The 72,089-nt window shown below is 46.5% G+C and overlaps 1 long non-coding RNA gene across 1 annotated transcript; it reads left to right on the top strand.

Annotated features, from left to right (window-relative positions):
• Positions 1–33,367: 33,367 nt before the first annotated feature.
• On the top strand, positions 33,368–38,705 carry LOC135460422 (uncharacterized). Its single transcript, XR_010443230.1, has 3 exons — positions 33,368–33,498; positions 37,671–37,870; positions 38,406–38,705. It is a non-coding gene; the product is annotated as an uncharacterized LOC135460422 (long non-coding RNA).
• Positions 38,706–72,089: the final 33,384 nt, after the last annotated feature.

Here is a 72,089-nt window from a genome sequence, read left to right as displayed (position 1 = left end):
TTAAACACACGAAGCCTCGGCCTAAGAATCCGGGTCGTGCCTGACTCCCTCAGTCAGGAAAAACAACTGCCTGATTTTTAGTTTGCCTAACCCGCCAATTTTTAGGCTTCACCGTATCCGGACTTAAAAGCAAACCATGCCTCCTTCGCTGGGGTTTGTGCCTGACTCCTGTGTCAGGACTTACTTTTGCCTGCAGGGCTTGTGAGCTACCCGAATCCTTCTCGGGACTGACAAAATCTTACGCGAATCCTTCTCGAGACTTACAACTGCTACCTGAATCCTTCTCGGGACTGACAAATCTGCCTGACTTCCCTCTGTCAGGACCTTTTTTGGGTGCGTGCCACTCATACAAATATTCCCTCTGCATGCCCGGAGGGGGGGGCCCTTTATTCCCCCTTGGGAGACTCACTCACGGTAATAACACTCACTTTGCCCTGTTTCCGGCCGGCTTTCTCGCGAAAGCATGGAACCGCGGTACTGAGGGTTCCACTATCACTTTGAAGGTCCGGCTGCCGGCCTCCGTCTCATTCACACACACATGCGAACGTCTCCCGCTCCCGCCACTGGCTTTCTCACCAATCCGGTGCTCCGGTGCTCCTCTGTGTCGCTGGTCCTGAGCCGATCCCTCTGGTCCTGGTAGCCAGCTGTTCTGGAGGTCCAAGATGGCCACTCCTGCGTCCTCTCTCGGCATGGCTATTCCGGACGAGCGCCACCAGCTGAAATAAACAAGGATCAGGAGACCTCTTCTCCTTTTTAAGGCCTTTATTAAAAGTGATCAGCTCAGGATTGGGCGGCTCGGTAGGGCTGCAGTCCCCATCATGTCTACCAGGGCGACTCAGAGGAGGAGGATATGCGCAGCTCCGTCCACTAGGGGCAGAGCCGAGGGATCCGGTCCTCGTGGGAGCCTTTAGGGCGTGATGTCCCCGTCAGATGTTGGTCCTCTCAGCCTCGTCGGCCGCCTGGTCCCGGCGTTGGGACGACTCTCTGCTCAGGGCGAGAGGGACTCCGCATCTCTGCAGGCTCAGCAATCGGCTCCTCATGTCCAGACACCACTTTAGTCTCTCAATTCTTATTTGGCTCGTTGTTTTTGGGGTTTTCTCTGTGGGTTTCGAGTTGTGGTCCCACAAAGAATTCTGGTCTTTGGAGTCACTTTGCATAACCCCCCCCACCCTCTCAGGTGTCTTCTCTATGTTGGAAGAGCACACTGCCTCAGGGAAGGGCCATTACCTTGCCCCACCCAGCCAGGCCTTTTACTAATACAAAAGAGGAGATAAGCTCCAACTACCCGTGATTACCATGACCAAACACTAAGAACTCTGGCAGAGACAGAGACCTGGCTGCGTCCCTGTAACTCTTTCTCACAAAAAAAATATTAACCGAGTTTTTGTTCATAACAACAACAACAGGTGCAGTAAGTGAAGAGAAGAACTGTTTATCGTTCTTTTCTCTGATCTCCTCAAAGCCTTCCCCAGGACAATGCCTGGGAAAGTTATGTGTGGCTCTCTGTGGCCTGAGAGCTGCTGCCACAAAACATAACCCCTATAGTTATCAAAATAACCAACAAAGACTGCCTGATTCGGGTACAGCAATATCCACTCTCTCTCGAAGGGATAAAAGGGTTGAAAACTGTATTTCAAGAATTAATTGAAGATTTAAACCTTAGAGCCCTACAACACTCAATACAATACCCCTATAATAGCAGTTAAAAAAATCAAATGGGACATAGAGCGTCGTCCAAGACCTGAGAGAAGTAAACAAAAGAACTATAGATTGATATCCAGTGGTACCAAATTCCTATACACTATTAAGTAAAATTCCTCCATCACACTGGTGGTTCAGTGAGATAGATCTTAAAAATGCTTTTTGGGTGAGACAGAGTAGAAATTTTCTAGAGTAGAAATCCATTTTGATTTAGGTGAAATGTACATCTTTGAGTTAAGTCTGTAGTTTGAAAACATAGCTATTTAGTCTGACTGCCTGTTCTCGTAAAAAGCCTAGGCTCAGAGAAACTGCTTCAGTGAAGGACAGAGATAACGGGGGAGAGACAGAGAAACTGCTATGGAGCAGCTCAACCTGACCTAGGAATTCTTTCTGATAATGAAGAACTAGTGGCAAATGTCACACGAAATTTGTAAAAATGAATATGCATGAACCTATTGTGACATTGCATGCATATGTATTTGAGAGGGGGATAAAAAGGGATCTGGAGTTCTCAGAGGTATGCATGTCTTGTAAGGAGAGTAATCTCCACATGCGTCCAGCGCTGTAATAAACATACCGGCTGAACAATTTTCACAAAGTTATGGAGTTTTGTTTATCTCTGCAAAACATGGGCCTGTCCCCTAGCAGTAGAAAGCAGAGATATATTTGCTTTCGAATGGGAAGATCTTGATACAGGAAGAGAGCAACAATTCAAATGGACCAAATTACCCCAAAGATTTACTGAATCCCCTTACTTATTTGGACAAGCCTTAGAAGAGGTGCTGCAACATTTCCCCATAATATCAGAGGTACAACTTATTCAATACGTTGATGACTTACTTCTCTCAGGGGAGGATGAGGAAAAGTCAGAGAATCCACCATATCATTATTAAATTTTTGGGAAACCAGGGTCTTCAGGTACCAAAAAAAAGAGCTCCAATTTGTAGAGAATTGTGAAAAACACGTTCACTCTCCTGTGAAAATTTAAACACTTTAATAAAGGACAATAGAAGACAAAGACAGTAAAGCAAAGATTACGGCCGGGTGCATCGTGGTACTCAACCAAGACCACACTGTTACCTTCAGGGATACCCCTTAAATACTTTTTCCATTACATCAGCCTGTTGCATATCCATATACTCTTATGCATATCCATATTTTTCCATAAACTAGTTTACATATTCCAGGAACTATTTTACATGGCCCCTCCTTGGGTCTCCTTTTTTAGAGCATGTGTGTTTCTTGGCTGTGGTTTTGGCTCCTTCTCGTTACCACTTCCAGTTTTGGCCTTGGTCCATATTTTCTTCAGACAGCAGATACTGATCTTTGGCATATCAATAGCGGGGTCCTCATTACAAGTTCACTGGATGTTATCCTGACCAAATAGACAGTTCACTTATAACTATATCAGCTACCCCTACTACTATGTCTAAGGTTTTTGTTAATAGCAGAAATAAAAGCAAAGTTATTTTAACAATATACATATAGGATCCATATTGATATTTGTGAAAAGCCAACAATATAATATGTATTTATAACAGAATGATGTACAATACTTGGGGCATATAATAAGCCACGGGATCTGGCAGTTAAATCCTGAAAGGATCACAGGATTAACTTCACCCCCTCCCAGACAAAAACTAAAATGGAAATTAGAAAATTTTGGGTTTGTTGGGATATTGTAGAACATAGATAGAAGGGTACACCCAAGCTGTTAAATGCCTGTATGAAAAATTTGCTAAAGAAGAAACTACATGGGGAAAAAGTAGATGAGCAGAGATTTGAATGTTTAAAATAAAAATTGATTAGGGCTTTAAGTCTTCCTGATTTAGATAAACCTTTTTACCTATTTGTAGATGTGGAACATAAGGTAGCCCATGGAGTCCTAGTCCAGGAATAGAGGGAATCCAAGAAACCAGTGTCTTTTCTGTCAAAATTGTTAGACCCTGTTAGTAGGGGGTGACCAAACTGTATCCAGGTGGTAGCCTCCACCGCTCTATTAATAGAAGAAAGCAGAAAATTAACTTTTGGGAGGAAATTAAAAGTGCACAACCCACATGCAGTTAGAAATATTCAGAACCAGAAAGCTGAGAAGTGGCTCACTGATTCTTGAGTGCTGAAATATGAAGCAATTTTAATAGACAAATATAATCTAGAACCAATTACAGATAAGCACCTCAATCCTGCCCAGTATTTGTATGGAGAACCAGTAGAATAACTAGCTCATGATTGCTTAGAAATCATAAACTACCAGACCAAAGTGAGAGAGGATCTGACGGACCAACCCCTGCAGGGGGTAAAACAATTATACATTGTTAATTCCTGGAGGGTGATTCAGGGGCAGTGAATGTCAGGATATGCTATAGTAGATGAAAAGTTAGTAACCATAGAAAAGAGAAGGTTACTCCCCAGTTGGTCAGCTCAAGCATGTGTATTGTACGCTTTGAAACGAGTCCTTGAAATATTAACAAGAGAGGGGGGACTGTGTATACCGACTCTAAGTATGCCTTTGGGGTGGTGCATACATTTGGGAAAATCTGGGAGGAAAGAAGAATGCTAAATTCAAAAGGGAAAGGATTAATTCCTGAAAGGCTTATTTTAGAAGTTTTAGAAGCCTTACAGTTGCCAGAGGAAATTGCTGTTGTACATATTTGGGAGCATCAGAAAGGGACCACCTTAGAAATAAGAGGGAACAACTTAGCAGACTTAAAAGCTTAAAATGCAGCTGAGTCTGGTGAAGAGAAAGCGATGATGATCCTGACCCCTACAGGAGAAATTCAGGACCTACCACTATTCAGTAAAACAGAGGAAAATAAACTCCTTGTGTTGCAGTCAGGTAGAAAAATTATTAAAAAAAGGCCTCATAAAATTAGGCCAGCTCTGTTAGATCTATAGCTGGCCTGCCATTTCTTCTAAGCAAAGCTAGAACTTTGCAAGTTTCCATGTGAAAACAATCCTGGTATGAATAGTTCATTAACAATGCAATCTATTCCTGGGTGAAAACCAACTAACACCTACATAAACATCAGCTCTATCCCATGAGAATCAGTATAGAAAATATGTAAACAATTTAACAATAGAGAGATTTGATGGACAAGTAAAATATCTTTTACTAACTAATAAAGTAATTGGCAGGAAAGCTACTAACCAATTGGAGTTACACATGAGGTCTGTAAAACTGTATAAAAATGAGTTATTTGAATAAAGAATGGGCTTTTCCTGCATGAAGAGAATGGAGTCTCACATGATTCATTCCAATACTCCTTGAAATAGGAGCAAAAATTGTAGCAGATAGGGCCTGGCGTTCGGAAGATCTCGTGATGTTACGGGAAGACAGGGCCCCTGTTGCCTTAGATAAGAAAATTAACATAGGAATACAGCCCCCTGAACCAGATGCCAGTAACTTTCCACTTGCCCAGTAACTTTCCATGCCCTACTAACCATAGATGGTAAAGACAGACCCTCGCCTGACGTAGAAGCCCCTTAGACTATAAAACCCCACGAGAAGAGAGAATAAAGGCCTTTGACCGTCCACCAAGTTGGTGTTAGCGTGTTTCTTAGGCCCGAGCGACCCTGGGGAAGGGGGTCGCCGTGCTGTTTCCTGAAACCAGGCCGCCTGCCTTGTATCAGAAGGCAACATCTGGTGCCGAAAACCCGGGAAGCCGATCAGCGCCCGGGAACGGGGATTCGCCTGGACGGGAAGCAGCTGCTGTAGCGGCGGGCCCGACTACAGCGAGGGGGACGCCCCTGGACCAGCACGGACAATGGGATCCACAGCGAAGGTCGTAAGTCAGGCAATGGGGAATTAAGTGTGAGCTCAGGAATTCTAATCTTGCTATTGCAAGGCTCCTAGAGCTGGGGACGATCGAACGTCCGGTAAATATATTATATTTGGAAGTGTGGGAGAAGCGCACTGCCGCCTTAGCAGAGGATACTAAGTCCTCAGGCAGTGGTAAAAGCCTCAAAGCGTGGGAGAAAGGAGAAGAGGCCCTACGCAAGGCATTAGAAGAACAGGAGAAGTGGAAATTCGCGCATATACCTTTTTTTGTTGCAGTAAAGCAGGGGGCGGGGGCCGTGACGCACACAGTGTCTGAGAGTAATCGGATTGAATGCAGGAATATGCCGGAGCTGGGCGCGTTCCACCCCTTCCCGAGCCCAAGCCCAGACCCCCCGGAGCCCCCAGGGGACCTCCCGGAGCCCCCAGGAGACCCCCCGGAGCCCCCATGGGACCCCCCGACCCTCTCGCGGAGCCCACCGGGTCCCAGCCCCCCCGCCGAACCTTCCGAAAAATCCGCGGTTTCTCTATGCGTCCCTTCCCCGCCGGTCGCCAGCACAGCGCGGGAGGCAGAGCGGCGCGTGCGGTTCTTCTGCCGGGGACAGGCAGAGGGGGCGCGGAGCACGGCCAGATTGTCGGACCCCGCCGGGATCGGTGAAAACTCGACCCCGCCGTTTGCGTTTGAAAATGGTGCCGAACCGCATGGCAAGGGCGGAAGGGAAGAGGCGAGGGGGCGGAAATGCAGCCAGTCTGCTTGACAAAGCATGCCCGGGCGAGGGGGGAGAAGGGGCTGCCCCCACTGCAGAGCGTGGGACCAATCAGAGCGCTCTATTCAAATTAGGTCCTTATAGGGCAAGGACCTCCCCCAGCAGGAGGCGGGGGGAGGCCAGGGGGAGGGAACGGCACCACCCCCGAAGGGAGGAGCGGGGTCGGAGCCGCACAAAACGGCACGGAGCGCCGGAAATGCGCTGGCATTCAGCTTCCACTTCAGAGTCAAGTAACAGCTGCTCAGAGAGCTCGGGAGAGCTGACCGAGCCCGGCTGGGACTCGGAAACCGAGATAGCAGAATTAATACGGTTTCGAGCAAAACTGAATAAAGCTTTAAACAATATCGGGAAACGGTCGCAACACGGGCTCACCGATTGGGGAAAAGTAAAAGCAACGTGTAGAGGCCAAACACCGGCAGCCTCCATGAACGCTTTCCCAGTGAAGGTCACCGGAGTGCAGGGAGACCAACGGGGGGCATATACCCCAGTTAACCCAGGGGAAGTTAAAGCAATTTCAGAAAGAGGAGTCAATTCAGCTGTGGTGCCCACTCTCGTGGACGACCTTTCTAACAATAATGGTCTGCTCACTTTTGATATTACGCAAATAAGCCGCATGCTTTTTGATGGGGCGGGGCGGATTGTATTTGAACAGGGGTGGCAGGACGACCGTGTCAGCCCGGGCTTCTGGGGAAAGGCAGCAACTCAGCGAGCTGTCCCCAGCCGGCACAGCTTTCCCTGGCAGCATCCTCGCTCCGGGCACGCCCGAGAGAGATCTGTAGGAGCTGCGGGAAGACATCTCGATGCAGTGGCCCAGCCACAGCAACATCCAGGGGGGCAGGAGACCCTCGTGCCCTGTGCCCTCACAGGGAGCAGTCAATTTTGCATCCCTGCCTACGGTGCGGTGGCAGAGCGGGGCAGCACCGTCGGTAACACCCTCGCACCCCCCACCGCCACAAGCCGCGCTGTTGCCACAGGACCAGCGGGAGACTCCCCAGAGAGGGACCGCTGGGTAGCCTTGGCCATGAGAATAGGGAAAGAACCCCTAAAGGTGTGGGGGACATGCCGCCTTTACGGCAGTCAGGATCCACACACCACAGGGTTTCAGTTCTGGGTGGACACGGGACCAGACTGCAAGACTTTTCCCCGCACCCTGGTCGCAGCACCATCGGCAAGCCAAGTAGATCACTTGGTATCCACAATCACGGAAACCCTTCAGGCCAACGGCTTCGAGATCGCAAGCGCAAAGATCAAGAGAGGACCCTGTGTGACCTTCCTGGGAGTGGGGATCACAAGCTCCTACGTGACACCCCCCGAGGCGAAAGTCAGTCGAGACGTCAAAACACTACATGACGTGCAATGCCTGGTGGAATCACTGCAGTGGCTTCGCAACATCGTCCTGATCCCTCCTGAGGTCATGGACCCCTTATATGACCTCCTGAAAGGAAAGCACCCCTGGGAACCCAAGGAGCTGACGCCACAAGCAACGAGCTCCCTTGACTTCATCGAAAGCCAGATGTCCACGGGCACACTCGCCAGGTGGAACCCAGCCATGCAACTGGACTAATATGTTCACTTTACACCGAGGGGGGGAGTTGGAGCACTGGCTCAAGGACCTTCTGAAAAGGCCCGACCAATTCAATGGATGGTTCTCGGAAGACCTGCTCGTGCTTTCTCCCCGGGAATCGAATGCATCTCTAACCTCATCATGAAAGGCAGGAAACTCGCTTTGAAACACCTAGGGACTGAGCCGACAAGCATCCACCTTCCGTTTCGCAAGCAACCGACTACGGAGTCAGCCACAATATCGGAGTACCTAGCCCTTGCTCTCACCGGCTTCGGAGGAGAAATCTCCTACTCCTCCAAACCACCCTGGACTAAGCTGCTGACCATTGTCGACATGGACATACCACCGAAGGTCACGGACCGACCGCAGCCAGGACCAACGGTCTTCACAGACGCTTCCTCCATGACTTCAACCGCAGCAGCAGTGTGGCAGGCAGGAGAGCAATGGCATTGCGTCAAAGCATGTGACCCCACACTGTCAGTGCAACAACTGGAGGCGACAGCAGTTGTCCTGGCATGCGGACTCTTCCAAGAAGAACACCTCAACATTGCAACAGACTCTATATTCGTGGCAAGGCTTTGCCTAGCCATGGCAGGACCAGGAGTGTCTACATCAGCAGCAGCCCTAATGCTGGAAGAAGCACTCTCCTCACGACAGGGCACCGTGTCAGTCATCCACATCAACAGCCACAACCCAGTCAAAGGTTTCTTCACGATCAGCAATGACAAAGCGGACGCCACAGCAAAAGGCGTATGGACGTTGCAGGAAGCTCGTCAGTTGCGCGAGTAGCTCCACATCGGAGCCAAAGCATTGGCGAAGAGATGCGGGATCCCGACCGCAGATGCAAAACACGTGGTAGCCACTTGTCCTCATTGCCAGAAGTCACCCCTTGGACCAGTGGGGTCAACCCGAGAGGTCTCAAGCCTTCAGAGATCTGGCAATCGGACTTCACCTGGTGTGAACTACTGAAGCCCCGAGCATGGCCTGCAGTGACAGTGGACACTTATAGCGGAACGATCATAGCCACACAGCACCACAAAACAAACTCCAAGGCCACAATTCAGCACTGGCTGACAGCCATGGCTTGGCTTGGTATCCCCAAGCAGATCAAAACGGACAACGGGTCCAATTTCACCTCCAAACCAGTACAGGAATTCGCCTCAAAATGGGGCATCACATTAATGCAAGGCATTCCGTATAACAGTACTGGGCAGGCCATAGTAGAGAGAGCAAACCAGACCCTAAAAACCAAGCTAGAAGTATTGGCAAAGGCAGAGGGCTTTGCCAATGCCATTCCCCCGGGAGATCAAGCGCATATGCTGGCAACCGCTTTGCTAGCACTGAATCAGTTCCCTAGGGGAGATGAAACAAACAGTCCTGTTCAAAAGCACTGGGCCACCCGAGCGCTAGAGGAGGGCCCACAGGTGGTAATTAGAAACGAGCTGGGTGAATGGGAACCGGGCTGGAAGCTGATGCTCACAGGGAGAGGGTATGCGGCTGTCAAAAAGGACGGCAAAGTCAGGTGGTGTCCACTTAGGCTAACGAGAATTGTGAGTTTCTGTTTACAGGACATGCTCATAGGACGTCCTCGTGACGCATACATCCCCATTCCCGAGCAAAGAGACAGACCACCAAGCCGCCAGGCAGGGCCCAAGAGACCCGCACGGGTGAGACTCAAGCATCAACGGTGTTTCTGTGTGATTTTGCTGTTGGGGCTTGTCACCAGAGGGCAAGCCAGCCCAGACCACTACCCCCATCGGCCATTCAGGTGGGTCATGCGACACCTTAGTAGTGACAAGGGGCTCAAAGAAATCACCACACTGAATGCCCCATCCTTCGTGCTCCGCATCACCGACCTGTTTCCAGGACAACCAAAGGTAGACCCCTATTCCCCACATGCCACACACATGTACCTATCCTACTGGTGCCCAGCTTCAAACCCAGGAAAAAGCTACTGCAAACACCCAGGGTGGGGATATTCTGGGCACTGGGGCTGCAAAACCATTGTTACAGATGCCAGACCATCAGGGCCTGAGTGGGAGTTACAAGAGCCCGACAAATTCTTACAGTTCACCTGGGCACCCAGTGGCTGCAAAACACCCGTCTTCCTCCAGGGAAGTTTCTATCGAAACCATCATAAAATCCCTAAATTTCGGAAATGCACTGACTACAACATGACAGTCTTGCAGCCAGACAGCCCTAGTTGGGCCATAGGCAAAACGTGGACAGTAGTCCTTCAAGGGTCGAAAGAGAGGGTGAATTTTCAAATAATCAGGCTCCAACCGTCGGCACCCCGAGCGGTCGGACCCAACAAAGTGATTAAAAGCGTGCCGAAAAGGAGAAACGCAACCTACCCCAAAACCCTACCCACAAGGGTCAGCAATGTCCCGATCGGCCATACGGAAGCCTTTAAGAGAGGCCGCTCAGCTGGGTTGGATTCAGACCCAATCCTTCGCATGCTAGAAGCTACCTTTGTATCCCTGAACGAATCCAACCCTAACCTACCGAATACTGCTGGCCTTGTTACGATGTCAAACCCCCCTTTTACGAAGGAGTTGCCTTAAACACTCCCTTCAGTTACTCCACAGCCGATGCCCCTCACCAGTGCAGATGGGATGCCCCCCGCAATGGAATCACCCTGAGTCAAGTCACAGGCCAGGGCAGATGCTTTGGCAATGCAACCCTAGCTAGGCGGAAAGGCAATGTCTGCACCAAAGTTGTCAAGCCCGACAGGAAAAACAATAAGTGGGTAGTCCCATCCGCACCTGGGATGTGGGTTTGCCAGCGATCTGGAGTGAGTCCCTGTGTGTCCCTTGCCAAATTTGATGACTCTAACGACTTTTGTGTCCAAGTTCTGATTGTTCCTAGGGTCCTGTACCACTCAGATGAAGAAGGGTACTACCTTTTTTAGGAACTCAGCTGGCTCCACAAAAGAGAAATAATAACAGGTATAACTATTGCAATGCTGCTGGGCCGAGGAGCAGGCAGAACGGCCATGGGTGTCTCAGCCCTAGTGACCCAACACCAAGGACTGTCCCAGCTGCAAATGACCATCGATGAAGACCTGCAAAGGATCGAGAAATCCATTTCCTTTCTAGAGAAGTCAGTCTCCTCACTCTCAGAAACTGGACCTCCTGTTCATGCAGCAAAGAGGCCTGTGTGCCGCCTTGAAAGAGGAGTGCTGCTTCTACGCGGACCACACGGGAGTCATTAGAGACTCCATGGCGGAACTCCGAAACAGACTGGCTCAGAGACAGAAAGACAGGGAAGCCCAACAGGGCTGGTTCGAGTCCTGGTTCAATCAATCACCATGGCTAACCACCCTAATTTCTACCCTAATAGGTCCATTGGCAATGCTACTTTTAGCTCTCACCTTTGGACCATGCCTGCTGAACAAGCTGGTCTCATTCGTTCAGACCTGCCTAGAACGGGCCAGCATCCTATTCATAGGCCAGCAACAAATGCTGTGAATTCAACCAGGGAACACTGCCAGTCACAAGATTTTCTAAACTTGCCTGGCAAAAACTTACTCAGGTTTACCAAACCCCTTTCCCTTGTCGAATTACAATCTTATACCTCATTTCAATGCCTATGTATATGACTACCTCATTCATTTGTGAAAAAGCGGGGAGGAGATGTGGTAGATAGGGACAGGTGATCGGAAGATCACGCGATGTGACGGAAAGCGGCAGGATTCCTTTTCCCCTAGTCCCCTAAGATATCACCCTAGGAATGTAACTAGGAATGTAGCCCCCCTAACGATAGTAATACTGGTAGCTTTCCACTCCTTACTAACCATAGATAGTACTGCAGACCCCCTCTGACGTAGAGAAGCCCCTTAGACTTTAAAACCCCACGAGACGAGACAATAAAGGCCTTTGACCGTCTACCACATTTGTATCTGCTTGCTCTTTGGCCCGAGCGACCCTGGTGATTTTGGGTCGCCGTGATGCTCCTCGAAACCAGGTCGCTTTGCCTTATATCAGAAGGCAACAGTTTATATATTAATTATAGTTATGTGTAAAATAACTACTGCAGATAAAGTTCAAGGTTTGTCTTGAATGTGAGTTACACAATCTTGAATTTGTTAGCGTTCAAAAACACATAATCACGTAGGGATTATATGAGGTGCTTTTTATTTAAGAGCTGTGGGTGCCAGGGTGCAATTTTCTACGAATGTCATCCTGTGATTGGCCCAAGAATATGAGAGCGAGCTGAACCTTTGCTTGTTCTGTGTCCATTTGGAGGTGTGTATATTTCCTTGCTACCTCCTTAAGCCTCTCCAAAAACGCAGTGGGAGATTCCTTCTTTTCCTGTCAAACCTCATATAGTTTGGGCCAATTTATAGTTTTGGGCACAGCGTTCTGAACCCCTATTTGGATCCACTTTTGATATTTTAGTAATTTCCTCATATCGCACAATAAATTAGGGTCCCAATTTGGATCCTCAATTGGGAAATTCACATCTAAATTCCCTGTTGCTAGCCCATTTCTAATATCTTCTCTTGCCCTCTCTTTGGCTGCCTTAAGTACCATTTCTTTTTCAGCAGAATCCATCAGAGTATCTAATATTACTTGTATGTCATCCCAGTCAGGATTTTGAGTTTTTATAACCATTTTTACTACGCGTGCCATTTTATCGGGATTTTCTCTATAAGTTCCTGCTGACTGTTTCCAAATAACTAAGTCTGTAGGGGAAAAAGGCACTTTTACAAATACTGGCCCTTCCACTCCGACACCTTGTCGCAAGGGGGCAATCACAGTCCGTTTTTGTTTGCCTATGCCTTTTCTATCCACAACTGGGGCAAGCTTTGACCAACTCCGGATTCTGTGGGCTATTGGGGTCACTGATTCATTACCATTGCTATCTTTTTCACTTGCATACCTCTTTCTCCTTTCTATCACAGTTAGGTTTTGCTCATCTTCCGAGGAAGAGGGATTAGGTGACGATGGGAGAGGAGGATAAAGAGGGAAAGGTGTACGAGACGAGACGGGTTCAGGACTAGATGGCTTAGGAGCAGGCAGTGGGATATGGACAGATGAAACAGGTGAAACAGGTCGGATAGGTTTAGGTTCTCTTGTTCCTATTGGAGCTACTTGTAAATCAATATCTGTATAATTTTCCCTACTTAGGCTTTCTTTTAACGCCAAGTGTTCTAAACAACATTCCTCACAAACCCCACACTTTGCAGATGTTTTAACCACTAATAATCCACATTCATCCTGCCATTCTGGCTTTCCCTGTAAATGGAAAAACAGATCAACATATGGGACTTCATCCCATTTTCCTTCTTGTTTACAAAATGACATTAACTGCGAAATAGTGTTATATTGAAGAGTACCGTATTTTGGCCATTTTTTGCTGTTCTCCAAGGCATATTCTGGCCACCATGAATTACAATAATCAATCAACTTAGTTTTATGTAATTCTTCCCCAAAATTACCCTGTTTCCAATGTGGTAATAAGCACCCCAAAGGAGAAGTTTGCGGGATAGGGGTGTTACTGCCCAAAATCCCTTTAAGGTGCTCCATTTCAAATACACCACAAATGCCGAACCCGCAATGCTTCCGCGATTGTCTTATGGAATGGCGCCTAGGCTTGTACCACCAGGAATTCCTTTAGCCCAACCAAGTGTAGCTTTTGCTGCGTCTTATTTGGCAGGCATCCAAAACCAAACCAAAGTAAAAAAAAAGCACCTTACCTTTCTCCCAGGGATGTTGTGAGCGGTGGGAGCGGTCGCAGCCAATGGGCTCCCCGAGAATCCCTCGGTGCCGGCTGGAGCGTGATCGAGTCGCGAACTCGCTCAGCAGCACTCACAAGGGTCCCATCTGGGTCGCCAAAATGTTAGCGTTCAAAACCACATAATCACGGGGGATTATATGCGGTGCTTTTTATTTAAGAGCTCTGGGTGCCAGGGGTATATTCAACCCAATTCTGACTCGGACCATACATCCGAAATGATCATGTTTTTTTACTCAATCATTATATAAGTTTCATGTTAATTATTAAACTTATATTGCTCTATTGTATACATAGATTTATCCTCCCTCTGAATTTCCAACATAGTTTCTCATTATTCTTCTTATGGTTATATAATAATTATATTTAATTACTAAACAATCATCACATCTAACAATTATATAATTTATCATACTGCTTCTGCAGGTGCAGTTGATCTGGGAAAACACAAAGCTTAACATTTTAGATTCTATCTTTAACTTTTTCCAGGGCTCCACTATCAAATTTACGACTTATTTAATTACTCTCAGTTGTTAGGAAAATTAATCCACAAACACCAGTGGTTTATGTCCAAAAAGGAAACAGCAGAGTCTTTTTACTTTATTCAAATAAAGGGAGAGGCCATGGGGGCATTGCCCCGTGTCCTCGTTAGAAAAGGAAGTGAGTTTTTTGGGATGCTGTGGTCAAAACAATAGGTGCTCTGATTTGAATATTGGCACCTGGTGTGGCCACTGAGGACATGGATACACCTCTGAGAACACCAGGGGTTAAAAGCAAGGAACTTGTAGGGGAACTTTCTTTTGTTTCCGGTCCGTGAAAGAGGTCAGACTTCTCCTGCCCAGCTGAGGGCTGGGTGGGGGAGGGGAAGCCATGCGACCAGGGTGAGATAAGACCAGAGCCTTGGACAGAGAAGGGAGGTTGTCCTGGTTCAGGGCAAATTTGGGAGAGAACCCCCAAAAGGGCTCCTCTAGGAAAGAAGATTCAATCCACCCTTAGCCTCCAACCAGTCCAGGAGAAAAATACCTCCTTGGAGAAAAGTGGAAAAAACCTGTTTATTAAACAATAAAACCTAAACAATATTAAACAGTAAAACCCCTTGCTGCTCCAAAAGAGATGACTAACTCAGAAAGTCCCCTCCCTGGGTTGCAGCTCAGCTTACTCAGTCTCTTAGCAGTCCCTCTGGTGCTGGAAATGCTGCGGCCCAGGTATGGCCCAGTGGGCCACAGGTGGAGATGCCGGTGCTCTTCTGGGTGTTCAGTCCAGAGGAGGTTTAAACAGGTCCAAAGAAAAGGGAAAAAGGAAAAAAAACACAGTCCAGGGAACTTCTTTGCCTCAACTAGCTAAACTAACTAAAAGCAAAGGAGAGCTCTGTCCCGCTGTCTGTCCATCTGCAGACAACACAGTCCAGGAGCAGGAATGTGGAGGAGTGAGTGCAGTGTCTGAAAACAAATTGCGTGCTTCTTCTCTCCCCCCTTCACTCTCTGGAACAAGTTGTCAAGGTCTGTCCTAGTGAACAGATGACCTGATGGTTCGTAGGAATGATCTCAGAGTGCAAAAAACCAACACGGTACAAGGGGGTTTGCAGTGATATTCAAATCAAATGCAGCTTTATTGAAATAATCACAGCAAAAATGCGATAGAGGGATTAAGGGAGAGAAAAAGAGAGAGAGAGAGAGAGAGAGAGAGAGAGAGAGAGGGAGAGGGGATATAGCTACCAACGCAGAGATGAAGTCCTTTGGTCCAGTCCAGTCGAGGATCCGCCTGTTACACTGGGGAGCTCTCAAAGGCTCTAGCTAACTCAGAGGTTTTTATTACTGAAAATTATGAGGGGGGTGGAAACAGATACAATAGGGAACAGATGTAACAGGTAGTCTATGTTCTCAGCAGTAAATGAGAGCCATTGTTTTCTTGCTCCAGTGGTCACAACCTGCAGGCAAACATCTCGCTTCGGTCAGCTTGCCTCCCCCACACACCTCCCCCAGGCTGGGGGTTTCAGTCCCAGTCCTTGGAAGGAGCAGAGGGGCCTTTTAGGAGTTTCATGTCTCAGTCCTTGATGGAAAAGCTTCTCACATCTCCATCTGTCTGTCACGGTGGTTGTAAAACAGATGAGGGTCTTCTGTGGGAGACCACCTGGAACTCAGGAGAAGTCCAGCCAGGCCGAGAGGTGGGACAGCTTCCAAAGCTGCTATTGTTGCAAACAGGGCATGGTGCCCTCTTCTTAGCATACAGCAAACACACCTGTGAAAACAATAGCTTAACACTGAGCTTTCAGGTCTCAGGGCCTGCGGCGTGTGACTTTTCTCCTTCAGAGCCAGATATTCTAGACAGGGAGGGGGGGGGTCTTCTCTTCAGTGGGCTCCCAAGTACGATCGTGAGGCAGATGAGGGAAAATTTGGACAGACTCTCACACAAGTCTTAAAGGTTCAAAACTTATTATTCAGCATAAACAGAACAAGATGATTGGGGATAAAAGCATCATATAGTCAACCTAGGAGAGAGATGAAGGCCCCTGCAGGATGGAAGGGTGGAGGAACTCTGAGAGGCATCAGACAGCCCCCTCCCCCCCCCCGGAGGGAGAGAGCCTGTGCCAGTGCTTTTGCCACCTTGAAATTTGATATCATGAAGTGGCAGCACAGCCGGCCAAGAAGGAGAAGGGGGGGGTGCGACGAGAAGGTGCCCGGCAGGGCTGCCGTGGGAGTTCTGGGCAGGTAGAGGCCAAGACTGTAACACTTTTCTTGGATGATGGAAACCTTACAAATACTGATCCTCCTGGATCTGAATGGAGAAGAGAGATAGAGATGAAATAATAGGAAATGGGCCAGTGTGATGCAAGTTTGTGCAAGTGAAAGATGTCAGAAGAAGTTGAGAAGAATCCTAGGTGAGAGGAGATGATGGAATGGCCTTTGCTGGACTTTTCTTATATAGCCATGGACAGAAACATTTTTCCTGTAACACAGAGACTGCATTTGGGGGGAGGCAATGGCTTGGAGCCAAGAGAGTGCAGTGATGTTATGTGAAGGAGTGCGTGAACAGAGACGGATGAGGAGAGTAGTACCCTCTGTCTTCAGTGAAGATCTCTGTTCTCAAGACCCCTCGGCCCCAGGGGGTGAAATTTGGGGAGGACTAGCGTCCTGAAAGTGAGAGACTGTGCTTTTTTTTTTTTTTTTTGGAACTGGACAAAGCATCCTTAAAAGAAAACCCTAGAAGCAGCTCTGGTCCATGCACAGTGGTGAGAGACCTGGACATGGAAGGAAGATGTCACAATGGCAAATGTTCTCCGAGCGGTGACACATGTGACACGGAAACAAGAGGTCTCAACTGTGTTTCCAGGGGAAGCCTATGGCACAAGAGGGACTCCCCACTCCTTGATGAACTGAGAACTGATTATCTAAAGGGTGGTGATGGACTGAGATTTGGTGATCTGAGGGATGGATGTATTGGAAATTTGGTGGGGGGAGGAGAAATGTTTTTGGAAGGTTTTCATTCTTTCTGTGTGTTTCTTTTTACATATAGTTGTAGGTTAATAAAGTTTTCTCTTCTTTATTTCTAAGTGGGAGCCTGTTTTGCTCTATTCCTGGTCACATCTCACAGCAGACACCAGGGAGAGCGTATTTTCATGGGGGCACTGGCGTTGCGCCAGTGTCAAACCATGACACCCCATGTTTCAATCTCACATTTTCACAGCCCACTCTTTTCTGACTTCAAGTACATCTGTCAATAACTTTTCTTTCTTCTTAAATCTGTTATCACAGAGGCATTACGACCATTTCTAATTGGCCCAGCCTTGACATCTGTCTTTGGAGCCACCAGGGTTTGGCTCTGCTAGACATCGCAGAAGCTTTTAGCAGCTTCTCACAGAAGCCACCTCTGTGCCCCCCCCCCCCACCAAATTAAGGCCATGCAAAATCAATATATAAATCACCCAGGAAAAATACCCACCAAAAAAATCCCCAATGTTATATGTAGTAGAGATAATTCATGCTATGGAAATAGGTATATGTATGTACAAAATATTAGTAAAGTTTAAAACCCATGCTTGTGAAACCACCCTGTCCAGGAACTGAGTCCTATTCACATTATAACTGATTCCCGGACAGAGTTAAGATAAAATCAAACCCTGTTCTCATATGAACAGAGTAGCCCTGAGCCAGAATGTCTGCAGTTGTCCTTGTAGGGGCTAGAGGTATTCACATGGTAACCAGTTCCTAGACAAGCTCTGGGACTATACCGGACCTGTTATCAGATGTAGGAGACAGGCTGGAGCCATCAGAGAGGATTTCCTCTGCACCTGGAAGATATAATCTGGAATTTCCTGGGTGATGATCAATGGGACATCTCAGGAAGCCCACGAGATCATGCACCTGGATTTGATGGAATCTCTGCTACTCAGGAGATGGCATCATCTACTACATGTGAATAGCTCTTCCTCCTGGTCACTCAGACATTCATCTAGGCTTTGGACACTCTCTTTGTTTGTTTCTGCACATGTATGGATCCAACTTTACATGCAAAGAGAGACAACGAATTATGTGGTCATCTCTGCCTCAGGCAGAATAAACTGTATATAAGCAGGCTGCTGGAAGCATTCGGTGTGTACCTTCGGGGGAACGCTGTTGCTCTGTCAGCAGGATCCCAAAGGGCACCCAGCAGCTGCACCCGGGGCTGATGCTGTCTTGGCTGTGGTGGGATTTCAAATTTTCTATTTTTTGTTAATTGACTTAATAAATCTCTGTCAAATTTTTTTATAAGTTTGGCTCCCGATTTGATAATTTATAACACCCAACCACAAAATATTCCATGCAGTTGATAGGTAAGTCTGTGCTTTAGAAAGACGCTGAGGGATGTCTTCGATAAATCCCTGACATATGTGCATTTCTCAAATCAGATGGGGGCTTCATTTTTTCAGAGCACAATTTTATTATACTAGCAATTGCCCTTTTCATATAGAAACTGAGATGCATTAATGTGGATTTTATGTATAAAAAAGAGATCTTTAGTCTCAGCTGGTTCTGATATCTATTTGCAAGTGAAATGTGTATTTCAATAAAGACATGTCTGTAATATATATGTCTTATACGAAATAGAACAACATTCAGATTCAGTTCAGATTGTAAACACCTCTTGGAAATTATCTGCAAGAGAACAACATAAGTTGTGCGTGTATCTATTAATAATAGAGGGTCCCTGACATCATTTTACTAACTACTGGTTTTAGTGCCCTCCTGGTTTAAAGGGCAGGTGTCTGCTAAGGAAGATGGGAATCTGCCTTGAAATGAAAACTGTGATCCCCTTCCCTCCAAATTATTATAACTGCAAAATTATGGGGTTTTCAGGCAAGATATGAGAAAAGGAATGACAGTTCTTTACTAGTATATATATATGTATAACAAAACAAAAAAACCAGCAACAACAAACAAAACCAGAAACCCAATAACAGCTTTCTCTTGGCTGTCAAGCACTTTCCCCTGTGGTTATGACCACATCTGGCAGGGCCGCTGTTGGCCAGACAGGGCAGACATAACGATTTCCCATGGCTGCAGGAGGCGCTGAGACGGGAGCTCAGCCACCTCTCCACGTGGTTAATTGTGGGTCAGCCAGCGGAGTAGATAGAAAAAGGGGCTTCCTTTACAAACCCATAGGGGGCAGGTGGTCTTAGTGCCACTCGGGAAGCTGAATGGACTGCAGCAAGAAACCTCGGAGCAGCAGGCAGGGACAGCAGAGACAAACACACCCAGGGTGATAAACAAAGTGTAGCAAAGACTCCGGGGCCATGCCAGAAGCAGTGGAGTATCTGGATGTTGGGTTAAAGAATGGCAAGAAGCCCTGAAGCAGCAGCAGAAAACAGCAGGACTGGGTGGGGAATTGCTCCCCTGGATAGCTCACCGGCTATGGCTGGTGCGGGGTTCAGACCAAGTGTAGCAAAGACTCCGGATCTGTGTCAGGAGCTGTGGGGTGTCTGAGCAGGCATGGGGTGTCGGGTTAAAGTGCAGCGCAAAAGTCCAAAGCTGCGGCAGAAAACAGCAGGGCCAGGCAGTGGCAGGTGGGCTTCCACAAGCAGCCAGTGAGGTCAGCTGTTGGAAAGGTCCCAGTTCAACAGCTGCTCTTGCAAGCAGGTCACCCATTGTAAGGAGAAAGCAGTGCAGGACAAAAACTCCACAGTGGCAGCGAATCCTCTGGGCTGCAACACCCGAAACTACACCAGTCTACTCCAATTTGAGAGGAATAGAGGATTTGTCTTTACAAACAAGCTGTGGGTCTGCTGGTCGATAAAACTAGCTCTGGAAGATAAAAGAAATGTTATGAACAAAAATTCAGTTAATATTTTTTTGTGAGAAAGAGTTACAGGGACGCAGCCAGATCTGTCTCTGCTAGGGTTCGTAGTGCTTTGTTATTGTAATACCAGGTCTTTGAGGCTTATCTCCTCTTTTGTATTAGTAAAAGGCCTGGCTGGGTGGGGTGGATGGCCCTTCCCCAAGGCAGCGCGCTCTTCCAACATAGGGAAGACACCTGAGAGGGTGGGGGGGGGTTATGCAAAGTGACTCCAAAGACCAGAATGCTTTGTGAGACCACGACTCCAAACCCACAGAGAAAACCCCAAAAACAACGAGCCAAATAAGAATTGAGAGAATAAAGTGGTGTCTGGACATGAGGAGCCAAGTGCTGAGATTGCAGAGATGCGGAGCCCCTCTCGCCCTGAGCAGAGAGTCGTCCCAACGCCGGGACCAGGTGGCCGCCGAGGCTGAGAGGACAAGATCTGATGGGGACATCACGCCCTAAAGGCTCCCACGAGGACTGGATCCCCTGGCTCTGCCCCTAGTGGACAGAGCTGTGCATATCCTCCTCCTCTGAGTCGTCCTTGGAGACGCGACGGGGACTGCAGCCCTGCCGAGCCACCCAATCCTGAGCTGATCACTTTTAATAAAGGCATTAAAAAGGAGAAGAAGTTTCCTGGCCCTGTTTATTTCAAGAAACGATGGGAAGGATTCCACTGATAGATGAATGGGAAAAGATATTTGCTTTTACAAATAAACTTTAGGTTTGCTGATAAAAGAAATTAGACATTGAGACACAAAAGAAACAATGGGGAAGAAAAACCCCTAAATTCTGTAAGAATTAAAAATTAAAAGGGAGAGTTATACATTAGAGGGAAATATTTGGGAAATCTTCGGGATCAGGTGTATTGGGGAGTCTGCATCTCAAGTGCCTAAGCCAATGGGGGAAAAGAGAAGGGAAATGTGACCAAGAAATTAGGATAAAAAAGAGGCTGCATCCTCCAAAAATTTGAGACATCCCAGGACGATGCCCCATGGCCTCCCCCTTTATTCGAATAAAGCCAGAAAGGACTACTCTGTCTCCTTTTTGGACATAAACCTCTGGTGTTTGTGGATTAATTTTCCTAACAGATCCTTAGAGCAAGTGTGAGTGAGAGCTGAGCCCAGCCCTCTCATCCAGCCAAAATCACGTGATCTGCACTTCCCAAGAGAAAGCCCCCCAGCTCAGAGACCGGTTGCAAACTTCCCTCTTCTCCTCCTACCAGCACATCTTTTGTCTCTTAAGTATCATCGTTACAATCTCTTAGGCAACAAATGGGAGAAAATTCTCTGAGGAGAAAAGAAAAGAAAAGAAAAGAAAAGAAAAGAAAAGAAAAGAAAAGAAAAGAAAAGAAAAGAAAAGAAAAGAAAAGAAAAGAAAAGAAAAGAAAAGAAAAGAAAAGAAAAGAAAAGAAAAGAAAAGAAAAGAAAAGAAAAGAAAAGAAAAGAAAAGAAAAGAAAAATCCTAACCTCAAACAAGTGCACTCTGTGTAATGGCATTTGTTTTACTTTTTAAAATGTAGTCGCTTTTCTCTGAAAAATTGTTCTGGGCTTTACTCTTGTGATGGTTATAAAGAGAAGTGAAATGAAAGTGTGTCAATAAAGTGATCATTACATTCATGCATATAACTATTAACTTCTTATCTAGGGAATGTGATAGATGAGTAATGTGATGATTGACTCTCACAATTTATAGACAAATATCATGTATATAGGTTAAGAAAAATTTTATAGATTTATAGTTATGTTTTACACCCTTGCGTGGTTATCAAGTGACAGCTGGGGCTGGGACATCTCGGAGGGCCATCTTGTCACTATGACAACATCTGACCTCCACTCAGGATTTGAGGAAGAGATCTCCACCACTGGAGAGCAAAGAAGGGGTTGATGGACAGAACTTTGGGAGGGGCAAAAGGGTTAAAAAGGGGAAACCTCCATTGTGTAAGAGAGAGAACATGGTGGGGAAAATCTTTTGCGCCCAGCGCCGTAACCTTTTTTCTCTATTCAGTCTTCTGTTGCATTTTTGATAATTTTTATTAAACCTTCCGTAACTATGAAAAGTGAGTAGCTATTTATCACAGGAATAAGGCAGTTGAGTGGAATTGGAGGGGCTTGGGATCAATCATGTATGTAAAAACCTATTTTTAAAATAATTTTTGCAAACACAGGTTCATATTACTCAGTTGCATTGCACATCTGCCTTCCTGGCGTTACTGGGATAGGTGGTCCAAAGTAATTTTGAAGTGATATACAAAATAAATAGATTCCACAATCTGATGTAGTTATGAAGTAGGTATGTATGTCAGCGCCCTGCACAAGTGAGATAGCTCTCATGGAAACTTGTGCCCTGAGCTTCGGTCTGAGCCACATCTTTGTTCACAAAGGTGTTCCATGTGCAATACATTGCTCAACCTTTCCATGCATATTCAACCCCTGGCCCCGCCTGTCCTCGCTTCGCATGGTAAATCGATCCACGCCTATTGGAATAGGAATCCCAATATAACCAGTTAGATTGTGCCTGGGTCAGTGTGACCCTCGCTGCTGAGCCAAAGGCGGCTTCTGTGGTGTTTTACCCCAGAGATACCTTGGCTGCTGGAGATTGCAGCGGGGCACTGGTGCAAGTCCAGGCTTGTCAGGAACTCCGTTTACCTCAGGAGAGAGAGCTTCTAGCGATGGTGAAGAGAAGAAAGGAGAGGATTCTGCTGGAGGGTTGCCAGATGTTTATTCCATGGTTACAGAGGTCTGAACCGGGGCAACTGCTGCTAACAGAATGCTGGCCGCATGGTCTCATTAACCTTTTAAGCTCCGGGACAGGGGAAGGGGAGGGGACAGGTGAGCTACTAACCAGGTGAAAGGGGCAGGGTCTCAAGGGAGGATGACACTTAGACAGGCCAATGACCTCTGGGCATAGGGGCATCTTTTGAATTTGACTAACCACACGACGCCTTGCTGGAATCTTAAGCCTGATTGACAGGACTCACTCAGCAAGGGAGCGAGGGGGCAGGGAGAGAGGCATAGGCACACCTGGGAAGGGACCCGGAAGTTTAAAACAGGACATTGCAACACACCGCAACACACGCCCTTCTGGGCATGCGTTGTTTGCTGTGGTGGTTGCACAGGGGTCTTTGGTGGTCTCTGAAGCCAAAGATTGTGGTCTTCCTCATGATTGAACTTTTGAACATTTCTCCGTTGTGCGTGTGCTTTTGGTCCCTTGGTGCTTATCTGAGTACGTCTGTCAGTCTTGATGAGCTTGGAGACAGAGGAGCCCCTTTATCTGGGTTCCTTGCATCCCTTGGTCTTCTCCCAGTATTGTTCTTTATGCAAGAAACTTCAGAAATTTGCATTTTTCTATGCCCTTTGTACCATGGCAGAGGTTTCTTAAGTAAAAGGTTAATATTCAATGCATAATTCTACAAGCTAAAATTTAGATGTTTAATTCATATTACTAACTCAAGTGAACTCAAAAAATCTCTAATTCACTTTGGCTTGGAAACACACAGAAGTCCTTGTCTGTATTTGGCAGAAAGCAGACTAGAAGATCACCATAGTGGGGTAGGCTTTTCATCCTGAATTTGTACCACCCCCAGAAGCCCATGAGCTCTTGAGAAAACCAAATCACCTTTCAGAAATGCCCATTTCCACCAAATAAGAAATTACAATAACCTGCTACCTTTTCTGGACCAAAATGTTTTGCATGGTGATACTGCAATAACTATTATTCCTTCATTCATTTTGTAATTGTGAGTGTACTGATAAATGGCTCAGAGAGTTACATAATCTCACATTGGGGCCCATATATATCCTTCCCAGTAATGTTATTTGGCAGCTTTGGCAGCAATATTCAGTCACTGTCAACAGGTGCCTCAAGCCCCTTTTCTCTGTGTCAGAAAGCCCCTGATGCACTAGATGCTCACACTTGAGCAAGATCAACCAGGGAACTCAGCTGAGATTTTCTAACTCAAGAGACCTCTTTGCCCATGGAAAATCCAAGCATATCTCCATTACAGTTTGATCAAAACCTCTGTGAGTGTGATTGCTGTCACCAAAGAGGATAACATGGAGCAGAACTGGAGGGTTTTTTGCCTTAGCAAGAGAGAAGGTGCACTTGCATGAGGCTGACTCGCAGCCTTCTTTGGCTGTTTTCTGGTGGTGAGGTTCATTATTGTCATGCTGTAACTTCAGGAGCAAGAGTCACCTGAGCAGTTACCATAAATTACCTTTAGTCAAGGGAAAGACAGAGCTTTAGAAGTATGATTCACTCCCTGAAGATGTCCAAGATAAGTCAATCATGCCCTGAGGTGCTCTTTCCACTGACTAAAAGGGTGCCTGCCAGCCCAGGGTAGAGAAATTCAGGTGAGGTGAGTCCCAGAAATGAGCCCTTTGAGCCCTGTGATTAATGCTGACAGGTCCAGCCCATTCCTCATTTCAAGATGGGTCCCTTCCTGCACTAGCTGCTCAGGGCTGGGGACATGGTGTAAATTAGACCTCAACCTTGACTTGTGGAGATCCACTACAGTACTAAATTCTGAAGCTACCCAGTGGAAGACCTCTGTCTTTACCAGATGGTCACTGAAAATCTTAATGTGGAGGGCTCAAGTGCATTCCCAGCATGCCAGAAAAGGACAGCGTTAAGCAGATAAGGGCCCATTTCCAGCCAAGTACACATCCTCAGGCATTCCTGAACCTCCACCAATGCTTTTTCATCTTCTCTCAGAGAATGATCACATTTTATGGCTGGAGAAGACCATGTCATTGCCTGCTCTAGCTCCTTGCTTAATGAAAGCCCAATTTTGGTGCACGTAATCCCTTAGTGATTCTCCCCCTGGGGTAACTTGTTAAATTGGGTTCAGCCTATCTGTATAATTTTCCAGTCAAACCCTATTTCTAGTAATTTAGAGTAGCTGCTATCACATTTTTTAACTGACAGTAGATGCAGTAAAGTGGAGTTTATGTGTTTGTTTTTCGACCAGTATGAGCTCCCCCTTTTTTACTGCTTTTTTTCCAGAAAACCAACGTAATTAAATAAGCCATCACTTAGATTAGTGTTTGCTCTTCTGATTTTACCTAGGATGCCAGGTTTGATTTTCCATGGTGCTACAAGTACCAAAATTAATTGCAATATCAGTTTGCTTTTTTCTTTTTTTTTCTTTTACCATGACTCTTGTTGCAAAGAAAGAAGAGTCAGAATTTCTATTCTTTGAAAAAAAGAGCTGAGATAAAGAGTTAAGTTTCCACAACTCAGTTGTGGGGTGAACATTCCTTAATAACAATTCTGGCCAGCAATTGGTGACAAATGGTTATTTATTCACCAAGAATGACCAATGAAAGAAAGACTCAAAGGTTTATATGCACTATAAAACTTTAGTACCCCTCTTCTGAGTTTGGCCCATGTTTCATCTCAGGCAGCTTTTCCTGGGTTGGCTATATGATGGTTGTATCCCCAGTTGTCAGTTCTGTTTATGCTGGATAATAACTTTTGCACCTTTTAACACTTGCTCTGAGAGTGAATGGGGGGATATTGGTGAAATTTTTGCCCGACATCTGGGAAGAATGATGCATCTGACTCCATGATGTCACAAGGCTAATTAATTACTTTATTATACTATATTATTCTATATTATATTACACAATATTACAGTACATCTAAACTGAAACTGCACAAGCACTCAACTGAACAAATCATATGACTGTCTGCTGCCCGACAGTCTGGACATGTGCTTGGCCCTGATAGGCCAAGGAAACAAAACACCATCACTTTGAGTAAACAATCTCCATATTGCATTCTACTTTGGCACAACACAGGAGCAGCAAATAGGATAAGAATTGCTTTGATCATTCTTTTCTCTGCTTCTCTCACTGCTTCTCTCAGGTTCAGAGAATGTGAATCCCACAGGGGAAGAGAAGAAGCACACAGTTTGTTATCAGACACTGCACTTGCTCCCCCACATCCTGCTCCTGGACTGTGTTGTCTGCGGACGGACAGACAGCAGGACAGAGCTCTCCTTTGCTTTTAGTTACTTTTTAGCTAGCTGAGGCACAGAAGTTCCCTGGACTGTGGGTTTTCTTTTTCTTTGGACCTGTTTAAATCTGCTCTGGACTGAACATCCAGAAGAGCACCGGCTGCTCACACCTGTGGCCCACCGGGATGGGCCTGGGCCATGGCATTTCCAGCACCAGAGGGATTGATAAGAGTCTGAGTGAGCCAAGCTACAGTCCACAAAGGGGACTTTCTGAGTTTTTCATCTCTTTTAGAGCAGCAAAATGTTTTATTGTTTAATATTGTTCATTTTTTGCGCTGATGAATGCTTTGCCTGTTAAATAAACAGTTTTTTCCACTTTTCTCCAAGGAAATATTTTTCCTGAACCAGTTAAAGGAGGGGCCACTTAAATTTGTTTTTCTAAAAGAAACCCCTTTAAAGGTTTTTCTCCAAAAATTGCCCTAAACCAGGACACAGGAATATTGTGTTTCTTCTTCCTGTTCTTCTGTGGAGCAATACAGCTATCTAGCATCCTTCTCTGGTAGCTTTGGGTGAGGGTCTTATAAAAATTTCTTGGAATTTCATTATATTATCATCTTTCTCGCTGTCCTTTGGATGTCCTTTAAAGTCTCACACATGCACCTTCCCTTCTTATGGTGTCCCATTGATATAAAATTTCGATAGCCAAACAGATTTTTATAACTTTTATTTTAAAAAAAGCATGCAAGAAGCACTGGTTGGCTGGGGAGTCACCGCTCAACCAATGGTGCATACCACCTACAAGTTCACTGGAGTATATATACTGGTTTTAAGCCTACAAAGCATTTTTCAGTGTGCTTTTATTAGTCCGAATCAGCAAATATCAATAAGCTGGGATCAGCAATTTCATCATCTTTGCAGGTGGTTGTTGCAGTGTGTTGTAATATCCTGTTTTATACCCCTCTCCCTTCCCCCTCGCCCCCTTGCTGAGTGAATTCTGTCAATCAGGCTTAACATTGCAGCAAGCCGTCGTGTTGTTCGTCACTTTCAAAGGATGCCCCTCAGGCCTGAGGATCATTGGTCTATCTAGGTGTCCCTTGTCCCTTGAAACCCTCCTCCTCCCACCTGGTTGGTGGCACTCCTGTCCCCTCCCCCTGTCCAGGAGCTTAAAAGGTGAATCAGACCATGTGCTCGGTATTCTGTTGGAGCTGTAACAAAGGTTCAGACCTCTGTGACCATGGAATAAACCTCTGGATATTAACCCTCCGGCAGAATCCGTCTCCTTTCTCCTCACCATTGCCTGAAGCCTTCCCTCCTGAGGTAAACGGAGTTCCTAACAAGCCTGGACTTGTTCAGCTGCCCAGCTGCAACCTCCAGCAAGCTAAAGGTGTCTCTGGGGTGATACACCACAGTTCCCGCCTTTGGACCAGCAGCAGGGGTCAGACAGGCCCAGGCACAATCTACCTGGTAATATTGGAATTCTTGTTCCAATAGGCGGTCATTGGCTTACTGTCCTTCTTGTAATCGTCTAGAGGGAGGCCTTACACCGGTGTCTGCTACATAATTTTATTCTGGTACCAGTGCATGGAGCTTTTTATTATACATACGCATTTAGTTGCTTTGTTGCAATATCCCTTAGCTTTACAACAGTTTCCTCTATTTTATTCTAAGCATTAGTCGTTTTTGCTGCCTCATGTCTTTACTACACTTCTATTTTTCTTTTTTGTTCGATGCTTTATTTGGCTATTTGGTCAGAAAGTTTCAAAAGCATTTTTTGTAGTCATCTCAGGGAACATGTCCGCTTTTGACACAGCAGATACAAGCATTTGCTGATTCCATTGCCAATTGACATGAATCACAAAAGCATTTTTCACACTACTTATTATGTTGTTGCTTTAATTGCTTACCTAGACATCAAATCCATCTCTACTTACAAAATAACCCGAGGCTCCTCTAACTAAAACAATACCCCTTAGACTAAAACTTATGAAGTGTATCAACCCCCTTTGTGCAGGTGCAGTAAATTTATCAGAGTTAAGCCTAAGTGTTGCCTTCTGATACAAGGCAAGGCAACCTGGTTCTGAGGAACAGCACGGCGACCCAAAACTCTCCAGGGTCGCTCGAGCCAGTGAGCACGCAGACACCAATGTGGTGGATGGTCAAAAGGCGTTTATTATCTCTTCTCATAGGGTTTTATAGTCTAGGGGGTTCTCTACATCAGAGGGGGTCTGCCTTTACTATCTATGGTTAGTAGGGAGTGGAAAGTTACTGGGTGTGGAATGGAAAGTTACTGGCACTACAGTTTAGGGAGGCTACATTCCTAGGGTAATTTCTTATCTTAGGGGAACAGGGGGTCCTGCCTTTCCGTTAAATCACGAGATCTTCCGATCACCTGTCCCTATCTACCACATCTCCCCCCCCCTTTTTCACAAATGAATGAGGTAGTCATATACATAGGCACTGAAATGAGGTATAAGGTTGTAGTTCGACAAGGGAAAGGCATTTGGTAAACCTGAGGAAGTTTTTGCCAGGCAAGTTTAGGACTTGTGACTGGCAGTGTTCCCTGGTTGAACTCACAGCAATTGTCGCCGGCCTATGAACAAGATGTTGGCCCGTTCTAGGTGGGTCTGAACGAATGAGACCAGCTTGTTCAGCAGGAATGGTCCGAAGGTAACTGCTAGAAGCAGCAATGCCAGCAGTCCTATTAGGGTAGAAATCAGAGTGGTTAGCCATGGTGATTGATTGAACCAGGACTCAAACCAACCCTGTTGGGCTTCCCTGTCTTTCTGCCTCTGAGCTAGTCTGTTTCGGAGTTCTACCATGGAGTCTCTAACGACTCCTGTGTGATCCACATAGAAGCAGCACTCCACTTTGAAGGCAGCACACAGGCCTCCTTGCTGCATGAACAGGAGGTCCAGACCTCGCCTGGTCTGCAAGACCACTTCCGAGAGTGAGGAGACTGACTTCTCTAGAAAGGAGATAGATTTCTCGATCCTTTGCAGGTCCTCATCGATGGTCGTTTGCAGCTGGGACAATCCTTGGTGCTGGGTTGCAAAGGCTGAGACACCCGTTGCCGTTCCTGCTGCTCCTAGGCCAAGCAGCATTGCGATAGTTACACCTGTTATTATTTCTCTTTTGTGGAGCTGGCTGGGTTCCTCAAAAAGGTGATACACTTCTTCGTCTGAATGGTACAGGACCCTAGGAACAATCAGAACTTGGATACAAAAGTCGTTAGAGCCATCGAATTTGGCAAGGAACACACAGGGACTCACTCCAGATCGCTGGCAAACCCACATCCCAGGTGCGGATGGGACTACCCACTTATTGTTTTTCCTGTCGGGCTTGACAACTTTGGTGCAGACGTTGCCTCTCCGCCTAGCTAGGGTTGCATTGCCAAAGCATCTGCCCTGGCCTGTGACTTGACTCAGGGTGATTCCTTTGTGAGGGTTATCCCATCTGCACTGGTGAGGGGCATCGGCTGTGGAGTAACTGAAGGGAGTGTTTAAGGCGACTCCTTCGTAAAAAGGGGGTTTGACATCGCAAAAAGGCCAGCAGTATTCGGTAGGTTAGGGTTGGATTCGTTCAGGGATACAAAGGTAGCTTCGAGCATGCGAAGGATTGGGTCTGAATCCAACGCAGCTGAGCGGCCTATCTTAAAGGCTTCTGCATGGCCTGTCGGGACATTGCTGACCCTTGTGGGTAGGGTTTTGGGGTAGGTTGCGTTTCTCCTTTTCGGCACGCTTTTAATCACTTTGTTGGGTCCGACCGCTCGGGGTGCCGACGGTTGGAGCCTGATTATTTGAAAATTCACCCTCTCTTTCGACCCTTGAAGGACTACTGTCCACGTTTTGCCTATGGCCCAACTAGGGCTGTCTGGCTGCAAGACTGTCATGTTGTAGTCAGTGCATTTCCGAAATTTAGGGATTTTATGATGGTTTCGATAGAAACTTCCCTGGAGGAAGACGGGTGTTTTGCAGCCACTGGGTGCCCAGGTGAACTGTAAGAATTTGTCGGGCTCTTGTGGCTCCCACTCAGGCCCTGATGGTCTGGCATCTGTAACAATGGTTTTGCAGCCCCAGTGCCCACAATATCCCCACCCTAGGTGATTGCAGTAGCTTTTTCCTGGGTTTGAGGCTGGGCACCAGTAGGATAGGTACATGTGTGTGGCATGTGTGGAATAGGGGTCTACCTTTGGTTGTCCTGGAAACACGTCTGTGATGCAGAACACGAAGGATGGGGCATTCAGTGTGGTGATTTCTTTGAGCCCCTTGTCACTACTAAGGTGTCGCATGACCCACCTGAATGGCCGATGGGGGTAGTGGTCTGGGCTGGCTTGCCCTCTGGTGACAAGCCCCAACAGCAAAATCACACAGAAACACCCTTGATGCTTGGGTCTCACCTGTGCGGGTCTCTTGGGCGCTGCCTGGCGGCTTGGTGGTCTCTTTGCTCTGGAATGGGAATGTATGCGCCACGAGGATGTCCCACGAGCATGTCCTGTAAGCAGAAACTCGCAATTCTCGTCAGTCTCATTCTGCTTGTTATAAAGGTCGGGCTTGATTGACTTAAGTGGACACCACCTGATTTTGCCGTCCTTTTTGACAGCTACGTACCAACGCCCCATGAGCATCAGCCTCCAGCCCCGTTCCCATTCGCCCAGCTCGTTTCTGATTACCACCTGTGGGCCCTCCTCTAGCGTTCGGTTGGCCCAGTGCTTTTGAACGGGACTGTTTGTTTCATCTCCCCTAGGGAACTGATTCAGTGCTAGCAAAGCGGTTGCCAACATACTCGCCTGATCTCCCGGGGGAATGGCATTGGCAAAGCCCTTTGCTTTCACCAACACTTCTACTTTGGTTTTCAGAGTCTGATTTGCTCTCTCAACTATGGCCTGCCCGGTACTGTTATACGGGATACCTTGCACTGATGTGATGCCCCATTTTGAGGTGAATTCTTGCACTGGTTTTGAGGTGAAATTGGGACCGTTGTCTGTTTTGATCTGCCTGGGATACCAAGCCAAGGCATGGCTGTCAGCCAGTGCTGGATTGTGGCCTTGGAGTTAGTTTTGTGGTGCTGTGTGGCTTTGATCGTTCCGCTATAAGTGTCTACTGTCACTGCAAGCCATGCTCGGGGCTTCAGCAGTTGACACCAGGTGAAGTCCGACTGCCAGATCTCTGAAGGCTTGAGACCTCTCGGGTTGACCCCACTGGTCCACAGGGGTGACTTCTGGCAATGAGGGCAGGTGGCCGCCACATGTTTCGCGTCCGCTGTCGAGATTCCGCATTTCTTCGCCAGTGCTTTGGCTCTGATGTGGAGCTACTCATGCAGTTGACGAGCTTCCTGCAATGTCTGTACACATTTTGCTGCGGCGTCTGCTTTGTCATTGCCAATCTGGAAGTAGCCCTTGACTGGGTCATGGCTGTTGATGTGAATGACTGACACGGTGCCCTGTCGCGACGAGAGTGCTTCTTCCAGCATTAGGGCTGCTGCTGATGTTGACACTCCTGGCCCTGCCATGGCTACGCAAAGCCTTGCCATGAATATAGAGTCCGTTACTATGTTGAGGTGTTCATCTTGGAAGAGTCCGCATGCCAACACCACTGCTGCTGCCTCCAGTTGTTGCACTGACAGTGTGGGGTCACATGCTTTGATGCAATGCGATTGTTCTCCTGCCTGCCACACTGCTGCTGCAGTTGAAGTCGTGGAGGAAGCGTCTGTGAAGACCGTTGGTCCTAGCTGCGGTCGGTCCATGACCTTTGGCGGCATGTCCATGCTGACTACGGCCAGCAGCTGAGTCCAGGGTGGTCTGGCAGAATAGGAGATTTCTCCTCTGAAGTCGGTGAGAGCAAGGGCTAGGTGCTCCAATACTGTGGTTGACTCCGTGGTCGGTTGCTTGCGAAACGGAAGGTGGATGCTTGTCGGCTCGGTTCCTAGGTGTTTCAAGGCCAGTTTCCTGCCTTTAATGATGAGGTTAGCGATGCATTCGATTCTCGGGGAAAATGCACGGGCGGGTCTTCCGAGGACCACCCATTGGATCGGTCAGGCCTTTTCGGAGGGTCCTTGAGCCAGTGCTCCCACTCCCCCCTTCGGTGTAAAGTGGACGTACAGGTCCAGCGGCACGGCTGGGTTTCACCTGGCAAGTGTGCCCGTGGACATCTGGCTTTCGAAGAAGTCGAGGGAGCTCGTGGCTTGAGGCGTCAGCTCCTTGGGTTCCCAGGGGTGCTTTTCTTTCAGGAGGTCATATAGAGGGTCCATGGCCTCGGGAGGAATTAGAACGATGTTGCGAAGCCACTGCAGCAATCCCAGCAGGCGTTGCACATCGTGGAGCGTCTTGATGTCTCGACTGACCTTCACCTTGGGAGGTATCACGTAGGAGCTGGTGATTCCCACTCCCAGGAAGGTCACGCAGGGTCCTCTCTTGATCTTTGCGCTCGCGATCTCGAAGCCGTTGGCCTGGAGGGTTTCCGTGATTGTGGACGCCAGGTCATCTACGTGGCTTTCCAATGTTGCTTCGACTAGGATGTAGTCCATGTATTGAATGATGGTCACGGTGGGGGGTGCGCATGTACTGCTGGCAGGGGTGCGAAACTGACTGCTCCCTGTGGGGGCATGGGGTATGAGGGTCCCCTGCCCCGCTGGGGGTTGCTGTTGCTGGGCAGCTGCATGTTCCAGGTGGGAGGAGGCTGGATACGGCCCTGCTGCCCCCTCCCTCTCCCGTTTCCCTGAGGCCTGGATCTACAGTCCCTAGCGAGGTGCCTTCCCGCAGCTCCTACAGATCCCTCTCGGGCGTGCTTGGAGTGGGGGTGCTGCCAGGGAAAGCTGTGCCGGCTGGGGACAGCTCGCTGGGTTGCTGCCCTTCCCCAAAAGCCTGGGCTAACGCTGTCGTCCTGCCACTCCTGCTTAAATAAAATCCGCCCCGCCCTATCAAAAAGCATGCGGGGTAATATCAAAAGTGAGCAGATCATTATTGCTAGAAAGGCCGTCCACAAGAGTGGATACTACAGCTGAGCTGATTCCTTTTTCTGAAATCGCTTTGACAATCGCTCGCACTTCTTTTGGGTTAAGTGGGGCATTTGCCCTTTGTTGGTTTCCCTGCGCTCCGGTGACCCTCACCGGGAAAGCGTGTATCGTGGCTGCCCAGTCTGCACAAGCCACTTTTATCTTTCCCCAATTGGTGAGTTTGTGTTGCGATTGTTTCCCAATATTGCTTAAAGCTTTATTCGGTTTCCCTTGAAACCGCATTAATTCTGCTCTCTCGGCTTCCGAGTCCCAGCCGGACTCGGTCGGCTCTTCCGAGCTGTCTGAGCAGCTGTTACTTGACTCTGAGCCGGAAGTTGACTGCCGGCACATTTCCGGCGCTCCATGCCGTTTTCTGCCGCTTCGACCCCGCTCCTCCCTTCGGGGGTGGTGTCGCTCCCGCCGCCTGGGCTCTGCGCTGGTTTCCCACGCATGCGCATCTGCGACTACTCGCCCCTCCGGGGTTATCCTGCCGCGGACTGGCACGCCCCGTCCCGCCCCGCCCCTGGGTAGCCAGCGCCATGTTTTGCCATGTGCAGTGGCCGGGGGCCGCCGCCCATGTGTCCGCGCTAGCCGTTTTCTCGGCATCTCGGGCCTCCTCCGCAAGATCCCCCCAAAAGGACTGCGCGCGCTGCTCTGCCTCCTGCGCCGGATCGACGACCGGCAGGGAAGGGTAGGGTAGAGAAACCGCGGATTCCCCGGAAGGTTCCGTGGGGGGGCCAGGACCTGGCGGGCTCCGCGGGAGGGTCAGGGGCTCCCCTGGGTGTTCTGGGGGGTCCCCTGTGGGCTCCAGGGGGTCTCCTGGGGGCTTTGGGGAGGTCTGGGCTCGGGCTCGGGGAGGGGTGGAATGCACCCAGCCCCTGCGTATTCCCACCTTCAATCAGATCGCTCCCAGAGGTGGTGTGCATCACGGCCCTCACCCCCAGCTTTGGTGTAGCTAATAAACATGTACACGCGGCTTTCCACGTCTCCTGTTCTTCTAACGCCTTGCATAGGGCCTCTTCTACTTTCCCCCATGCTTTGAGGCTTTTACCACTGCCTGAGGACTTAGTGTCCTCTGCTAGGGCGGCAGTGCATTTCTCTCACACTTCCGAATATAATATATTTATCGGACATTCGATCGTCCCCAGCTATATGAGCCTTGCAATAGCAAGATTAAAATTCCTGAGCTCACATTTAATTCCCCATTGCTCATGAGTCTGACTTACGACCCTCACTGTGGATTCCATGGTCCACGCTGGTCCGGAGGTGTCCCTCCTGCTGCACTAGGCCAGCTGTGCAGCCGCCGTCCTCTGTCCAGGCGAATCCCTGTTCCCCGGGCGCTGATTGGCTCACGGGTTTTCGGCACCAGTTGTTGCCTTCTGATACAAGGCAAGGCGACCTGATTCTGAGGAACAGCACGGCGACCCAAAACTCTCCAGGGTCACTTGGGCCAGTGAGCACGCAGACACCAATGTGGTGGACCGTCAAAAGGCATTTATTATCTCTTCTCATGGGGTTTTATAGTCTAGGGGGTTCTCTACGTCAGAGGGGGTCTGCCTTTACTATCTATGGTTAGTAGGGGGTGGAAAGTTACTGGGTGTGGAATGGAAAGTTACTGGCACTACCGTTTAGGGAGGCTACATTCCTAGGGTAATTTCTTATCTTAGGGGAACAGGGGGTCCTGCCTTTCTATTATATCGCGAGATCTTTCGACCGCCTGTCCCTGTCTACCACACCTAAGTTACTCCCTAATTTCCCCATATCATCTCTCTTATTTAGTAGACCAAAGTTAACCACTGATTAAAACTAAAAGCAGCTAAAATAAGAGTTACAGAAATTAAAATAAGAAAGTCACAAAACCAAAGATTTCTTAACTAATTTCAGTACAGCTGATGCCTTAAGTGTTTAGCTTTTCTATTTTTCAAATTGTATACTGCACTAGTGCATGGTTCTAAACTCCATATAAAGTGTAGTAAACCATCTTCACATTTTAGTTAGACAAAACAATCCCTCCTGGCCTGTGATCCAAGGACATGCCACAGCCTCAGGCCTCAAAAAGTATAAACAAAATTGAACTGGGGAGATCAAACTGAGGGAATATGACTTCATTATCTGAAGCCATAATTGGAAAATTAATGCCTGATATGCAAATAGACCAGGCTTATATCTGTCTGAAAAACTTGCGACCATTGTCCATCTTGGGTGTAGCCTCGGGAAGACTTTTGACTGCCCAAGGTGTCAAGCAGGGCGCCTGCCAATAAAACAAGAAGGGAGCTGGTCCTGGCATCTGAGGATGGCAGAGGCGTTCCAGTTGGCTCCCGGTTGGACCCTGTCCTCTGCAGCCTCAGCCGCCGCAGCCCCGTCCTGGCTCCAGCTCCTCCACCACTGCCATCACAACGGCCACAGCCTTGGGAGACATACCCCCAGTCTCTGCTCTCTCACCCTACCCCGCTTGCTCCTAGGTGGGCAGGGGAAAGGGGAGGTGACTGCCAACGTGTGCAGCCAACAGCACCACCCCTAAAGGTGGAGCCAGAGGGCAGAGCCGTCTACCAAGAGGGTGGAGAGGGGACCTCCCACAGAGGGAGTGACGCCCGTCCCACTCTCAGGGCCTTGAGTTTCCGTAGCAACATCGCGCACCAGGATGGAGGGGGGGGGGGGGCTGGCTCAGGAGATGATGTAATTGAAGTGAGCAGGGCCAGGGACATCGCCTCCAGCCCCTACACCAGAGCAAATCCTGGGTGGCGATTCCTAGTACTGGGATTAGTCGAGGGAGATCTAACACAGCAGATTCAACAGGATTGGACAGCTCTCACTCAAGTAGCTCTTCCGATGAGGAAGATGAGACAAGAGCTGCTCTGAACAAGTGAAAGAAGGGAAAGATAGCAAGAAGAGCCATAAGGAAATGTAGTCTAATAGCCAAACGTACTAGGTCAATGTGGAAAGTGCATATTATATGGCTCTATGCAGATATTTACCATATGTATTTTGATGTATTGATTAGTAGTGCTGTATTAACATTTTAATAATAGATGTAGTCTTGTAATTAAAAGGTAACTTTTGTAGTCAAAATAAGAACTATGTTAGTGGGTTTTTTTTTAAGAAAGGAATGAGGCACTAGCACCAGATAGCAACCACAGGACACCTAAATCTTTCAGAGAAAAGAATTTATTGACTTCTTATCAGAAGAAACCAACTTCTTCCTGCCTCAAAGGCGCTGTTAGGATTAGAAGGAAGAAGCTGACAATGACCAGACAAAATCCTGTATTTGAATGGAATTTATGCATCATGTATGAAGTGTATGAATATGCAACAGGCTATTGTTCTTAAGGGTTAATCCTTTGTTAGCGGGGGTCCTTTTTCAGGCTCGTGATGCCCAGAAAGAGATACCCAGACGTCCATAACTCCTTGCTTTTATTATCTCATATTGTCCTAATTCAATTTGTCCAAATTGTTATTACTCTAATTGTGTTACTATTTTTTTAACCATTTCATTACTATTAAACTTTTAAAAATTTTAAAAACAAGTGATTGGCGTTTTCCCCAGTCAAAAAGGGAAAAACCGGTTCTACAAGCATTACTATGGCAAGCAGTTGGCAATCAGAGGCCAATATATATAAAAGTTCTGTACTTTCTTGTAGAGTTAGAGCAGTGGAAGACCACTTTGGGAAAATATAAAGAAAATCCAGATAAAGTAGCAAATTTAGTAGAAAGACCAATTAACACACAAACCCCTGACTGGACTGATTTGAAAACCATGATGGAAACATTGCTTGATCCCACTGAGAGACAGATGGTTAATAAAGCTATTAGAACTTCTGTAGAGGCACAGATAGCAAGCGGATTGACCCAGGGCACAGTTGCTGAGTTTTTTCCATCAGATGACCCTAAGTGTGACCCAAATGTGCCAGAACAGATGGCAAAATTAAAGCAATATCAAAATCTCATGGTATATGGGTTAAAATATGGTGTCCCTAAAGCTCTTAATTGGTCAAAGATTTACAAAGTAAAGCAAAACTATGATGAACCTCCCACTGATTTTTAAATAGTTTAAGAGAAACTACCATCAAATATACACACCTATATCCTGATCTAGCTGATGAGAAAGCCCATCTAGTTCTCTTGCTTATGGTTCAAGCTACAAATGATATAAGAAGAAAGCTGCAAAAGCAAGATGGGGTTCAGGACATAGATAAAACACTAGAAGTGGCCTGGAAAGTATATCGGCACAGGGGCCCAAGTGACCAAACTACTAAGAGGGAGATTCAGGAGAAGTCATCCAAGAAAACATCTTCCCTTATGGACAGAGATCAGTATGACTACTGTAAGAAAAAGGGACATGGGAAAAATGACTGTCCAGTGTTGAAACCAAAACCCCCAGTTCCCCAACTCACAGTGAGAGAAGACTCATGCTCAGAGTGATGGGGACCAAAGGCTTCTCCCCTAGAAGAGCCTTCAATTATATCTAAGCTGGGGAAAGATGATACCAAATTTATTGTAGATACCAGAGCAGCATATTCTGTGTTAAATACTTTTAAAAGGGAAACTGAGTCAGGATAGTGTACATGTTCTTGGGGTGACAGAAGTAAGCAAAACACAGTCTTTCCTCCAACCTTTAAAATTCACATTGGGGAAGCACTGGGTAATTCATCAATTCCTTTATATGCCTGTCCTGGGTTGTAAGATATGTGTGTGTGTTCTATTTCCCATCTGTTAGGCGTGAGGCAGTTATCTTCTGTTAATTGGGCAGTTTATCTCTTCCACAACCAATCCTCCCTCTGGGCAGATATCTTCTGTTAATGGGCCATTGAGTGTCACTGCGTGACTGATAAAATTACATCACCCATTGTGGGATGCTCTGCTCAGGGGGAGGAGCCAAGCATTCCTACCTGGATATGATGTGAGTTTTGGAACACTAGAACAGCCTTTCCCCACTGGATTCCCAGAGGAGCACCTTTCTTCTCCACTGGATTCCCAGAGGTAGACCAAGCCCATCTAGATCACCACTGGACCTTCAGAAGAAAACTACACCCTTCTACAGGATCACTGCTGTTGTAGTGTGTTAGGTTAGTTTGTTTAATTGCTCCCCCATTTTGTATAATGGTTCTGCCCTCAACTGTTTTTCCCGCCACTGTGTTGCCAGTCATTCTGTTGCCTTGGTTACTCCCGCCTTGAGTTATGTCAATCCCCTGGGTAACTCCCAGTTCCCCTCCCCTTGTTTCCTTACATAGAGCATACTCCTCCCACCCTGGGCCCTGCCAGTCACTCCCTACTCCACCTAATTTTCTAGAAGGTTCCTCACTTTGGGAGTTATGATTGGCTGTGGGACCGGGGCCCCTCCTTTGTTATGTATCAATTGGTCTCCCTTTACTGTCTATTATCATAAGTTTACTCCCTCTATGCCCTGGATTGGTTCTGGTTGAACCCCTCCCCTGGATTCCTCCCCCCTTTATAACTCTGTTGCACTCGTTGTTCGTGGTCACTCCCTGTTGGACTTATGTTAGGTGCAAGCCAGATTGTCACTCCCTGGCTGGCCTCCCTAGGCAATAAACCTGACCGTCCCCAGAGAGTGTCCATCTCTCGTCTCATCATTCCTTGCAGCTTGGTATTGGACTCTCAACGTGATCTCGTCCACACGGATGCAGCCCAAAGCCACTGCCGCCAAGGGGCGTCCGTAGGAGCAACCCTGGGGCTCTGCCACCGGGGTTGACTCCCCACTGCTGCAGCTGCCCGCTGGCCGCCCTGCTAGCCGGACGGACATTATTTTAAGGCCGCTGACCACTGCACACTGCTTCAACAGAACCACACCTGTCCTGCCAGGAGGACTGCAGCCACCATTCAGACTGCTACCAACACCATGACCCACAGGGTGTAAGGTTGTATTCTGACTCTGTCAGGGTTTTTTTTTTGTTTGTGCTATTGCCGTTGTATTTTTAATTTTCCTAGTAAAGAACTGTTATTCCTATTCCCATATTTTTGCCTGAGAGCCTCTTAATTTCAAAAATTGTAATAATTCAGAGGGAGGGGGTTTCCATTTTCGATTTCAAGGAAGGCTCCTGCCTTCCTTAGCGGACACTTGTCTTTTCAAAGCAATACAATGTATAACTCCCACAAACCATTGTTCAGGAGACATTTGCTAGAAAAATTGGAAGAAGAAATTAAATGTAAAAAGAGAAAAAGGGTGTACAAATTGTAATTCCTAAATCTAAATTTGTCAAAGTCACTGCACTTTTTATACAGGACAAATGTGGTGAAATCCTCATTGAAGTTGAAAATGCTGTGAACCCAATAGTGTGGGCCAGTGACATCCCAGGAATATCCAAACAAACAGAACTAGTCAGTATTATGCTCAAACCAGGAGCCACACTGGTAAGACAAAAAAATTACCCTTTTAAAATTAGCAAGTCATAAGGGATTGGCATCTGTAACAGAAAAATTCCTCACCCATGGTTTATTAGTGCAATGTGAGTTCAAATACAACACGCCAGTACTTGCAGTTTAAAAAGTTGATGGTAAGAGTTTGCGCAAACCCGGTGGTAGCCTCACCCCTGATCCTTTGGGAGGTAGCTCAGAGACAACATGAAAGCACACATTTTGGGATTGAACATCTTTTGAAACATCTGAAAAAGGTGGTAATAGGAAAGGGAATGACTGACGCTGTACAATCAGAAGTGAGTAAATGTGAAATCTGGTGTAAAAACAACCCTGATACAAGGAAAAGAGTCATGAGTGTCAAAAGCAGGAGATCTTCCTGGTGATTACTGGCAAATAGAGTTTGCGGAGTTACCACACAAAGAGGGATACCAGTACATACTGGTATAAGTTGACACCTTCCCTGGATGGCCAGAAGCTTACCCCTGTCGCACTAACACAGCCAAGGAAGTGGTGAAAGTTTTGCTCAATCATATAATTCCAAGGTTCGGGGTTCCCTTGGGGATGTCATCAGATAGGAGACAACAATTTGTTGCAACAGTGGTTAAAGAAGTTAGCCAGATTTTGGGAACTGGGACCCACATACATCTTACAGATCCCAAGCGAGTGGTAAAGTTGAATGTATAAATTGGACTCTCAAAACACAAATTATCAAAATTTGTCAGGAAACATCAATGACATGGGTTCAGATCTTGCCTATAGCTTTACTGACAATCCACATAAAACCAAAGCAGAGGGATAACATCAGTCCCTATGAAATACTGTATGACAGACCATATCAGATTCCACATAGTCCAGGTGAAATTCACATGAAGGGGAAACTCGATTTACAGAGATATTTAATAGCTTTAAGTTCCACTTTGCAGAAGCTGCAGAACTACAATGTGCTATCCAGACCCATAGGACTGGACACACCTGCACATCGGTTCCAGCCTGGTGACTGGGTCTATGTTAAGTGGTGGGACAGTGATCCTCTACAAGCCAAGTGAAGAGGACCATTCCAAGTCCTGCTGACTACCCTCACTGCAGTCAATGTCACTGGCAAAGGACCCTGGATTCACTACTCCAGAGTTAAGAAGGCTTCTGATCCAGAAACAACTGTATAAACAGAGACTGATGCAGACAAAAACATGTTTTATATTATTCATTTTCTGTGCCTAAAGAACTGTTCAAAATAATCAATATTCTTCATCATATGATAGACGACTGTAAAAAATATTTCTACTGTTAGGTATTTATTATTGTTAGATATTTACTGTTGTTAGATATTTATCTATTAATAAATACCTGTTATTAGTAGACATTTAGAATAGAGACTCAACAAGGTGGAGGCATTGTCAAGTGTCTGAATGAAGGAATGTTGCCTTAAGGTTTAGCTTTCATATTTTCCAGATTCTGTACTGCATTGGTATATAACTGAACTTGATATAAAGTGTTAGAAAGTTCTCTTCACAGTTTAGTTAGACAAAACAATCCTTTTCCAGCCTGAGTACCAAGGACACCATGGCGACTTCAGGCCCAAAAAGTATAAACAACAGCAAATTGAGGAGAGTAATCTGGGAGGATGGGACTTTGTAACCTTAAGCTGTAATTGGACAAATAGCCCCAATGGGTAAATGGACTAAAACTTATAAAAGTGTGAAAACCCATGACTGATGGTCCATCTTGGGTAGAGCCACGGCCAGGCTGTTGTTCTGCCCAAGGTGCATCCTTTAAAGGACTTTTTCATGAATACCTACTTTATTCCTTTAACAATGTCTAGCCATTGTTCTAGGTCAGCCTCTCCAGGCATCAGTCTCAGCTTTAAGAAACTTAATTAGCTTGTGATCTGTCTGATCATACTCTAGTGTGAACCCTGACAGATCAATCTCTTTTGTGGAATTACTGCAAGAATACCTTTTCCTGCATGTCCTCTTGCAGCTTTATCAGCAAAATCATTTCCCAGTTCTGGAGTGGTTCTCCTTTTTGGCGACCTCTACTTTGCATGATAGCTACTTCTGTGGGTTTTTTAATGCTCTCAAAGAGGACGGGCATTTGTGCAGCATGTTTTATTGGACTACCTTCAGCATTCAGAAATCCTCCTTCCAGATGGATCCATGGGCATGGACAATACTAAATGCATATTTAGAGTCAGTCCATATATTCACATTCTTTCCTTCGCTCTGGTCTAGGGCTCTCATCAGTGCAATTGGTTCAGCTTTCTGCATTGACACACCTGCTGGCAGGGCCTTTGCCACGATCACCTTGTCCTGCGTGATCACTGCATAGCCCATCATCCTTTTGCCATTTTTCATAAAGCTGCTTCCATCTGTAAAAAGCTCCCAATCTGGATTTTCCAGGGGCACATCTTAGGCACTGTGGCTAGCACCCCTAAAGCCACATTCAGTCTCTCATATGTAAAGAGTTCAAAAGGTTTAGTTAAGTCTGGCAGTCCCAGTGCTGTAGCTGACATTAGAAAGTGTTTCAGCTGTTTAGAAGTAGCTTTTGTGTTTTCAGTCCTGTGCTGGTTTTGCATGGGAGGCATTCACGGAAGTGATGCAAAGCTTCCCACACTCTATGAAAAACATGTTAAAGACAAAAAATACCTGGGAACTTTCTGTTTCTTTTCTGGTTGGCAAAGAGGTAACGGGCCAGGCCTGGCCACCCCTGCCATGGGCCCAGGCCCCCTTCCTAGGTTGCCTGCTGCCACTCCCCCCATCGGCTGCCAGGCGGGGGAGGGGACGCTGCAGAGCCAATGCAGGGCTGGGCCATAGCTTCGATTTCTAACATCTTACTGCTTGCTAAGACCTGTCCCACCCCAACCCGGGGCACAGCCATATCTGCTGGGTCCCAGGAGCAGCCCTGGGCAGGGGTTGGCTTGGCCAAGATTCTGCCATCCTGGAGATTCGCCTGAAACCACTGGGCAAGGGAGAGGACAAGCCATCAGCCCCCCAGCCACAGTTCCCACTGCAAGGTACCAAGCCTGGCCAGAGTCAGGTGACCATCTGCAGGCCTCAGGCGAGATATTAACTATTTCAGTGCTTCAATCCATCCTTAAGTGAGAAAAGGAACAAAAATGCAGGCAGTGTAAAAGAACAACATGAAGACACCAAGGTCAGTAAAGAAGAAGTCAAGTCCCTGATGGGAGGGATGAGGAGACGTCTTTAGTTTTAGGCTGAAATCCTCTTATAAAGATATGGAGAAGGACGGACTCTTTTTCCCTATAACTCATGAAGGTATAGGGAGATTAAAATGTTCAAATTGTAGATATCGAACAAAGGCCTCCATGTTAAAGTAAGTAGATGTTAAAGTAGCTGTAATCCTATGAGAAGTTTGAATAGAGGAGAGAAGAGTAATGAAGATCCTGTGCCCCCAAGAAGAAGATGATTTCAGAGATAGATGATGAGAACCTTTACCTTTGAACAGCTCATCTTTGAAACAATACCTCATAAGTTGACATGGCCCATAAACACAGCTGTAAGAAAAGCTTTTAGAAAGTGAGACGGGTTTCACAATTGCAAATTTCCCCAAGCGGCTGCTATTCATAGAGAGAGACACGAAAAAACTATTTTCTTGTGGAGAAGTCTCCATAACATTAATAAGCAGGACTTCTCTCCCTAAGTAAACGGAAAAAAGACTATTTCAGAGGTGGTAAACTAACTAACATTTTAAGTTTTTTTTCTTTACATCTTCAGTGGGAAAGAAAAAGTTGTACAGGGAAGAGAAGCGTTCTGAAGGTTTTGTTCTAATTCTTATTACTCTTTCTTTTAGTTACTGTTAATAATTTTTTCTTTATACCCTGTTAAAGTTTTGAGCCCACTTTACCTTTCTCCTAATCCTATATCGCAACAAAAAATAAGTACATTCTAGTGAATACTCTAGTGTTTAGGCAACACTAAACCCACCCCAAGTCCATATGATAATTCCTTTTTCAGCTGCTTTCAGTGCTCCATATAGGGGTTTTACCAGCAGTCCATAATTTGCTATCCACAAACAACACCAACCTACCATTCCCAGGCAAACTTGCATCTCTCTTACAGTATGGGGCTCTGGGAGTCGAGAGATAGCTTCTTTCCATTATTTGCTGAGCTGTCAGTGTCCATGAAAGATCTCAGTCCTCAAATAAACTGCTTTTTATTTAGCAATGTGTGCTTTGTCTTTAGAAACTCTGCACCCACTCAGTCCCAAAAAGTTTAATAAACTTATGGTGAGCTGTATGCAGTCATCTCTGGTTCTAGCCGCAATCAGGATGTCATCCCCATATTGAAGAATAACTCCTTCTGTCTCCTGTCTTTTCCAGTCTTCTAATTCCTTTGCTAGCTGGTTTCCAAATATTGTTGGGCTATTCTTTAAACATTGGGGTAAAACTGTCCAAGTAGGTTGACTCTTCCTCCCTGTCTCGGGATTACCCCACTGAAAAGCAAAAAGTTCTTGGCTTTTTTGTGCACGGAAATGCAGAAAGGTATCCTTCAGGTCAACTGAGTCAAGGAGTTACATTAGAAATATAGTTAGCAAAGATCATATACTGGAATTACAGCTTAACAAGGAAATCAATCGATACCAGGTGGGGATAATTGAAACAGGGTTGGGAATGACAGGTGATATATGGAGCATTGTAAGAGTGCAGGAATGTCATGGTTTGAGCCTGGCACAGAGCCAGTGCCCCCCATGAAAATTCCTCACCCTGGTGTCTGCTGTGAGATGTGACCAGGAATAAGCAAAACAGGCTCCAACTTAAACACAAAGAACACTTTATTACTTAAACTACAGGAAAATAGGGAAAGACCATAAGGAAAAAAGAAAAAAAGAAATTGAAAACCTTACAAAAAAACTTTCCTCCTCCCCACTCCCTGACTTTCCCAATCCGATACATTCTCCCAAAACATCAACTGCCCAGCCTTGGCCCCACACTTTAGTATACTCAAACTGCAGTTCATGAAGAGGAAAGGAGTCCTTCTTGTTCCATAGGCTTCCCCTGGAAACACACTGAAACCTCGTGTGCTTCCCTGTCACTTCGGCACCGCCCGGAAAAAAGTCCTTTTGCTGCTTGTGACATCTTCCTTCCATGCCCAGTGCTCTCACCACTGCGCATGGCCAGAGCTGCTTTTAGGGTTGATCTTTCAAGGATGCCTTGTCTCACTCCAAAAAGGCACAGTCTCTGCTTTGGGACATCTGTCCCCCCCATATTTTTCCAACCCCCTGGGGCCGGGGGGTCCTCACGAATGAACCCTCCTGGTTTTGAGGCACTGCCTCCCCCTAAATGCAGTCTGTGTCACAGGAACAACTGAGTCCATGGCCACAAGAAAAGTCCAGCCAAAAGGCCACTCCAAATCATCTCTCCCCATCCAATCATCTCCACGTTCTTCGGGCCAGGTCCTTGTCTCATCTCATCTCTTATCTCCCTTCTTATTCAGCTTCGAGGAGGATTAGCATTTTTGCAAGGCCCCAATCATGAAAGAAAGGGTTAAAAGTTTTCAGTCTCTGTCTATCTCAGAATGCTGGTAGAATGCTGGTACTCCCACAGGTGCTGCTGCTCCACCGGCCAGGCTGCACTCTTCCCTCCCCTTTCTCCTCCTGGGCGGCTGCTATCACATTCAGACGCCGGCTCTCCTCTCTCTCCCTCCTGGGGGGGGGGGGGGAATGGCTGCCCGATGTCTCTTGGGGCTCCCCCACCCTTCCATCCTTGAGAGCTTTCTCACCCCCATCTCTGTCCAGGCCCCGGGCCTACCGCATGGCTGCCCCTCCCCCGCCCAGCAGCAGCGGCTGGGCTGGACGGGGGAGAGATCTGACCTCTTCGCCGCGATGTCCCAAGAGAGAGTGCCAAGGGCAGTGCCCTGCTTTTAACCCCTGTGTATTCTCGGAGGTGTGTCCAAACCCCACTGGCTACACCGGGTGCCAGTCTCAAACCCAAAACCTTCATTGGTTTGACCACAGCTTCCCAGAATTCCCACTCCTTCCTGGTCAAACCACCACAAGGAGCCATAAATATCACTTACTTCTAAGAATGAGAGGAGGTTTGGAATGTGACCAGCAAGTCAAGAACCCTGTCAACTTGGCATGGGCGAAGAGTTTACCATGAGGAAAACGTCTTACTTCCTCCCCAGAAGCCCACCAACCCAATTAAAGAGGACGAGTGCACAGACATTATGGATAATCAGCAAATTATAATACCCGGCAAGAGCTAATGTTTATGTAATAAGCATCATAGAAATCATCCTGGAAACCCTTTGAATATGTAAAATCCTTTTGGATAAATAGAGAGCACAAATTTGTGACTTTTTTCACGTCTTTGGACATTCTTCCACATGTGTCCAGTGCTTTAATAAATACCCTTCTTTTCAACTTCAATTAGTTGAAGAGTCGTTTTCTGTGCTTCACAACAACAGTAAACCACCCTAATTCATCTGTCTGTGTGGTCAAAAGTGTATAATGATTGTCTACTACTGGGTGTATATCCTCAGTAATTTTGTTAATTGCTCTTAAATCTTGCACTAATTGGTAACTCTTACCATCAACTTTTTAAACTGCAAGTACTGGCGTGTTGTATTTGAACTCACATTGCACTAATAAACCATGGGTGAGGAATTTTTCTGTTACAGATGCCAATCCCTTATGACTTGCTAATTTTAAAAGGGTAATTTTTTTGTCTTACCAGTGTGGCTCCTGGTTTGAGCATAATACTGACTAGTTCTGTTTGTTTGGATATTCCTGGGATGTCACTGGCCCACACTATTGGGTTCACAGCATTTTCAACTTCAATGAGGATTTCACCACATTTGTCCTGTATAAAAAGTGCAGTGACTTTGACAAATTTAGATTTAGGAATTACAATTTGTACACCCTTTTTCTCTTTTTACATATAATTTCTGCTTACATTTTTTCTAGCAAATCCCTACCCAGCAATGGTTTGTGGGAATTCGGCATATAGAGGAATTGATGAGTTATCCAGTGCTTCCCTAGTGTAAATTTTAAAGGTTGGAAGAAAGGCCGTGCTTCATTTACTCTGGTCGCCCCAACAACATGTACAGTATTGTGATTCAGTTTCCCTTCTAAGGTATTTAACACAGGATATGCTGCTCCAGTATCTGCCAAAAATTTGATGTCATATTTCCCCAGCTTAGCTACAACTGAAGGTTCCGCTGTGGGGGGTAGTGTTCAGTCCCCACCACTTGGAGCTTGAGCTGCTTGATCTTTGTACTACTGTGAGTTGGGGAACTGCGGATTATTCTTTCAACAAGGGACAGTCATTCTTCCAATGTCCCCACTTTTTACAATATGCACATTGATCTTTCTCAGTAGGGGAAGTTTTCTTGGGTGACTTTTCCTTAGCAGCCTTCTTACTAGGTTGGGATTTAACTCTTTCAGTTGGGTCCCTGTCTTGCAAAACCTTGCAGGCAACTTCTAGCATCTTATCTTTGTCTCGAACCTCCTCTTATCTTTTGCAGCTTTCTTCCTATATAGTTTGTAGCTTGATCCATAAACAAGAGAACCAGATGTGGTTTACCAACAGATGATTCAGGATCTAGATCTGTATATTTGATGGCAGTTTCTCTTAACCTATGTAAAAAAACAGCTTTAGGGATACCATGTTTTAACTCATGTACCACAAGGCTTTGATATAGTTTTAACCTTGCCATATGTTCTGGTACATTTGGATCCCACCCCGGGTTTTCAAGGGGAAATATCTGTGTAACTATGCCTTTAGTCAACCCATTTGCTATGCTAGCCTCTACTGACATGATGGCTTTATTAACCATTCGTCTCTCAGTGGGATCAAGTAATGTGTCTAACATAGAGTTCAAATCAGCCCAGTCAGGGTTTTGTGAATTAATTGCCCTTTCTACTAATTTTGCCACCTTATCTGGATTCTCTTTATATTTCCCCACATTAGTTTTCCACTGTTCCAGCTCAGTAAGGGAGTATGGAATCTTAACATATATTGGCCCCTGGTTGCCAACTGCTTGTCATAAAAGGACTTGCAAAACCAGTTCTTTTCCTTTTTCCTTTTTGACCTAGTACATTTGGCAATTGGGCTGAATTCTTTGATGGCTTTTCTCGCTATCTTTCCCCTCCTTCACCTGTTTAGGGCAGCAACCATCGCATCCTCCTCCTCAAAGCTACTTGAGCAAGACCTGTCTGACTTTGTTGAGTCTGTTGTAGTACATCTACTTTGATTAGTCTCTATTCTGGGAATCCTCAAGCATGACTTACAATGCTGCTTGACCTGGGCTGGGTGCCTTTGCACTTTGATGACATCGTCTCCTGAGGCAGCTCCCCAGTGCTCGGCGTTTCTATGGAAACTCACAGGCCTGAGAGCAGAATAGGCACCACTCCCTCCATGGGTGGGCCCCTCTCCGCCCTCTCGGCAGAAGGCTCTGCCCCCCGGCTCCTCCTCTAGGGGCAGTGCTGGGGGCTGCACACACTGGCTGTTCCCTTCCCCCCACCTTCATTCCTTGCTGTGATGACAGCGGAGGTGGCAGCGGGGGCGGCGGCCCGACCGGTGTGTGTTGAGGAGCCGGGCGTGAGCACCACTGGCCCTGCGGTCAAAGCGGCAGTGACTAGATCTAACTCCGCCTCCTCCTGGTTTTACCATTTGCTATTCAATATCGGATCTTCTTTTTTGCTTTTCCCCTCTTTTGTCTTTAAAACCAATATGTGCTGTTCCTTTTGTTTGCTGATGGGCTTTGCTGACATGCTAAAACCATAAAAAATCTAGCATATTCTAATTCGTCAAAATATTTGCCCTTGTGTATGCAGGATTTCAAGCTTTATATTAACCTCTTATCAAAGCGACTGAATTTAGCCCATGTCTTGTTGTTATCAAGATCATATGTTGGCCACATTTTTCCTGAAAGCCTGATAATTTTGGATTTAAAAAGCAATGACTCTCCACCCATCAGGTCCCCCCAGTTTTTCAATATTAACCTGTGGCAGTGGGGTTTTGAAGTTTATTTGTTTAAGAATTTGTTCAAAATGTTGTAATGGTTTGTTCCTATTCAACCCTGTTCAGCTTTCCTAATAGTCTCTCCCTAAAGTTGTTTCCCACCTGTCTTCCCACCTTTCTCCATGTAAGTTATGATATTTCCAGGTCCTTCCCTGTCCATCCTCCAAAACCCTGCCCCTGAAGCTTGTCTGTCATAATTTTCTGCACCCATTTATCTAGAAGCTTTGTTGTCACTTATCATATTTCCCTTCACTCATTGGTATGCATCCTTCTCTTCCTCTTCTCTACTGGTTTTATGTTTACATATATCCCCCCATACCCCTCCTATCTTGCCCTTGGTTCATTGTTAGGCAGCCTCCTCCCGGGAGACAGCTCCCCCCCTAAAAGCTGCCGTTTTTCTTTGTTTTGCGCCCTTTTGCATCTACGCCCTCTTCAAGCCACAATGCTGTAGCACCTGCGCTGCTCCCTGCAAGGGGAGGAATACAAACAGTTCGGAGACACAAGCAAGGGGTCCTTCCTTCTTTCCTTTACCCTGATCCTTCGACATGGGTCCACATTTATCAGCCACTTCTGTCGGTCTGGGACCCCAGCCAGTGGCCGAACCGCTACCTCCTGCCTGCTGGTGGCTGAGGCAGGGAGCGGCCACTCCTGATGTGCGCTGAGGGAAAGGAGATCGGAGCACGCCAGTGACGGGCACTACCCCCTCCTCCCACGATCGGGGCACAGCGTCACGAACCCTAGGGGACTATCTCTCAGGATTTTGCTTTTACACTCACAGGAAAATACACACCCCATCTTAACACTTATGAGTAAGAAAGCCCGTAGAAATCAAAAGGACTGGGGAGAGAGAGCGAGAGAGAATGCAAGAACAAGTAAGAAACAGAATTAGAACTCATTACCTTCGGAGCTACAGCACGGGACCTAACCCACTTTGCCACTGCTGGCCTCAGAAGAACACTCTCCACTGCAATGTTTAAGTTCTGCTTTTTCAGAGGGCGTCCCCTCCTAGCAGACAAGATGGAGAGTCAATGTAAAGCAACTTCACCTTGATTTGCAGAAAAAAACTCCACAACTCGTCGTGAAGAACGTATGTATCTTTATTCAGCGCCAGGCGCATGCAGGATAGCTCCTCAAAGAACATGCTCGCCCACTGAGAGTCCAGACCCCACCTTTGTCCCCTAACCTGTTGCATATGCGTTAAGTGTCGCAATAGGTACATGCATATTCACTTATTAGCCCCGTTTTGCATTACAATTACTTCTTGTAATAAGTAGCAATACGTTTGTTCATTAATAGCTAGATAATTTAAATTATAAAACAATACCTGAACAGCTCTTGTTTAGCAGGATATAATGTGTACCTATGTGCAGTCACATATGGTAAAACCTTTAACTTCGTAGGAATTGCTTTGTTCACAAACCCCCCCTCATAGGTATAGGAGACCCTCTGTAACTAGACACCGTCACATATGGTAACAATTATTAACCTTGCAAGAATTGCTTAGCTTGTAGAATTTAGACTTATAGATATGCCTTATAAGGAAAGCGGCCAAAGAGGAAGACTTGGGGCCTTCATCCCACGACCACCAGAAGGCAGAAAAAGACCCCCTAGCAACCGGAGGAGCAAGCGCAGGAGACGGACCGCGTCATCCAGGAATCCGGAAGAAAGGGACAATAAAAAGCAAACTTTAAAGGGGGAAAGGCGCACGCCTAAGAGGAGCGGGGACTCCTGGCCGCCCAGCACTGAACCTTGCTTATTCTTGCTTGCATAATAATAAAGATAATTGTACGATTCTTAAATTTGGTGAATTCATTTAGTACACTTCTTATCGGTCCCTGTGCAGAGGGTTGCCCATCTGTCTCCCGGGTATCTTGGCAGCCACAGTTTTGGTTTGCTTCTTGTTTCAGGGTTCAAGGGGCCCCACTTATCTCCCTCTAGCTTGGAAGTTGCCATTCCTTTCACCTTGTTTGAGGCAGTTTTGCGAGCTACAGGCTTTTTGCGAGCACAGCAAATTAACAGACTAAACAAGTTAAAACAACACACTTTACTTTTACGAGCCAGCTACAGACTAAATAATTCAAAACAGTAGACTTCATCTAAATCCGAAATGGATTTCTACCCCAAGTAAATTCCTAATCCCATGTCCCCATGTCTCAGCCTGGACCCCCTAGCGCCCATCCACACTAAACAAAACTATAAGTGGTTTCTTAACATCTAACTCAGCTGCTAAAACTGCTAAAACAAACAGGATACCACCTTTATTCAGTTACTCACATGCCTCTGTGCCAGGTCCAAGGATCATTCAGCTTATAACTTCCGTGAGAAATGTTTTTGTAATTCGTGTCAATTGGCAATGGAATCAGCAAATGCTTGTATCTGCTGTGTCTAAAGTGCATGCATTCCCTGGGATAACTACAAAGTTTTGAAACTTTTTGACCAAATAGCCAAATAAAGCATTGAACAAGAAAACAGAAGTATAGTAAAGAGATGAGGTGGCAAAAACTACCGATGCTTGGAATAAAATAGAGGAAGCTGTTGTAAACCTAAGGGATATTGCAACAAAGTGACTAAATGCTTATGTATAACAAAAAGCTTGATGCACTTGTATGAGACTAAAATTATTTAGCAGAAACTGGTGAAGGACCTCCCTCCAGACGACCACGAGCAGGACAGGAAACCAACAACCACCTGGAAAGATGATGAAATTGCTGATCCCAGCTTATTGATATTTGCTGATTCAGACTAACAAAAGCACACTGGAAAATGCTTTGTAGGCTTGAAAACAGTATATATATTCTGGTGAACTTGTAAGTGGTGTGCGCTGTTAGTGGAGCAGTGACTCCCGGGCACCCAGTGCTGCTTGCTTGCTTTTATTAAAATAAAAAAAGTAAAAATAAATTCTGTTGGCTGTCAAAATTTTATATCACTTCTGGACCACAGCTGGGGCCCCCTTCAGAGTGCCGACAAGAGGAGGGGGCAGGAGCTGTGTGTTCCTCTGGCCCAGGGGGTTTTCCAGATGCCTCGCTGTCCCTTCACAGGGTGCCAGAACTGATGCCTAGAGAGGCTGACCTAGAACAGAGACTTGACAGAGTTAAAGGAATAAAGTAAGTATTTATTAAAAAGCCTTCAAAGGATACACCTTGGGCAGTACAAGAGCCTGGCTGGGGCTCTGCCTAAGATGGACCCAAGATGGATGCAAGATGGACAACCGGTCATGAGTTTTCACACTTTTATAAGTTTTGGTCCAATTACATATTTGGGTTAATTGTCCAATTACAACTTCAGACTATGAAGTCCCATCCTCCTGTTTTGCTCTCTTCAATTCACTGTTGTTTATGCTTTTTGGGCCTGAGGCTGTAATGGTTGTCCTTGATTCTCAGGCTGGAAAAGGATTGTTTTGTCTAACTAAGCTTTGACGTGGTGTAGGGGGACACAGTATGGATAAATGAAGGTAATGTAGAATGTAATCTTATCCCCCAACGAGTTGCAGCTGGACCCTATTACTAAAGATTAGGAGCAGGCCTAATGTTAACAGGCCACACCTGTACCCAATAAGAACTAGTGGTACAAAAGAGAAGTCAGAGGAGTTAGAGAAGTCAGATGGCTGCTACAAGGACCAGGAACTGTCAATGCTCAGAGGAGTTGCCTACAAGAAACATCGAGGAGGTATGAAACTCTGAGGATATAGAACCCTTGTACCATAATGATAAAAGAACTCATGATATATAAGACAACAGAACTCCTAATATATATGACAACAACATGGCACGGCAGTCTGCGTAGCAGTTCACGCAGGCAGGGCAAGCAGGCAGGGTTGCAGTTTGCCCTGTTTGAAAGATTTGCTGTGTGTTGTCTTTGGTGTTTCTGTTGATTGGTTTTAGGGTTTCTGTTAATAATGGTATTCACACAATCAAAAACCCTAGTTAGTGGAAATCTGTGTAACCAAATGGAACCCTCCAAAAAGGATGTGTCTGTACAGACTCATTCTTGTATGGAGTGTTTCAGCTTATCAGTGGTTTCAGGGGGTGTTGCAGAGGGAACTTGCCTTTGGTGTGAACAAGTGAATGATCTCCTCACACTAGTGGCTGAATTTAGAGAGGAAGTTGAAAGACTAAGGAGTATCAGGGAAAGTGAAAAGGAAATAGATTGGTGGAGCTCAGCCCTTCCGTTGTTGAGGGAGGCTCTCCAAGAGACAGAGAACTCTTATACCTCCCACTGTTAGGCAATAGAAGAACACTTGGTAGATGAAGGCGAGTGGAAATGGGTCCCTTCTCAGGGAGGTAATAATAAAAACTCCTCCTGACCCCCATCCCCTAATCAGGTGCCACTTCAGAACAGGCATGAGCTCCTGGATCTAGAGAGTCAGGAAGATTTAGAAGAAAATGATCTGCCTCCCAATTATGATTCATCTATTAGACAGATCACCACTTCTAAGATCAAAAAGAAAAGAGTAGTCGTAGTGGGTAACTCCTTTCTGAGGGGGACAGAGGGCCCCATATGTAGACTGGACCCAACCCACAGAGAGATCTGCTGCCTCCCTGGGGCCTGGGTGCGGGATATTACTGAGAGACTGCCTGGGCTGATTCAGCGCTCTGATACTCCAGGATGGCAGTGATGGGATTGAAAAGAGGAGTATCAGGGCAATTAAAATGGACTTTAGGGCATTGGGTCAGGTGGTTAATAGGACAGGGGCACAGGTAGTCCTTTTCTCAGTTCCTTTGGTGGCTAAGAAGAACAGTGAAAGGAATAGGAGAGCTCAAATTATTAACAAGTGGCTTAAGGGTTCGTGTTACCGGCAGAATTTCAGATTCTTTAATCATGGGGCAACTTTAACAGCACCTGGCCTGCTTGGACCAGACAGGCTCCATCTTTCTGTTAAGGGCAGAAGAATTTTAGTTAATGAACTGGCAGAACTTGTAGAGAGAGCTTTAAACTAGGTCTGAAGGGGGAGGGAGATGTAGCTGGGTTGTCTGAAAGCAGGCCCAAGGGTGGTAAGCCTGAGTTACGGGTGAAATCAGTAGCCCAGCTGAGGTGCATGCATACTAATGCACACAGCATGGGTAATAAACAGGAAGAGCTGGAAGCCATGGTGCAACAGCAGAGCTATGATGTAGTCACCATCACAGAAACATGGTGGGATGACTCACATAGCTAGAACACTGCATTAGATGGCTACAAACTCTTCAGAAGAGCTAGGGAAGGGAGACAAGGTGGAGGGGTGGCTCTTTATATTAGGGAGGGTTTTGATGCTATGAGTTTTGAAACTAATGATGATGAAATTGCATGTCAATGGGTAAGACTTAAGGGGAAGGCCAACAAGGCTGATATCCTACTGGGAGTCTGTTATCATCCACCCAACCACAAAGAAGAGGTAGACAACTTATTTTATAAGCTGTTAGAGAATGTTTCAGGATCATCAGTCCTTGCTCTTGTTGGCAATTTCAACCTGATGGACATCTGCTGAGAACATAATACAGCAGAAAAAAAGGCAATCCAGGAAATTATTAGAGTGTGTGGAGGATAATTTTTTGTTGCAGCTGGTGGGTGAGCCCACCAAGGGAGGGACTATGTTAGATCTGTTGTTTGCAAATAGAGATGGACTGGTGGGAGATGTGGTGGTTGGAGGTCACTTGGGGCATAGTGATCATGAAATTATAGAATTCTTGATATTTGGTGAAGTCAGGAGGAACATTAATGAGACTTTTATACTGGACTTTTGGAAGGCAGACTTTGGCCTGTTTAGGAGGATTATTCAAATAGTTTCTTGGGAAGCAGTCCTTAAAAGCAAAGGAGTTCAGAAAAAGTGGATGTGCTTCAAAACAGAGATCTTGAGAGCACAGGAACAGACTGTCCCCATGTGCCGAAAGATGAAGCGACGAGGCAAACGTCCACCCTGGATGGGCACGGAGGTTTTGGAGGAACTTAAGAATAAAAAGATGATGTATCATCTTTGGAAGGAGGGTCAGGTCTCACAGGAAATATTTAAGGGGGTGTCATGGTTTGGGCCTGGCACAGAGCCAGTGCCCCCATGAAAACACCCACTCCCTGGTGTCTGCTGTGAGATGTGACCAGGAATAAGCAAAACAGGCTCCAGCTTAAACATAAAGAAAACTTTATTACCTAAACTACAGGAAAATAGGAAAAAAACTATAAGGAAAAGAAATTGAAAACCTTACAAAAAACACTTTCCTCCTCCCCACCACCAAAATTTCCCAATCCGATACATTCTCCCAAATCACCAACTGCCCAGCCTTGGCACCACCCTTTAGTATACTCAAACTTCAGTTCATGAAGAGGAGAGGAGTCCTTCTAGCACCATAGGCTTCATCTGGAAACACGCTGAAACCTCGTGTGCTTCCAATGTCACTCGGCACCGCCCGGAAAAGTCCTTTTGCCGCTTGTGACATCTTCCCTCCATGCCCAGTGCTCTCACCACTGTGTATGGACCAGAGATGCTTCTAGGGCTGTCTTTTAAGGATGCCTTGTCTCACTCCAAAAAGGCACAGTCTCTGCTTTGGGACATCTGTCCCCCCCATATTTTTCCAACCCCCTGGGGCCGAGGGGTCCCCACGATGAACCCTCTTGGTTCTGAGGCACTGCTTCCCCCCAAGTGCAGTCTCTGTGTCACAGGAACAAACTGAGTCTATGGCTACACAAGAAAAGTCCAGCCAAAAGGCCACTCCAATCATCTCTCCCCACTCAGTCATCTCCACATCCTTCGGGCCAGGTCCTTGTCTCATCTCATCTCCTATCTCCCTTCTTATTCAGCTCCGAGGAGGATCAGCATTTTTTTGCAAGGTCCCAGTCATGAAGCAAAAGGGTTAAAAGTTCAGTCTCTGTCTGTCCCGGAACGCCGGTACTCCCACAGGTGCTGCTGCTCCGGCCGGCCAGGCTGCACTCTTCCCCCCCATTCTCCTACTGGGCTGGCTGCTATCACATTCAGACGCCGGCTCTCCTCTCTCTCCCTCCTGGGGGGGGGAATGGCTGCCCCATGGCTGTCTCTTGGGGCTGCTCCTCCACCCTTCCATCCTCGAGGGCCTTCTCACCCCCATCTCTGTCCAGGCCCCGGGCCTACCGCATGGCTGCCCCTCCCCCGCCCAGCAGCAGTGGCTGGACAGGGGAGGGAGATCTGACCTCTTCGCCTCGAAGTCCCAAGAGAGCCTCCCAGGGCCAAAGCTCTGCTTTTTAACCCCTGTGTATTCTCGGAGGTGTGTCCAAACCCCTCTGGCTACACCAGGTGCCAATATCAAACTCCGAACATCCATTGGTTTGACCACAACATCCCAGAATTCCCACTTCTTCCTGGTCAAACCACCACAGGGGGCTACTAGAGCATGTAGAAGATAAATTAGGGAAGCCAAAGCTCAGTTTGAACTTAGAATGGTGACTTTGGTTAAGGATAATAAAAAATGTTTTTAGAAATATATTAACCACAAAAGGAAGGGTAAAATCAGTCTTTGTTCTTTAATAGATGCAGGAGGGAACTTAGTAACTGCAGATGAGGAGAAGGCAGAGGTGCTTAATGCCTTTTCTCCCTCAGTTTTTAGTGAGAAGATGACTTGCCTTCAGGAAAACTGCCCTTTTGGTTTGGTCGATGGTATCAAGGAGCAGAGTGGTCCCCCCATTATTCAGGAGGAGGCAGTCAGAGAACTGTTGAGCCACTTGAATGTTCATAAATCTATGGGACCAGATGGGATTCATCCCAGGGTGATGAGGGAGCTGGCAGATGAGCCTGCGTAGCCGCTCTCCATCATTTACCAACAGTCCTGGCTCACTGGTGAGGTTCCGGATGACTGAAAGCTGGCCAATGCGACACCCATTCACAAAAAGGGTAGAAAGGAGGATCCTAGTAATTACAGACCAGTCAGCCTGACCACAGTACCAGGTAAGACAGTGGAGCAATTTATATTAAGTGCCATCACACAGCACTTAGAGGATGGCCAGGGTATCAGACCAAGACAGCATGGGTTTAGGAGGGTTAGGTCGTGTTTGACCAACTTGGTCTCTTTTTATGACCAAGTGACCCACCTGTTGGATGCAGGAAAGGCTGTGGATATTGTCTATTTGGACTTCAGCAAGGCCTTTGACACTGTCTCCCACAGCATACTCCTGGAAAAGCCGACAATCCGCGGCTTGGACAGGAGTACTCTTTGCTGGGTTAAGAAGTGTCTGGATGGCCAGGCCCAGAGAGTGGTGGCATACAGTGCTGCATCCAGCTGGTGACCAGTAACCAGTGGTGTCCCTCAGGGGTCTGTGCTGGGGCCTGTTTTGTTCAATAACTTCATTGATTACATGGATGAGGGTATTGAGTCCTTCATTAGTAAGTTTGCCGATGACACCAAGTTGGGAGCTGTCCCAGTCTCTCGGAGTACCACTGAGTCCCTCTGAGTGCCACTGAGGGAATCCCAGCCAGCCCCGACATGGCGGACAGTGGGGGGGGGAGGGGGGGGGGGCAGCACTCTCCTGTGCCCTGTGAGTACGGAAGGCAGCTAGGCTGATCGCCTACAGCAGAGGAGATGCTGGAACAACGGCAAAAGATGAAGAGGCCAACTTTTAGCAGAGGTTAATCCAAAGTTTATTTCAGGAGCTCCGGGGAGCCCTTACAACCTCAGGGGGCCTCCTGCTGAAAGCCCTGGGAGAGGTGCCAAGGTTACATTTAAAGGGAAGTAGAAACCTAAAGTAGATAACATTTTACTAACCAATAAGAAATCTTAAGGTATGGATACTGGGGGAATCAACATTTAGGACAGCATATGGGGTAACACTTGGGAGGCTGACCCCTAGCCTCTGGCTAATGACTTAATGTCCTAGACCGAAAGTTCTAGATGGAGAGGATGGGATGCCAAGTGACTGACAGAGAGCCAGGGTGGGGATTTGGGGATGATCTCAGCAAAGGAGAGGGATTACACAGGTAGAGGGAGGGGATACAATCTGGGGTAAACCATTTGGGGAAAATAAGGGGATACAAAGACAAAACCATTATAAAACATAAACACACACTACAACAGGGGGCATGTGTTGTTCTGTTGGAAGGGAGAAAGCTCTGCAGAGAGACCTAGAACAGTTGGATGGATGGGCAGAGTCCAGTGGGATGGAGTTTAATAAGTCCAAATGCCAAGTCCTGCATTTTGGCCACAATAACCCCCTGCAATGTTATAGGCTGGGGACAGTGTGGCTGGACAGTGCCCAGGTAGAAAAGGACCTGGAGGTACTGGTCAGCAACAGACTGAACATGAGCCAGCAGTGTGCCCTGGTGGCCAAGAAGGCCAATGGCATTCTGGCCTGTATTAGGAACAGTGCGGCCAGCAGGAGCAGGGAGGTCATTCTTCCCCCGTACTTGGCACATACGAGGCCACACCTTGAGTGCTGTGTCCAGTTCTGGGCCCCTCAGTTTAGGAAGGATGTTGAGACCCTTGAGCGCATCCAGAGAAAAATGACAAGGCTGGTGAGGGGCTTGGAACACAAGCCCTATGAGGAACGACTGAGGGAGCTGGGGTTTTTTAGCCTGGAGAAAAGGAGACTCAAAGGTGACCTTATCGCTCTCTACAACTTCCTGAAAGGTGGTTGTAGTTAGGTGGGGGTTGGTCTCTTTCTCCAGGCAACAACTGTCGGAACAAGAGGACACAGTCTCAAGCTGTGACAGGGGAAGTATGGGTTGGATATTAGGAAGAAGTTTTTCACAGAAAGAGTGATAAAATATTGGAATGACCTGCCTGGGGAGGTGGTGGAGTCACCATCCCTGAATGTGTTCAAAAAAAGACTGGTTATGGCACTTGGGGCATGGTTAAGTTGAGGTGTTTAGGGCATGGGTTGGACTTGATGATCTTGAAGGTCTCTTCCAACCTAGTCATTCTGTGATTCTGTGATAACATTCCTATTTTACCCATTAAGAAATCAGATGGTACTTATAGATTGGTACAGGATTTGAGAGAAGTAAATAAAAAGACTACTGACCGATATTCCATAGTTTCTAATCCATACACCTTTTTAAGTAAGATACAACCTGCACATCAATGGTTCAGCATAATAGATCTTAAGGATGCCTTTTGGGCTTGTGCCTTAGCTGAGGAGAGTCAAGACATCTTTGCCTTTGAGCGGGAGGATCCTAATACGGGAAGAAAACAATAGCTTAGGTGGATGAGATTACCCCAAGGGTTCATGGAATCCCCAAATTTGTTTGAGCAGGCTTTGGAGGAGACCTTACAATCTTTTACACTAAGTCCCAAAATAAAACTCATACAATATGTAGATGATTTGTTACTTTGGGACAGAAGAAAGAGAAGTTAAGAAAGCCACAATAGACCTCCTAAATTTTCTAGGATCCCAGGGATTGAGAGTACCAAAGAAAAAAATCCAGTTTGTAGGACAGAAAGTCCAATATTTGGGTCACATAATTAGTAGAGGCAGCCAACGCTTACACACAGAAAGACTTACAGGAATTGTCTCGATAACTAAACCAAATACAAAGAAAGAAATCAGAAAAATTTTAGGTTATTAGTATATTGCCAGTTGTAGATCGAGGGATACACCCAAGCTTTAAAGTTTTTGTATGAAAAATTAACTGAAGAAGAGATAATCTGGACAAAGGAAGATGAAAGCAGGTTTGGGAAATTGAAATAAAAATTTATAACTGCCCCCACCCTCAGCCTCTCCACTCTAGAAAAACCGTTTTACCTATTTGCAAATGAGGACAATGGGCTGGCCCATGGGATCCTAACCCAAGATTGGGGAGGATCTAAAATCCTGTGGCGTACTTATCTAAATTGTTAGATCCTGTTAATAGGGGATAGCCCACGTGCATTCCAGCTGTAGCTGCTACATCACTGTTAGTGAAGGAGAGTAGGAAATTAACTTTTGGGGGAAAGTTAAAAGTGTATACTCCTCACTCAGTAAGAAGTATTTTAAATCAAAAAGCTGAAAAATGGCCCACAGACCCTCAGATACTCAAGTATGAGTCTATCTTAATAGACCGGAATGATCTGGAATTGGTCACAGACAAACATTTAAACCCAGCTCACTACTTATATGGGGAGCCAGTCGAAGAATTAGAATGTAACTGCCTAGACATAATTGATTACCAAACCAAAGTGAGGGAGGATTTAACTGACCAACCTCTCCAAGGAGGGAAGACTATATATAGATGGCTCGTTGAGGCGCATACAAGGGCGATGGAAATCCGAGAATGCCATCATAAATGGACAAAAGATGATAGAAGCTGAAAAAGGGAAATTGCCCTCAAATTGGTCAGCCCAGGCTTGTGAGTTGTATGCTTTAGTCCAGGTTTTAAAGCTGCTAGGCCACAAAAGAGGAACAATCTACACTGAGTCAAAATACACTTTTGGTGTCGCTGAAGGACACGAAAGAACACAAGCACACCACCGCTCTCAAGATGAAGGAAAAAGGGGAAGTTTTATTCTCTGACTCCAATATTTATAGTTTTACAAAAGTGACAACGGATTGGAAGGTGACAATGACACCTCTGCAATGACACTGGTCAAACCAACAGTCCATCAACTCTCTCCTCCTCCATAAAGGAATGCAAAAAAATGAGTTATTTACAGAAAGTGTGTGAGAAAGTTCACTACAAGAATGTCAACATCAGAAGGCTTAGAAAAATCTTAAAAAACCACGGCAACATCTCACCCTTTTCCGTTTAAAAAAGAAAAAGAAAAAAGAAATAAACAATGTGAAAAGGAAAATATGAACAACATTCAGTGTCCACTTGCAGAGGAATCATTGCAGTGATCACTCTCATCATCTGCATCTGAATCATCACTCAATGATTCCCCCGTGTCCTGGTTTAGGACAAATTAGGAGAAATCTCCAAAAGGGAGCCCCCCAAAACAAAACAAACCTCCAACCACCCCTCCCCCAACATCGGGTTCGGGAAGGAATTTCTCGGAGGAGCAAAGTGGAAAACAAAACCTATTTATTTACAAGTAACAAAACAACACTCCCCAACACAAGAAAAGAAAAGGGACCAGACTGTGTTGTGAAGGGCGCTGAGCTTCTGTTGCGAGCTTCGGGTGTCCTGGAGCTCTCAGGTCAGGTCCGGAGCCGGTCCGGTATCTTCAGGGGAGGGTAAGAAAGAGAGAAAAAAAGAAAAGGAAAAAAAAACAGCGCAAAAAGCAGAAAGCAAGCAAGCAAGCGGCTAGCCAAGCAGCAAAAGCCAAAAGCAAAAGTGCCTGGTCACACCCTCCCCCCTCTCTTCCCCGTCCTGCCACAGCAAGACGGCCGGGGGGGGGGGAGGGAAGGCACAGCTGCCAGACACAACACACGATATTGGGATAAAGGCTGTCACCCCACGACACTCCACCCCTTATCCCATATCGTGAACATACAATAAAAAACTTTCATTTCACTTACTCACACCTTTGACACTTACGCATTCCTCTCACCTTACTTGCTCAGACCTTTGACACTTACAGTTTCCTTCTGTCTCACATTCAACAAACAATGACATTCATATATGAGTCTCATCCCACAATCAGGTCTCCCTGAGGTACACACCGTGTTGTTCCATCTTTCTGCATTATCCACCATGTATTACCTGGTCCTTGAGCAAAGACAATCCCACGGATGGGTTTGTCTGTACTCGAGGCAGGGTTGATCCATACTGTCTTTCCCAACAAACCTCTGACATGGACCATTGGGGCTTTATCCCCATCTACTATATTAAGGAGCTCAGACTGAGCAGGTTGGTGGAACCTCGAGTGTTAACTAACCAGGTAGCCTTTGCCAAATGCTGCTCCCAGTTTTTAAAAGACCCCCCACCCAATGCTTTTAAGGTGGTTTTTAACAATCCATTGTACCTTTCCACCTTCCCTGCAGCTGGTGCATGATAGGGGATATGGTATACCCACTCGATGCCATGTTCCCTAGCCCAAGTATTAATAAGATTGTTTTTAAAATGAGTTCCATTATCCGACTCAATTCTCTCGGGAGTACCGTGCCTCCAAAGGACCTGCTTTTCAAGGCCCAAGATAGTGTTACGGGCTGTAGCATGAGACACAGCGTAGGTTTCCAACCATCCTGTGGTGGCTTCTACCATGGTTAGTACATAGCGCTTGCCCTGGCGGGTTTGAGGCAGTGTGATGTAATCAATCTGCCAGGCCTCCCCGTATTTGTACTTAGACCACCGCCCCCCATACCAGAGGGGCTTCAGTCGCTTGGCCTGCTTAATGGCAGCGCACGTCTCACAGTCACGAATAACCTGAGAGATACTGTCCATGGTTAGATCCACCCCTCGGTCTCGTGCCCACTTATAGGTGGCATCTCTACCCTGGTGGCCTGAGGCATCATGGGCCCATCGTGCTAAGAATAACTCTCCCTTATGCTCCCAGTCGAGATCTATCTTCAACTCCCCTATCTTTGCAGCCTGATGTACTTGCTGGTTGTTTTGCTGCTCTTCATTAGCTCTACTTCTGGGGACATGGGCATCTACATGGCGAACCTTCACAGGTAACTTCTCTAACCGAGTAGCGATATCCTTCCACTCTTCCGCAGCCCAAATTGGTTTTCCTCTGCGCTGCCAGTTGGCCTCTTTCCATCTCTTCAGCCATCCCCATAGAACGTTGGCTGCCATCCAAGAATCGGTATACAAATAGAGCCTTGGCCACTTCTCTCTCGCTGCAATCCCTAGGGCCCGTTGAATAGCTTTGATTTCAGCAAATTGACTGGATTCACCCTCTCCTTCAGTAGCCTCTGCAACCCGTCGAGTGGGACTCCATACAGCTGCTTTCCACCTCCGTTTCATCCCTATGACGCGACAAGAACCATCAGTGAATAGGGCGTAATGTGTTTCTTCTACTGGCAACTGATTGTATGGCGGAGCTTCCTCAACCCGGGTCACTGGCTCTTGTTCCTCATCTGCGACACTAAAGCTTTCACCTTCGGGCCAACTTGTAATTATTTCTAGAATCCCAGGGCGATTTAACTTCCCAATTGGAGCGCGCTGCGTAATGAGGGCAATCCACTTACTCCAAGTAGCACTGGTGGCATGGTGGGTAGAGGGAACCTTTCCTCTGAACATCCATCCCAGCACCGGTAGTCGGGGTGCCAGAAGGAGTTGTGCCTCTGTACCAATCACCTCCGAGGCGGCTTGGACTCCTTCATAGGCGGCCAAGATTTCCTTTTCTGTTGGAGTATAGTTATCTTCAGACCCCCTGTAACTCCGACTCCAAAATCCCAATGGTCGGCCTCGGGTCTCGCCAGGTAGCTTTTGCCAAAGGCTCCAGGACAGACCATGGCTCCCGGCTGCAGAGTAGAGCACATTCTTCACATCTGGTCCCATCCTGACTGGACCAAGGGCTACAGCATGAGCGATCTCCTGCTTGATCTGGACGAAAGCTTGCTGCTGCTCAGGGCCCCAATGGAAGTCGTTCTTCTTGCGGGTAACCAGATAAAGGGGTCTCACAATCTGACTATACTAAGGGATGTGCATCCTCCAGAAACCTATAGCACCTAAGAAAGCTTGTGTTTCCTTCTTATCAGTTGGTGGGGACATAGCAGTGATTTTGTTAATAACATCCACAGGAATCTGACACCGTCCATCCTGCCACTTCACCCCCAAGAACTGAATTTCTCGGGCAGGTCCCTTGACTTTGCTCTTCTTAATGGCAAATCCGGCGTCCAGGAGAATATGAATTATCTTCTCTCCTTTCTCGAACACTTCTATTGCCGTGTTCCCCCAAACAATGATATCATCAATATATTGTAAATGTTCTGGAGCCTCACCCTCTTCTAGTGCAGCCTGGATCAGTCCATGACAGATGGTAGGACTGTGTTTCCACCCCTGGGGCAGTCGGTTCCAGGTATACTGCACTCCCCTCCATGTAAAAGCAAACTGAGGCCTGCATTCTGCTGCCAGAGGGATGGAGAAAAACGCGTTAGCTATATCAATGGTCACGTACCACTTTGCTGCCTTGAACTCCAGCTCGTACTGCAGTTCCAGTATGTCCGGTACAGCCGCACTCAGTGGTGGAGTCACTTCATTCAAGGCACGATAGTCCACAGTCAATCTCCATTCTCCGTCAGATTTTCGCACGGGCCAGATAGGGCTGTTAAAGGGTGAGTGGGTTTTACTGACCACCCCTTGGCTCTCCAGCTCTCGGATCATCTTGTGGATGGGGATCATGGCATCTCGATTCGTCCGGTACTGCCTGCGGTGCACTGTTGAGGTGGCAATTGGCACTCGCTGCTCCTCTACCTTCAAGAGTCCTACTGCAGATGGGTTCTCTGATAGTACAGACAAGGTATTCAATTGTTTAATACCCTCTATCTCCACTGCAGCTATTCCAAAAGCCCACCTGAATCCCTTAGGATCTTTGTAATAGCCATTCCGGAGGAAGTCTATGCCCAAAATACACGGAGCCTCTGGACCAGTCACAATCAGATGTTCCTGCCACTCCTTCCCAGTCAAGCTCACCTCAGCTTCCAACAAAGTCAACTGTTGTGATCCCCCCGGCACTCCAGCAATAGAAACAGGTTCTGTCCCCACGTGTTCCGATGGCATTAAGGTACATTGTGATCCAGTGTCAACCAATGCTTCATAGTCTTGTGGCTCTGATGTGCCAGGCCATCTGATCCACACCTTCCAAAAAACCCGGTTCTCCCGTGCCTCTTCCTGGCTGGAGGCAGGGCCCCTCTAAGCCAGATTGTCCTTCTTTCCTTGGGCATATGCCTTAGAAGTTCCTTCAAGGGGATCGGACATGTCATTGTCATCGTCATACTTAACATCTCGGCTACGAGCGACCGGAGCTGCTATCTTTTTGGTGATACTTTCTCTTTTCTTCAAATCACGCACCCGTTGTGCCAAAGCAGCGGTGGGTTTTCCATCCCATCTCCTCATGTCCTCTCCAGACTCACGCAGAAAAAACCATAACTCAGCCCGTGGGATGTACCTTCTCTCCCCATCAAAGGAGCGCCAGCGTTGGACACCAGGGCTTCTAATTTGTACAGCTGAGATTTGAATAAGGTCCTCCTTAATCTCTTCCTGGAGTTTCTTATGATTCTCCTCTATTTTGTCCTCTAGTTTCTGCAGTCGGGTTTCCACTGCTGCAATTCTGGCATGAGTTGGGCCATGCACAGCATCTGCATACGCTCGAAGCTTCTTTGCCATATCGAGCACAGTCTCATATGTATCATCTCGCTTCATTATTGCTAGGGCAGAAGCGTATTCAGGTGGCCCAAGTCGCACAAGTTTCCTCCACATTACAGGAGTGCATGGTACCAGGTCCGGATTCCTAGTTGTTATGTCATCTGAGAAAATGAGCTCTGCCACCGCCATCTCTCTCAGGCGTTGGATCCCCTGTTCTATGGTCTTCCACCGTGTCTGCTGCATATAAAGATCATCCGTACACAGGTATCGTTCTGCTACGCTTCTTAGGACCCGTTCCCAGAGGCTGTGAGGGTTAGCCCCCCTCATCATACCTTGATCGATGACATGATCATGTGACAGGGATCCCAAATGCCTCGCTTCAGCACCATCCAAAATCGTAACCTCCCCTGCAGCATCCCAAAGGCGGACTAACTAACTAATTATAGATTCGTCAGGTTGTCGTCTGTAATCCTTTCTTAGGCCTCTGAGGTCCTTCAGAGAAAAGGAGTCAATATTAGCTCCAGATTCTGTGCCCCTTGATGTGGCCTCTGATTTTGGTGAGGGTCCTTCTCCTGCATCATCGTCATCATCCTCCACCTTTTGATCGGTCGCATCATCCTCATCATCCTCCACCTTCCGATCGGTCTTGCCTTTACACTTTCCACCTCTTGTATTAGCTGCAACAGCCATGGTTTGGGGCCTATTGTCTGATTCAGCTACTAGCCTGGAGCCTGGGATGTTAGCTGCAGCCTGGGTCACTGGGATAGTAACTAACTTATCTCCCTGTTCCCTTTCTGCTATCTGCTGCTCCACAGTATCTAGCAGAGTACGGTAAACAAACGCCAAGGCCCAGCTCACTGCAGTAATCCTTTCTTCCTTAGTATTACCATGGCACTTCTCCCTCAAATACTTTGCCACCTCGACTGGATTCTGAATTTGATCAGATGGAAAGTCCCAGTCTATAGGATCAGAAAATTCCTTTAAAGTCTGGCCCATATCCTCCCATTTCCCACTCCAGTCAAGATTTTTCCTGCTTTGTTTTACTCCTGAATCAGGAGTCTCTCTAACCCCTCTAGAAATCTCAGCTCTCATTTTATATACACTCCAGACAGTATAGAGAAGGCTTAATAAATTAAATGCCAGAAAGATGGTTTCTTTCAAACTCAGGGGAAATTCAGTATTTTCTAATAGAGATGTCAACAATTTGTAGGAGAAGAAGGAAGACAAAGGCTGAAAAACCCCTTCCTCTTCTTCTCCCCAAACAAACTGAGTACACAGCCATGACAACAATCCATACATTCCTGAAATAAAGTCCAGCATTTTTATTTGACACATCATCACACACAAAACCAGCACAATGATTACTCTGGTTAGTGCCCCCCGCTTACAAAAGCTACTTATTCGGGACAACACCAGAGCTATTTTTGGGTAAGGAAATAACCCTAGGGACCACAAAGGTATTAAAACTTCAAAAACCCCTAGGGACCAGAAAAACCAGCAAGCTTCCATTCCAAATGATATGATGAATCACCAATATGCCCACAACAAAACCAAAACATTATTGTTATAGGGTTTTTTTCCACTGTTTTTGGCCTCTGTTTCCCAGCCAACGCACCAAAAAGTATACTGTCCTGGTTTAGGACAAATTAGGAGAAATCTCCAAAAGGGAGCCCCCCAAAACAAAACAAACCTCCAACCACCCCTCCCCCAACACCGGGTTCGGGAAGGAATTTCTCGGAGGAGCAAAGTGGAAAACAAAACCTATTTATTTACAAGTAACAAAAGAACACTCCCCAACACAAGAAAAGAAAAGAGACCAGACTAAGTTGTGAAGGGCGCTGAGCTTCTGTTGCGAGCTTCGGGTGTCCTGGAGCTCTCGGGTCAGGTCCGGTGATTTGCGGAGAAAGGAAGAAACCTCACAACTTGTAAAAGTTGTAAAGCCCGGTATGCCTTTATTACGACGTGCGCCGGACGCAAGCCTCCCCAAAAGGCATGCGTACCTCCGGAGACTTCGAGTCCTCTTTTTATCCCCCTTCCAAATGCATATGCATACAGTTTCAAAATAAGTTCATACATATTCATTCCGCGCGACATTTAGCACTAATTCTTCTTTATCGGAGGAATTTCTAGGTCGGGGGCAGATTGACCTCGTGGTTTTTCTGTTTTTCTTTCTCTGCCTCCTTGCTTTCTCTGGAATGTGGCCTCTCCTTCAGCTTTGGCTTCACAGACCCTTCACCTCTCCCAGACACTTCACCTAGTTCAGGATGGATCCCTACTCTGTCTCATTCCCCCCTTTCCTAGGAAATAAGTAAATTCTTTTACTTAAGGAAAACTTCCACGACAATAAGCGTCTTTTAACGCTTCACCATGTACGTTTGATAAAGAAGTTAGTACAGCTATTCATTGTAGCATTCTACAGTTCCAAATTAACAATATAATAGATAATCCTAAGCTTATCCCAACTAATATTAGTAAAACGACAATGGGGTGACACAACTTATTAAGGACTCCATTCGCAGTTGGTGACCATCCAAAGATCACATCCCACCAGTGATGATTCATATCTTGTCTTATTCTTTGTAGAACCCTGGTTATCTCCTTTGTATCATGTTGGACAGTAATTAAGGTTTTCTTCCCACTCTCTTGGATTTCTTTCAGGATTTCCAATAGGCCTTGGTGTTTAATTAATTGTTTCACCAATGTAAGGTTCATCCCAATAGGGGTAGGTAGTAGTCTGTGATACATCGTGTAATTAGCTTTAATCAGCTGGTGGGATGTCACTGGGGCCAAGTACGAAAAATCACACCCGATAATCTTAACAAAATTACAAATACAGAAGTTAGAATTATTTCTACTAGACAGAGCAACATCATTGCTATCAATTTTTACTGCAGCACAGGCAGTCCTCAGTCACACACACCCTTTTCCAGTATATACAAGCACAGTTTTCTGGTCGGTGACTGGATGAACTTCAAAGTGACAAATACTCTGTTCAGTGTCCAGACACACATCCTGGGCATTAGCAGTACTGCTCTCACAAATGAATCTCATTTGTTCTCTAGTAATGCAGGATTCTAAGTTTACTGTCTGCCACTTTTCATTCATCTTTCGTGCCCACACTCTATGTTCTGAAGGATAGAGTATTGTTTTTTCATGGTTTAACCCTAGGGCAATGATGGAATGGATAACATAAACAGTGGCGTTACGTATAGTAAGCACAAAGGCAGTTGCTACATTAGAAACAGGATCATAGGTGAAATTCACCATAGTCCACCAAGATTGAAACTTCCTTTCAAAATCGATGGCATTATCCCACACAATCTTCCGAATTTCAGCTGGAAAATTACCTTCGCTCCCTTCCTGTATGATCAGAGCTGCTGTTGCTTGTATCCATAACTGTGCTTGTATACAACTGAAAGCTAAAGACACATTATCTTGGACTGTACTAAGTGCTTCTGCTATTAACTTGTGGTCTTGGTCCCCGGCCGTTTCCCACCTTGACAGTACTTTTGAAATCTGCCACTGGCTAGTTCCTAATGCCAATAGAGATGATTGTAAGGGTTGCCTCAATTTTGTTAGGCTGCCTGCTGCAGTGGCCAGTTTATTCATCAGTATCTCTGAATCAATTCCATTCAAAACTCCTAATCCTGTCCCTAATATGCCAGTTAGATCCCTTCTCATTCTGCTCCTGAGGTATGCCTGTTTTTGTAACCATGTTGTCCAGCCCTCAAAGGAAGTTTTTAGGAAGGAGGAGCAGGCTGGTTGGATTTTTGAGATGTTAATTTGCATTATCAACTCCACACGTTTGAGAGACCATTCTGGATTGAATAATAGTTGTTGTTCACCCACATTCTTTACTATGTAGGGGCCCACTCCGTACAACTCAGGTTCAAGTTTGGGTTGAGTCTGAACTATTTGAGTCTTGGTGTGGGCTGTGTAAGGTCCTGCTGTGGTAAAAGGTGGTGTCTATTTTGAATTTAAATGAAAGCCCGATATCTTCCTGCGCCCAAAGGCAAGTTATTTCTACAGGCTGTATTAAGGTGAAATTACACCAGCAGTCTGATTCATTTAGGCTATCACAGATTTCCTGGTGTTCATATACACCAGGAGAGGTTGAGACACTAATTTCATTTGGTTTCTCATAGGCTGTCCCATTTATCATCCGGCACCCTACCTTGATTTCTTCTCCTCTAATCCCTTGAAGTGTCCACAGTTTCTGTTCCTGCCATTCCTGCTTCTCATATACCTGATCTCCATGAATTACCACAGTGGACAGGTTTAAATCCTTTACCTCAGAAGGTTCTCCCATGGATCCAGTATACTGATTAAACGCCTGGGACCAAGGCCATTCAGCATTGCTCTGAATAAAGGTACTCTCAAGTTCTAAAATTTCATTTATGATTACACACAAAATGATCCTACAAACTAAAATATGAGCTACTCCGGACTGCAATATACTCATTTTGCCCGAGTAAGTTTTAGTCTCAGTTCATTGTCTCCTGGAGTCACTCCTCAAAGGGTTTCTGGGCCTTCTTCACCCGAGAGTGATGAATCCAGGCGTTCTGCTCCTTGATTTTGATTGCAGTGAAGGTGGTGAGAAGCACTTGGAACGGTCCCTCCCACTGTGGTTCCAAGGTCTTTTCTGTAAGAGACTTAACATATACATAATCTCCAGGTTGTATGTTATGTACTGGCCCATCTAACTCCCGGCTCCGAGTTCCCGCCACATGTTTCTCAATTTCTCTGAGCTGTTTGTTTAAGGCCACCATGTAGGTGGCTAGTGTTACCTCTCCAATGTGGGTGGACATTCCCTTTTGTATTCCATATGGTCTTCCATAGAGTATTTCAAAAGGGCTCAACTTTTCTTTAGCTCAAGGTTTCGTTCGAATTCGCAATAGTGCTAGTGGAAGAGCTTGGGGCCAGGGCAGATTAGCTTCCTGCCCCAGTCTTATGATTTGCTGTTTAATCAAATGATTCATTTTCTCCACCTGGTCGCTTGATTGGGGGTGGTATGGGGTGTGGGGCTCCCAGTCTATGCCCAGGTGGCTACTAATTTGTTGCACTATTTTGGAAATGAAATGTGATCCTCTATCTGAGGATATTGTGACTGGAACTCCGAAGCGCGGTATTATTTCTTGTAATAATACTCTGGTCACCTCTCTAGCTTTGACAGTTCTGGTGGGGAACGCTTCTGGCCACCCTTAAAATGTATCTGTCAATACCAACAAATATCGATACCCCCCTTTCCTTGGGAGTTCTGAAAAGTCAATTTGCCACTGTTGTCCAGGCCCATGGCCTCTCCCAATCTGACCGAGTTTCAGCCTGGGGATATTTTTGGGGTTTGTCTGGAGGCAAAGATCACACTGTCGAGTCACCTGAGTAATAGTGGCATATAAATTTCTAGCAACAATTCTTTCAATCAGGTATGTGTATAGGGCATTTATTCCCCAGTGCGTTTTCTGGTGTTCTTCCCTTACTGGTGACCACAATAAATGGGAAGGGATTACCAGTTTCTTTTCAATGGTAGCCCACCCTTCTTGGCTATATGTCCCTTTTTGATCTTCAATTAATTTCTTATCTCTCTTGCTGTATTCTGGCTTACCTTCAAGGGAGATTTGTCCATCTGGAATAAGGACTCCTTCAGTAGCTACCTCACCCTTTGCTGCTTCTTTTGCCTCTCTATCCGCCAGCTCATTTCCTTCTTCCAATTCTGAGCTCACTTTTTGGTGCGCCTTAATGTGCATAATTGCTACCTTTTCAGGCAGCTGAACTGCTTCCAGCAGCTGGATTATCTCTTGTGCATGTTTGATGTTCTTTCCCTGTGAGGTCAGCAGTCCCCTCTCCTTCCAGATGGTCCCATGTGCATGTACAACTCCGAATGCATACCTTGAGTCTGTGTAGATGTTTATTCTCCTCCCTTTTGCCCTTTCCAAGTCACGGGTCAGGGCAATTATCTCAGCCTTCTGCGCGGAGGTACCTGTTGGTAAGGGTCCAGACTCGATTACCTCTCTGTAGGTGGTCACTGCATACCCAGCATGTCGCTTCCCATTGGCAACATAGCTGCTCCCATCAGTGAACCAGGTCTCTGCGTCATCCAGAGGGGTATCCTTTAAGTCTGGGCGGCTGGAGTAGGTAGCTTCAATGGTCTCCAGGCAATCGTGGTGTACTGCCTCTCCTTGATTTCCACTGAGAAAGGAAGCTGGGTTGACAATATTAGTCACCACGATCTCTACATCATCTGGCTCTACCATGATGGCCTGGTATTTCAGAAACCTCTGCGGTGAAAGCCAGTGGCCACCCTTTACTTCCAGTACTGCAGACACTGTGTGGGACACTAGCACAGTCAATTTTTGTCCCAGGGTAAACTTGCATGCCTCTTGAATGTTCAACACAACTGCTGCTACGGCTCTGAGGCAACCTGGCCATCCTTTGGCTGCTGCATCTAGCTGCTTAGAGAAGTAAGCAACTGCCCTTCGGTATAGACCCAAGTCCTGAGCCAGTATTCCCAGGGCAATTCCCTGTTTCTCATGGGAAAATAGGAAGAATGGTTTACTCACATCTGGAAGTCCCAAAGCTGGAGCTGACATGAGAGCATCCTTTAGCTGGTGAAAGGCCTGTGTTGCTTCTTTCGTCCACTGGAGATCTCTGCTTCCATCGGCAATAAGAGCCTAGAGGGGTCTGACGAGCAGTCCATAATTGTAAACCCACAGCCGGCACCACCCTGCCGTGCCTAAGAACTTTCGGAGTTCCTTTATTGTCTGGGGTTTTGGGGTTTGGCATATGGCTTCCTTGCGAGCCTGCCCTAAAGTCCGTTGCCCAGCACTCACCTCGTACCCCAGGTAGATAACTTTCTGTTTCACTACCTGTGCCTTTTTCTTTGATACTCTCTATCCTTGGAGTCCTAGGAAATTCAAAAGGCTTACCGTCCAGGCCACACATGCTTCCCTTGTCTGAGTGGCTACTAGATGGTCATCCACGTACTGCAAAATCCTCCCTCCTTCCTGTGGAGCTTCCCAGGATTCCAGATCCTTTGCAAGTTGCTCCCCAAACAGAGTGGGGGAATTTTTCCAGCCTTGGGGTAGTCTGGTCCATGTGAGCTGGGTTTTGCGCCCACTTTTAGGGCTTTCCCATTCGAATGCAAAGATTTTTTGGCTGGCTTCATGGATGGGGAGGCAAAAGAAGGCATCCTTTAAATCTAGAACAGTGAACCAGGTTAGCTCAGGTGTTAGGCAAGTTAATAAAGTGTATGGATTGGCTACAACCGGATACAGGTCTTCTCTTATTTTATTGACAGCCCTTAAATCCTGTACTATCCGGTATGACCCATCAGATTTCCGAACAGGCAGGATGGGAGTATTGAAATCAGATTGGCATTCTTTCAGCAATCCTAGCTGCAGAAAATTTTCGATTATTGGGCTGATTCCTTCCCTATCCTCTTTCTTTAGGGGGTACTGCTTGATTCTCACTGGTTGCGCTCCCTCCTTGAGTTTGATTACTACGGGGGAGGCATTTTTCGCCCTTCCTGGCACATCAGAGGCCCACACCCCAGGAAATACCTGACCTAATATTTCCTCATCAATTTCTTCCTTAATGCCAATAGCTGTCAGATTTAAACTTAATACCTCTATGTACTTTTGATCATTCACCTCCAGAGTAATTTCCCCATTTTTGAATGTAATGATTGCTTGTAATTGTTCCAATAAATCTCTCCCTAAAAGTGCCCTTGGTGAATTAGGCATGTACAAGAATTTATGAATACCCCATTGTTTTCCCAATTTATACCTCAAAGGTTTACAAAAATATGCCCTTTCAGACTGGCCAGTTGCCCCCT

Source organism: Zonotrichia leucophrys, unplaced genomic scaffold (assembly GCF_028769735.1).
Source record: "Zonotrichia leucophrys gambelii isolate GWCS_2022_RI unplaced genomic scaffold, RI_Zleu_2.0 Scaffold_42_433520, whole genome shotgun sequence".
Taxonomy (NCBI): Eukaryota; Metazoa; Chordata; class Aves; order Passeriformes; family Passerellidae; genus Zonotrichia; species Zonotrichia leucophrys.
This window is presented reverse-complemented; position numbering and strand designations above follow the sequence as displayed.